We start from the raw sequence: 71,254 nt of genomic DNA on the forward strand, positions 1-71,254 counted from the left end.
AAGAGCAGAATTCACAACACACCATCATATTAAACAGTGCAGGTTTCTGCCAGCAGTGCAGGGGTTAAACGGTTCAGTTGAATGCTTCTGGAGCATTCCTACTGTGATGCTCTCAGCTGTTCTGTGTTGGCCACTCCCTGATGCGATATATATATATATACTCATCTCTTGAAACAGGCATTGCCAGTGTCAGCTTCATACTGCCTGATTCTGTTGTTGGAGGTGTCGTTTGTTGGTAGAGGTGTTTGGAGTGTTGTTCAGAAGACTGATGATTTGTCTATGTGCATATCCTCATCCTCTCCTATTTGGTTTTCCTTCCTTTACTTCTTGGTATTATCCTATGTTGTTTATGAGTGCATATTGGTATGATTGGTGTTTTCATTTATCCATGTATGTCTTCCCTTGTTAGTCTGGTTTGTGAATAATTATGCACCACAACTCCCCATTTCCTTGGGTGGGGAGGGGACAGATAAGGGCTGATTCAGGAGATCAGCAAGGGATGTGGCCCCAGCAACTTCACTATCAGAAGTAATCCAGAGTACAGGGATAGCTAGGTCAGCGCTAGCTTTACGAATAGGGAAGGAAAACGTAGCCTCAGAATATCTTACAACAGACTCCTTGATCTGAATGTATCCTCTTCGGGCATCCATATACATAAATGCAGACCCATCAGATGGCCCGGGCTGCCACCTCCGCCATCTGTTCTCTGAAGGGGTCATCGCTAAGCAATACTCATATTCATGATGGGACATCCCAATCAGACAGTAGACCTGTAATAATTATAGGGGATAACTCAGGAGACTCTTTGCGTGGAACAAGACAACTACAGGACACAGTTTTATAAGTGGTAAAGTCTATATTATCACACGGTGATTCAAACAGGTGCAGAGAGAAACTCAAGTCCACAACACTTGGTGTAAATATTAAACACAGCTTAGCAGTCTATAGGAAACTTCAGAGGAAAATGCAATCACGCAGAAAGTCTATGAAGCACAATTATTCTTGAGGATACTTGACATGAATAAGTCCTTGTTTTAGTCCAAACACAGATAGATATGCTTATAAGGCAGTTCAAATAATATCTTAGCACAACCAGGGAGGCCTGGGTAATAGTCTCAGGTTTTTGTAGAGCAGCAACAGCTTACATGTCCAGCAAATGCATATGGAAGTAAACACGAGCAGCAGATGAAGGAGGATTACTGGAAACTGGTGTATGCAGCAGGAACTCAGAGCAGAGTAGCAGGATAACCCCACAGGTTCACAGGAGCAGGAATATAGCCAGGGAGTCACCAGAGTCAGGAGCTGGATGCAAGGCAGAATACTCTAGCACAGACTGAAGGCTGGGGTGGAGTTTTATAGCAGGAAGACACAGTGCACATGAGAACAAAGATGCCATCTTGGAAAAGGGCAGTAATGCACAAAAGGTAATACAAATGTTCAGAGTCCTGACATTACTCCCTCCTTAGAAGCGGCCTCAGGATGATCCTGGACCGGGTTTCTCAGGGAATCTCTGATGAAAATAAGAAATCTTCTGTTGGGCATTGATGTTTTCCACAGGTTCCCAAGAGTCTTCCTCAGGGGGATATCCCTGTCATCTTATCAGATATTGGAGCCGATTCCTGTGAATCCTGGAATCAACGATTTCCTCCACCACAAATTGTTCTTGCCCATCAATCACCACAGGCTGCGGAGGTGGCACAACACGTCCCTGGAAGGTATTAGGAGATACGGGCTTTAGTAAAGATACATGAAAAACTGGGTGTTTCTGTCCAAGATTTTGTGAAGGAATGTTTAACTTCAGATTCTTAGTTGCTAATCACACGGAATCTCCTACCTTGAACATGGGTGCAGGTTTACGGAATCTATCAGCCGATCTCTTATAACGTTCTTTAGCTGTGGTCAGGGATTCCTTCAGAACCTCCAGATTCTGTCTCATCGCAGTAAGCCTTTCCTCCACTGCCGGAACCGGAGAATTAATTAGAGACCTAGGTAAGATACACGGATGATAACCCAGATTGGCAAAGAAAGGTGTAAATTTAGTGGAGGCGCTCTGAGAATTGTTATATGAAAATTCAGCTAACGGCAGCAACTCCAACCAATCATCCTGGAGATGGCTGACATAGCATCTTAGATATTGTTCCAGCGTCTGGTTGGTACACTCAGTCTGACCATTTGTCTGGGGATGGTAAGCGGAAGAGAGACAGACATTAATATTGAGTGCAGAGCAAAACCCCTTCCAGAATCTTGAAGTGAACTGCACTCCACGGTCAGAGATGATCTCATCCGTAACCCCATGCAGCCGGAAGACATTCTGTATAACCAAGTTCACTGTATCTTTAGCTGAGGGGAGGCCGGTGCACGGAACAAAATGAGCAGCTTTAGTCAGGCGATCAACTACCACCATGATTGTATACATGCCCCCCGATGTAGGCAGCTCCACAATAAAGTCCATTGATATAGACCCCCAAGGGCGGGACGGAACAGGTAATGGTTGTAGAAGACCCGTAGGTGCCACATGAGGAGTCTTGTAACGAGCACATACCTCGCAAGAGAGAACATAGTCCTTGGTATCCTTCAGGCAAGTTGGCCACCAGAAGAATCGGCTCAGGAACTCTTGTGTCTTCTGTACCCCCCTGTGACCAGCCAACTTGGAGTCATGTACCAACTTGAGGATCTGCAGACGGACGACCTCTGGGACGTAGATACGTCGATCTCTGAACCACATGCCACCCTTAAAGGTAAGGTACCGCGTTTGTAGATCATTCATTAATGAATGTAATGTAGCATAACATGCTGTTATAACCAAGATTTGAATGCATGTAAAACAGATTTTGTGTGTTATATCAGTAGAAAGAAGGAACTGGGGGCTGACATCTTGGTTTCACAGCAGTAGCACGTCACTATCAGTGTCAGAATACGGCACCCCATGGACATAGGAGATAATAGACCGCCGCGGACCCTATCTTTAACATTAGAGAGGCGTTAGCAGTGAGCTGGGCACGCCTCTGTGGGCTGCACAATTCACTGCTGTAGGTGAGACTAGCAGCCATTTTACTATAGCCCAGTGCTATCTGCCCAGATACTCTTGCTCTCTATCGCTGCAGGACAGAAACGCTGACTGGAGCCGGAGAGTGGGGAGTGCGAGTGATTTATCCCCCTGCTCCTGTCTGTACTCCAAGCACTGCACGTTCTGAGCAGACATCCTCGGCTCCTCACACGCTGCCCTCCCTGGTGCTTTTGCTTCTATGTCTCCGCCTCCTCACACACAGTCCCGGTAAGCTGCATTCTCTCCCCCCCCCCCCGTGTCGCTCTCCCTCCTCTCCTCCCTGCATTCTCTCCCCCCCCACCGTGTCGCTCTCCCTCCTCTCCTCCCTGCATTCTCTCCCCGCGTCCTTCTCCCTCCTCTCCCCCTGCATTCTCTGCCCCCCCCTGTTGCTCTCCCCGCCCCCCCCCCCCGTGTCGTTCTCTCCCCGTGTCGCTCTCCTTCCTCTCCTCTGTGCATTCTCTCCCCGTCTCTATGCGTGTGTGCAAGCATCGTCCGATGGGACTACAAGTCCCATCGGGCTATGCCTGCTACACTGACAGTGATTGACACATTAGCCAATGATGGGACAGTAGTAGTCCCATCATCCGGCTAATGTGTTGAATGAAAAAAATAAATACTCCATACATACTCCATGCATACTCCATACATACTCCATACATGCTTCATACATACAGTGGGGCAAAAAAGTATTTAGTCAGTCAGCAATAGTGCAAGTTCCACCACTTAAAAAGATGAGAGGCGTCTGTAATTTACATCATAGGTAGACCTCAACTATGGGAGACAAACTGAGAAAAAAAAATCCAGAAAATCACATTGTCTGTTTTTTTATCATTTTATTTGCATATTCTGGTGGAAAATAAGTATTTGGTCAGAAACAAAATTTCATCTCAATACTTTGTAATATATCCTTTGTTGGCAATGACAGAGGTCAAACGTTTTTTGTAAGTCTTCACAAGGTTGCCACACACTGTTGTTGGTATGTTGGCCCATTCCTCCATGCAGATCTCCTCTAGAGCAGTGATGTTTTTGGCTTTTCGCTTGGCAACACGGACTTTCAACTCCCTCCAAAGGTTTTCTATAGGGTTGAGATCTGGAGACTGGCTAGGCCACTCCAGGACCTTGAAATGCTTCTTACGAAGCCACTCCTTCGTTGCCCTGGCGGTGTGCTTTGGATCATTGTCATGTTGAAAGACCCAGCCACGTTTCATCTTCAATGCCCTTGCTGATGGAAGGAGGTTTGCACTCAAAATCTCACGATACATGGCCCAATTCATTCTTTCATGTACCCGGATCAGTCGTCCTGGCCCCTTTGCAGAGAAACAGCCCCAAAGCATGATGTTTCCACCACCATGCTTTACAGTAGGTATGGTGTTTGATGGATGCAACTCAGTATTCTTTTTCCTACAAACACGACAAGTTGTGTTTCTACCAAACAGTTCCAGTTTGGTTTCATCAGACCATAGGACATTCTCCCAAAACTCCTCTGGATCATCCAAATGCTCTCTAGCAAACTTCAGACGGGCCCAGACATGTACTGGCTTAAGCAGTGGGACACGTCTGGCACTGCAGGATCTGAGTCCATGGTGGCGTAGTGTGTTACTTATGGTAGGCCTTGTTACATTGGTCCCAGCTCTCTGCAGTTCATTCACTAGGTCCCCCCACGTGGTTCTGGGATTTTTGCTCACCGTTCTTGTGATCATTCTGACCCCGCGGGGTGGGATTTTGCGTGGAGCCCCAGATCGAGGGAGATTATCAGTGGTCTTGAATGTCTTCCATTTTCTAATTATTGCTCCCACTGTTGATTTCTTCACTCCAAGCTGGTTGGCTATTGCAGATTCAGTCTTCCCAGCCTGGTGCAGGGCTACAATTTTGTTTCTGGTGTCCTTTGACAGCTCTTTGGTCTTCACCATAGTGGAGTTTGGAGTCAGACTGTTTGAGGGTGTGCACAGGTGTCTTTTTATACTGATAACAAGTTTAAACAGGAGCCATTACTACAGGTAATGAGTGGAGGAAAGAGGAGACTCTTAAAGAAGAAGTTACAGGTCTGTGAGAGCCAGAAATCTTGATTGTTTGTTTCTGACCAAATACTTATTTTCCACCATAATATGCAAATAAAATGATAAAAAAACAGACAATGTGATTTTCTGGATTTTTTTTTCTCAGTTTGTCTCCCATAGTTGAGGTCTACCTATGATGTAAATGACAGACGCCTCTCATCTTTTTAAGTGGTGGAACTTGCACTATTGCTGACTGACTAAATACTTTTTTGACCCACTGTACATACTCCATACATGCTTCATACATACATACTCCATACATACATACTCCGTACATACTCCATACATACTCCATACATGCTTCATACATACATACTCCATACATACATACTCCATACATACATACTCCGTACATACTCCATACATACATACTCCATACATACTCCATACATAAATACTCCATACATACATACTCCGTACATACTCCATACATACTCCATACATGCTTCATACATACATACTCCGTACATACTCCATACATACATACTCCATACATACATACTCCGTACATACTACATACATACATACTCCATACATACTCCATACATACATACTCCATACATACTCCATACATGCTTCATACACACATACTCCATACATACTCCATACATACATACTCCATACATACTCCATACATGCTTCATACATACATACTCCGTACATACTACATACATACATACTCCATACATACTCCATACATACATACTCCATACATACTCCATACATGCTTCATACATACATACTCCATACATACTCCATACATACATACTCCATACATACTCCATACATGCTTCATACATACATACTCCATACATACTCCATACATACATACTCCATACATACTCCATACATGCTTCATACATACATACTCCGTACATACTCCATACATACATACTCCGTACATACTCCATACATACATACTCCATACATACTCCATACATGCTTCATACATACATACTCCATACATACTCCATACATACATACTCCGTACATACTCCATACATACATACTCCATACATACATACTCCATACATACTCCATACATACATACTCCATACATACTCCATACATACATACTCCATACATACATACTTCATACATACTCCGTACATACATACTCCATACATGCTTCATACATACATACTCCATACATACTCCATACATACATACTCCGTACATACTCCATACATACATACTCCATACATACATACTCCGTACATAATCCATACATACATACCCCGTACATACTCCATACATACATACTCCATACATACTCCATACATACATACTTCATACATACTCCGTACATACATACTCCGTACATACTCCATACATACATACTCCATACATACTCCATACATGCTTCATACATACATACTCCATACATACTCCATACATACATACTCCATACATACTCCATACATACATACTCCGTACATACTCCATACATACATACTCCATACATACTCCATACATGCTTCATACATACATACTCCATACATACTCCATACATACATACTCCGTACATACTCCATACATACATACTCCGTACATACTCCATACATACATACTCCATACATACTCCATACATGCTTCATACATACATACTCCATACATACTCCATACATACATACTCCGTACATACTCCATACATACATACTCCATACATACATACTCCGTACATACTCCATACATACTCCATACATGCTTCATACATACATACTCCGTACATACTCCATACATACATACTCCATACATACTCCATACATACATACTCCATACATACTCCATACATGCTTCATACATACATACTCCATACATACTCCATACATACATACTCCGTACATACTCCATACATACATACTCCATACATACATACTCCATACATACTCCATACATGCTTCATACATACATACTCCATACATACTCCATACATACATACTCCGTACATACTCCATACATACATACTCCATACATACATACTCCGTACATACTCCATACATACATACTCCATACATACTCCATACATGCTTCATACATACATACTCCATACATACTCCATACATACATACTCCGTACATACTCCATACATACATACTCCATACATACATACTCCGTACATACTCCATACATACTCCATACATGCTTCATACATACATACTCCGTACATACTCCATACATACATACTCCGTACATACTCCATACATACTCCATACATGCTTCATACATACATACTCCGTACATACTCCATACATACATACTCCATACATACATACTCCGTACATACTCCATACATAGATACTCCATACATACTCCATACATACATACTCCATACATACTCCATACATACTCCATACATGCTTCATACATACATACTCCGTACATACTCCATACATACATACTCCGTACATACTCCATACATACATACTCCGTACATACTCCATACATACTCCATACATGCTTCATACATACATACTCCGTACATACTCCATACATACATACTCCATACATACATACTCCGTACATACTCCATACATACATACTCCGTACATACTCCATACATACTCCATACATGCTTCATACATACATACTCCGTACATACTCCATACATACATACTCCATACATACATACTCCGTACATACTCCATACATACATACTCCATACATACTCCATACATACATACTACGTACATACTACATACATACATACTCCATACATACTCCATACATACATACTCCATACATACTCCATACATACATACTCCATACATACTACATACATACATACTCCGTACATACTCCATACATACATACTCCATACATACTCCATACATGCTTCATACATACTCCATACATACATACTCCATACATACTCCATACATACATACTCCATACATACTACATACATACATACTCCGTACATACTCCATACATACATACTCCATACATACTCCATACATACTCCATACATACTCCATACATACATACTCCATACATACTCCATACATACATACTCCATACATACTACATACATACATACTCCGTACATACTCCATACATACATACTCCATACATACTCCATACATGCTTCATACATACATACTCCATACATACTCCATACATGCATACTCCATACATACATACTCCGTACATACTCCATACATACATACTCCATACATACTCCATACATACTCCATACATACTCCATACATACATACTCCGTACATACTCCATACATACATACTCCATACATACATACTCCGTACATACTCCATACATACATACTCCATACATACTCCATACATACATACTCCATACATACTCCATACATACATACTCCGTACATACTCCATACATACATACTCCATACATACTCCATACATACATACTCCATACATACTCCAGACATACTCCATACATACTCCATACATACATACTCCATACATACATACTCCATACATACTCCATACATACATACTCCATACATACTCCATACATACTCCATACATACATACTCCGTACATACTCCATACATACATACTCCATACATATTCCATACATACATACTCCATACATACTCCATACATACATACTCCGTACATACTCCAGACATACATACTCCATACATACATACTCCGTACATACTCCATACATACATACTCCATACATACTCCATACATACATACTCCATACATACTCCATACATACATACTCCATACATACATACTCCGTACATACTCCATACATACATACTCCATACATACTCCATACATACTCCATACATACTCCATACATACTCCATACATACATACTCCATACATACATACTCCATACATACTCCATACATACTCCATACATACTCCATACATACTCCATACATGCTTCATACATACTCCAGACATACTCCATACATACTCCATACATACTCCATACATGCTTCATACATACATACTCCGTACATACTCCGTACATACTCCATACATACTCCATACATACTCCATACATGCTTCATACATACATACTCCATACATACTCCGTATATACTCCGTACATACTCCGTACATACTCCATACATACATACTCCATACATACTCCAGATATACTCCATACATACTCCATACATACTCCATACATACTCCGTACATACTCCATACATACTCCATACATACTCCATACATACTCCGTACATACTCCATACATACATACTCCGTACATACTCCAGACATACTCCATACATTCTCCATACATACTCCACACATGCTTCATACATACATAATCCATACATACTCCGTACATACCCCATACATACTCCATACATACTCCATACATATTCCATACATGCTTCATACATACATACTCCATACATACTCCGTACATACTCCATACATACTCCGTACATACTCCATACATACTCCGTACATACTCCATACATACTCCATACATACTCCATACATGCTTCATACATACATACTCCATACATGCTTCATACATACATACTCCATACATACTCCATACATACTCCATACATACTCCGTACATACTCCATACATACTCCATACATACTCTGTACATACTCCGTACATACTCCATACATACTCCATACATACTCCATACATACTCCATACATGCTTCATACATACATACTCCATACATACTCCATACATACTCCATACATACTCCGTACATACTCCATACATACTCCATACATACTCTGTACATACTCCAGACATACTCCATACATACTCCATACATACTCCATACATGCTTCATACATACATACTCCATACATGCTTCATACATACATACTCCATACATACTCCATACATGCTTCATACATACATACTCCGTACATACTCCGTACATACTCCATACATACTCCATACATACTCCATACATACTCCGTACATACTCCATACATACTCCGTACATACTCCATACATACTCCATACATACTCCATACATACTCCATACATGCTTCATACATGCTTCATACATACATACTCCGTACATACTCCATACATACTCCATACATACTCCATACATACTCCATACATGCTTCATACATACATACTCCATACATACTCCATACATACTCCATACATACTCCATACATACTCCGTACATACTCCGTACATACTCCATACATGCTTCATACATACTCCATACATACTTCATACATACATACTCCGTACATACTCCGTACATACTCCATACATACTCCATACATACTCCATACATACATACTCCGTACATACTCCATACATACTCCATACATGCTTCATACATACATACTCCATACATACTCCATACATGCTTCATACATACATACTCCATACATACTCCATACATGCTTCATACATACATACTCCATACATACTCCATACATACTCCATACATGCTTCATACATACATACTCCATACATACTCCATACATACTCCATACATACTTCATACATACATACTCCGTACATACTCCATACATACTCCATACATGCTTCATACATACATACTCCATACATACTCCATACATACTCCATACATACTTCATACATACATACTCCGTACATACTCCATACATACTCCATACATGCTTCATACATACATACTCCGTACATACTCCGTACATACTCCGTACATACTCCATACATACTCCATACATGCTTCATACATACATACTCCATACATACTCCATACATGCTTCATACATACATACTCCATACATACTCCATACATACTCCATACATACTTCATACATACATACTCCGTACATACTCCATACATACTCCATACATGCTTCATACATACATACTCCATACATACTCCATACATACTCCATACATACTTCATACATACATACTCCGTACATACTCCATACATGCTTCATACATACATACTCCGTACATACTCCGTACATACTCCGTACATACTCCATACATACTCCATACATGCTTCATACATACATACTCCGTACATACTCCGTACATACTCCATACATACTCCATACATACTCCATACATACATACTCCGTACATACTCCATACATACTCCATACATGCTTCATACATACATACTCCATACATACTCCATACATGCTTCATACATACATACTCCATACATACTCCATACATGCTTCATACATACATACTCCATACATACTCCATACATACTCCATACATGCTTCATACATACATACTCCATACATACTCCATACATACTCCATACATACTTCATACATACATACTCCGTACATACTCCATACATACTCCATACATGCTTCATACATACATACTCCATACATACTCCATACATACTCCATACATACTTCATACATACATACTCCGTACATACTCCATACATACTCCATACATGCTTCATACATACATACTCCGTACATACTCCGTACATACTCCGTACATACTCCATACATACTCCATACATACTCCATACATACATACTCCATACATACTCCATACATGCTTCATACATACATACTCCGTACATACTCCATACATACATACTCCATACATACTCCATACATGCTTCATACATACATACTCCGTACATACTCCATACATACATATTCCATACATACTCCATACATACTCCATACATACATACTCCGTACATACTCCATACATACTCCATACATACTCCATACATACTCCATACATATTCCATACATACTCCGTACATACTCCATACATACTACATACATACATACTCCATACATACTCCATACATGCTTCATACATATGTAGGGGACAGGGACCTGGTGAGCTGTGCAGACGGGTGGAACCATTGTTGCCGGGAGTCGGGGTTCCGGGGGACGGATTTGAGGGGCGCAGGGGAAGCCAGGCTCATGTGACAGGAGGCAGAGTGACGCAGGGAGAGGGCAGGATAAAAAGCAAAACGCGCAAAAGCAGGGACAGAGAAGCGCGGGAAATCTCGGAGGAGAGGAAACTGCAGCGCAGTTGTTGTGAGTGTGCAGGCCGCAGTGAGACTTGCTGGAAGCAGGGGGAAAACGTGCAACAGACACTGCGGGCAATTACCAGAGCCCCCAAAAAGAGGCGCACTCGTCGTCAGCGACCCCCCAGGCAGAGGGGTAGCGCTGATCAGCTCAGGGACAGTATTACCGCGCTCCCCGGGAGCATCTTGCCACAGAGTGCTCCGGGCCCTCCTGGGATTTTCATAGCTGTGACTGATACTGATCATTCTGCTAATTCTCCTCAAAAAGACTCCTCTCTGGACGTGGAAACTGTTACCCCGGATCAACGTCCGCCTGCGGGAGGTAACGCAGCACCGCAAAAGACATTCTGGACTCGAATCTACACCTGGGCTCGATGTCGGAGGACACCGCCTTCCCTCACCAATAGGACTACGTCGCTGACGGAGCCTCACCACCGGGACTACATCGCTGAGACAGCACTGATAAGTGAACGTTGTTGACTTTACCTTAGTAGGGGAGGTACTAGTGAGGCGCTGCCGCGTTCTTCGGGTATAGTTCAGGCCTCCTATATAGTAGTTAGGATTGACTGTGATATTGTAGACTTGTACTCAAGTTCCCTGCGTGGAAAACTGTTGTTATCTTTTTGGTTGGAAGTTAAAAGAAAAGTTAAAAACGCTGTTTGCTTTCTGGCTCCCATTTGTCCCTGCATCCTCCTTTACCTGCTGTCTCTTCACATACATACTCCATACATACTCTGTACATACTCCGTACATACTCCATACATACTCCGTACATACTCCGTACATACTCCGTACATGCTCCATACATACTCCGTACATACTCCGTACATACTCCGTACATGCTCCATACATACATACTCCATACATATTCCATACATACATACTCCATACATACTCCATACATACTCCATACATGCTTCATACATACATACTCCATACATACTCCATACATACTCCATACATACTCCATACATACTCCATACATACATACTCCGTACATACTCCAGACATACTCCATACATACTCCATACATGCTTCATACATACATACTCCGTACACATAGCTCCCAACTGTCCCTCATTGTGCGGGATTGTCCCGGATTTCATGCTGTGCCCCGCTGTCCAGCGCAGGACGCTGTGGTCCCGGACACAGATCAGGAGAAACTCCGCCACGCCCCCTTTTGTTAGGCCACGCCCCTTCCCCTGTATGTTCCTGAGTCTCCCAGTGTCACTGTTCAGAGAGGGAGAGAGAGGGGACACTTCTAGTTTGAGGTATGTAACAGCAGAGCCTGGGTGCCGGCGGCAATGTAAGCAGCTGCCAGCAGACCAGTGTGGACTGCTGACAATGCCTGCTAGTATAAATCGTGCGTGGAATGAGTCTGGGGCTGAGCAGGGAGGGATGGACACACTCACAGCCTCCCTGTTTGCCTCCAGAGCTCACAGATCGATGACTCACTGACACTCCAGTCAGTGCATTTCAGAGGAGGAGAGGGTGACAACGCTATTGTGGCTGCTTTTTTTCCCCACGCAAAAAAGGGCAAAGCCAAAGCCCCTGTGACAGTCTGACACTATCATCATGTGCTATAATGAGACAGCAAATCATGGCACAATTAAGGTGTGTGTGCGAGGTGTATTTAGCGGAGCAGTGTGTGTGTGAGGTGCACAGAATGGAGCCGTGTGTGTACGAGGTGTACGGAGTGGAGCCGTGTGTGTACGAGGTGTACGGAGCGGAGCCGTGTGTACGAGGTGTACGGAATGGAAGGGTTTGTTAGGCACACCCCACGGCTACTTCTAGTTGCGGTGTTAGTTCAGGTTTTGCGGTCAGTACAGTTTCCACCTACTCCAGAGAAAGTTCATGCGGCTCCAAAGTCACCGGATCATAACAGCAGACATGGAGTTGTCTGGTGTGCAGTGGTCGAAGCTACAAGACCTCTGTCAAGTCCTTCTGTGTTTTGAGGAATGCACACGGCTGGTAAGTGCAGACGACTAGGGTTGAGCGACTTTTATTTTTTAGGATTGAGTCGGGTTTCGTGAAACCCGACTTTGACAAAACTCGGTTCGAGTGAAATCGGCCGATTATCGCGAAAAGTCGGTGATCGACCGAAACACGAAACCCAATGTAAGTCAATGGGGAATCAAAGTCGGCAGTGAGTGGAGGCCAGGAAAACACCTACACTGCCCATTTTAATGTCAAAAACATAAATTATTATCACTTAAGTTTGTGAATCTTAATTTACCTTATAATAATAGTTAGGCATTGAAAATTGGGGGTCATTTGGCAAAAGTTGTGGGGAGGGGGGTAGGGCTGGCTCAAGTTTTTTGTGGGCCCAGGAAATGCGGACTATGTCACGGCGGTGGGGCCAGGAGAGGTAAGTATTAAAACTTTGCAAGTGCTGTGATCCCGAGCAAGCGGGGGGGGGGGGGGGGGCACTCATTCGCATTGGCACTGGCACAGGGCCCTTCAAAGTACGGCGGTGTGTTTGACGGCGGGGGCGCCTCCCACCGGCAGAGACACTTTTGCGTACTATGAGGGGCCCTGTGCCAGTGACGTCGTCAATGAGTATACCCCCCCCCACCTCATGAAGGAACCTGCACTTTCATCTGCACCTTCCTCTTTGTCCCTGTGTAAGGTGGTATAACATGCGGGAAGTGGAACCTGACTTTCAGCAGGGTCAGATTCTGGCTGTGTAGAGTGCAAGGGGAATGTAGTGGTCTGGGTCAATGTACCGGCAGACTCATCTAGCAGTGGCTGGGCAATGGGCAGGATGAGGAGGAAACACAGGTATAGGCCCAAAGAATAAAGTAGGCTAAATGCAGTTCAAAATTGGTAACAGGAGTAAACAGGCGGCACTGCTTTGTTCAGTGGAGAACACGAAGCAGCGGCAGACACCGTTAGTAGGCCCAACCAAACAAGTATGCAAAATGCAGGTTAATATCTGATATAGGCCAAAAGCCTGAAGATTGAAGCTCAGGTTTGTTCAGTGGAGGAGAAAAGCAAGGAACGCCAGACACCGTTACTAGGGCCCAACCAAACTAGTAGGCCAAATGCAGTTTAAAATTTCCTATAGGCCGAAAGCCTGAAGATTGAAGCTCAGCTTTGTTCAGTGGAGGAGAAAAGCAAGGAGCGGCAGACACCGTTAGTAGGGCCCAACCAAACTAGTAGGCCAAATGCAGTTTAAAAATTCCTATAGGCCGAAAGCCTGAAGATTGAAGCTCAGCTATATTCAGTGGAGGAGAACACCAAGGAGCAGCAGAAGCCATTAGTAGGGCCCAACCAAACAAGTAGGCCAAATGCAGTTTCATATTTCATATAGGCTGAAAGCCTGAAAATTGAAGCTCAGCTGTGTTCAGTGGAGGAGAACACCAAGCAGCGGCAGACACCGTTAGTAGGCCCAACCAAACAAGTAGGCGTGACCGCTACGCGACCAATCACAAAGCAGTGACGTCACCTAAGGTCTTTCAAGCGCTTGAAATACCTTAGAAGACGTCACTGCTTTGTGATTGGTCGCGTAGCGGTCACGCGACCGCTACGGACCAATCAGAGCGCAGTGACCTCATCTAAGGCCCTTCAAGCGTGCATTCTTAGGTACAACGGCTCCCGGTTACGGCGGCAAAGTCCAGGCTGCGTCGGAGGGTGAGTATATCCCTATTTTTTATTTTAATTCTTTATTTTACACATTGATATGGATCCCAGGGCCTGAAGGAGAGTTTCCTCTCCTTCAGACCCAGGGAACCATACAGGATACCGTCCGATACTTGGTGTCCCATTGACTTGTATGGGTATCGGGTATCGGTAACGGATTAGATCCGATACTTTGCCGGTATCGGCCGATACTTTCCGATACCGATACTTTCAAGTATCGGACGGTATCGCTCAACACTAGTCAGCGGTCATTGCGAAATCACTCCACAACCTGGTCATAAAACCCCTCTGTCCAACGCCACTTCTGATTTGTGCACCTCTAACACCTCTTGCATGTTGCCCCCTGCAGCTCGTGTGAGAACCATCACCGGCGCTGTGTGCTGGGAATGCCTGAACCAAACGGTCTACAAGAGTTGCTTGTTTGGTAGCCAATATTTGCTCAAAGTTCTCATGTGGCATGATATTTTGCAATTTCCCTTTATAGCATGGATCCAGGAGGCAGGCCAACCAGTAATCGTCATCGGTCATCATTTTGATAATGCGGGGGTCCCTGTTTAGGATAAGCAAGGCATACTCAGCCATGTGGGCAAATATTCCAGGTGTCAAATCACTGCTTGTGCTGGGCTGCGGAGCACTTTCAGGCAAATCAACATCAGTTGTCTCCCGCAAAAACCCTGTACCTGACTTTGCAACGCCACCAGTTTCTATTGCCCCCTGAGAAGCTTCCTCCTCCCATAAATATTCATCCCCATCATCCTCCTCCTCTTCGTCCGCAACCTCGTCCAGGAGAGTTCCCTGGGCAGACAATGGCTGACTGTCATCAAGGCTTCCCTCCTCCTCGGCTGCAGACGCCTGCTCCTTAATGTGCGACAAACTTTGCATCAGCAGACGCATGAGTGGGATGCTCATGCTTATGATGGCGTCGTCTGCACTAACCAGGCGTGTGCATTCCTCAAAACACTGAAGGACTTGACAGAGGTCTTGTAGCTTTGACCACTGCACACCAGACAACTCCATGTCTGCCATCCAAGTGCCTGCCCGTGTATCTGTATCCTCCCACAAATACATAACAGCACGCCTCTGTTCGCACAGCCTCTAAAGCATGTGCAGTGTGGAGTTCCACCTTGTTGCAACGTCTATTATTAGGCGGTGCTGGGAAAGATTCAGCAATCGCTGATGGTTCTTCATACGGCTGGAGTGTACAGGCGACCGGCGGATGGGCGAGCAAAGGAGCAGGGCTGGTAAATCAGGGTAATTCTTGAGGAAGCACTGCACCACCAGGTTCAAGGTGTGAGCCAGGCAAGGAATGTGTTTCATTTCAGAAAGGGCTATGGCAGCCATAAAATTCCTTCTGTTATCACTGACTACCTTGCCTGCCTCAAGATGTACACTGCCCAGCCATGAATGAGTTTCTTGCTGCAAGAACTCGGCCAGAACTTCCGCAGTGTGTCTGTTGTCGCCCATACACTTCATTTCCAACACAGCCTGCTGACGCTTACCACTAGCTGTTCCACAATGGGACACCACGGGTGCAACACTGGCAGCTGCGGATGGAGTGGTCGTGCGACTGAGCTCTGTGGATGAGCTTTCGCTTCTGGAGGAGGACGAGGAGGAGGAGGAGGTGAAAAAGCCTACAGCCAACTGTTTCCTAGACCGTGGGCTAGGCAGAACTGTGCCACTATTGATGTCCCCTGTGGACCCTGCATCCACCACATTAACCCAGTGTGCCGTGATGGACACGTAACGTCCCTGGCCATGCCTACTGGTCCATGCATCAGTTGTGAGGTGCGCCTTTCTGCTGACCGATTGCCTCAGTGCATGGACAATGCGTTCTTTGACATGTTCGTGGAGTGCTGGGATGGCTGTTCTCGCAAAGAAGTGTCGACTGGGTAGCTCGTAGCGTGGTACAGCGTAGTCCATCAGGGCTTTGAAAGCTTTGCTTTCAACCAACCGGTAGGGCATCATCTCTAACGAGATTAGTCAAGCAATGTAGCCGTTCAAACCCTGTGTACGCGGATGAGAGGAAGAGAACTTTATTTTCCTATCAAGAGTCTGTTGTAGGCTGAGCTGGACTGGAGAGCTGCATATGGTGGAAGTAGCGGAGGTGGTGGTGGACATGGCAGATTGAGAGAGGCTTGGTGATGGTATTCTTGATGTGGGCCTACCTACAGTGTTTCCAACCAAGAACCTTGTGATTCCATGACTACTTTGGCCTTGCGACAATACCTCCAAATTTGTTACTGGTGGTGTCATAACCGGTGGGCTTACAGTGAGGGAAGCAATGTAGTTTGCTGACTACCTTCATTCTGAGCAGGTGCACCAACTGTACAGGACGTTTGGTAGTTAGTCCAGGCTTGCAAGTGCATGCTGGTTAAATGTCTACGCATGCACGTTGTATTTACATTTTTGACATTCTGCCCTCTGCTAAAGGTCCTTGAGCATTTCTTACAGATAACTTTGCACTGATCATTCGGATCTTGGTTAAAAAATTGCCACACTGCACTCTTCCTACTATCGAACACCTTTTCAAGCATTGCACGCTGTGCTACTGTCACCGGATGGCCACGCTGTCCTAAAACTGTTTTTGGTTTTGACACACGTTTTTGGCCTGATACGGGCCTGCCAGATGAAAGCTGTTGCGATGTTGATGCCTGCTGCGGCTCATCCTCCTCCGCTTCAGAGCTACTGCCAGTGGCACCCTGTTCCCCCAATGGCTGCCAATCAGGGTCTACAACAGGGTCATCTATCACCTCCTCTTCAATGTCCTGTGCACCTTCCTCTGTGACACCGTGTAAGGTGCTATAGCGTTTGGGACGGGGCACCATAGTCTCATCAGGGTCAGATTCTGGCTCAGTACACTGTGAGGGCAATGTTGTGATCTGAGTCAATGGAACAGCATAATAATCTAGCTGTGGCTGTGCATCAGTGCACTCCATGTCCGATTCATCTTGTAATGGGCAGTGAACTATTTCCCTTTCTAACCCTGGCACGGTATGTGTAAAGAGCTCCATGGAGTAAACTGTAGCGTCGCCTGACGCATCCTTCACTTTTGCTTTGGGTGAAGGACACAAGGAAGCGACTTGTTCTTGACCGGGAGCATCCACTGACGACTCGCTGATTTTACATTTGGAACTTTCGGAGGAGGAGGCGAAAGAGCTAGAGGCTGAGTCAGCAAGGAAAGCCAAAACTTTTTCCTGCTGCTCCGTCTTTAAAAGCTGTTTTCCTACTCCCAGAAAAGGGAGCCTTTGAAGCCTTGTGTAGCCAGACGATGACGCTGGCTCAACAACTTGAGCCTTAGGTGCTATTTTGCTTTTCCCACTACCACCAATTGCTCCACCACCACCACCATCATTACCAGCTGGCAATGACCGCCCACGGCCACGACCTCTTCCACCAGACTTCCTCATTCTTGGGAAAATGTAACCAAACTAACAACCGTTATATAGTACTGTAAAACAAGGTAGAAGGTGTATGTAAACTTGTTGTGAATTTAAATCTCCCTTTCTATATGTGTGGGAGACTGCTGCAAAATTCAGGCCCACTGTATTACACTACACAGTATAAGTGGCGGAAAGTGACTGGCAGATATACGCCAAACAGAACAGACGCAGATGCACTTAGTGGCAATATTAATCTCCCTTTTTATGTGTGGGAGACAGCAGAAAAAAATCAGGCCCACTGTATTACACTACACAGTTTGAGTGGCAACAGAGCAGTGTGTACAGTATAGACCAGTGTACAGTATAGGGTGCAGTGTGTACAGTATATAGAGCAGTGTGTACAGGACATAGAGTGGTGTGACAGTCTCGTGACACTCTCTCGATCCTCTCTCATGACTCTCCTGACTCTCTTTCTTCATACTCTCTTGTGACTTTCTAGTGCCTCTTTTGTGACTCTCGTGACTTTCTCATGACTCTCTCATGACTATCTCTCGTTCCTGCAGAACGTGATCCGTGACGCCGTCACCTACACCAAGCTCGCCAAGCGGAAGACCATCACCGCCATGGATGTGGTATACACGCTCAAGCGTCAGTGCCGCACTCTCTACGGCTTCGTAGGTTAGGTGAACGCAGCAGTGTGTTTCAAGGTCCCACAGCCATGGCCGATTCCGGTATCCGATATACTGAAAATATCGGAACTCGGTATCGGAATTTCGATACCGCAAATATCGGCCGATACCCGATACTTGCTGTATCGGAATGCTCAACACTACCACAGAGGTGTGTTTTGAGGTCCGACAACTGCGGTGTTGCGTTTAGAGGTCAGACAGCGGCGGTGGCTCATTTTGACGTCCGACAGCCGCGGACGGGTGCTTTATTATATTTCCAACAGCGGCAGAGGTGCGTTTCGAAGTCCGACTACCGCGGCCTTGCATTTCAAGGTCTAGCAGCGGCGGCTGCATATTTCATTGTCTGGCAGCGCGTTTCAAGGTCCGACAGCCAAGCAGGTGCGTTTCGAGGTCCAACAGCAGTGGTGGTGTGTTTTGAGGTCTGGCAGCTGAGGCGGCGTGTTTTGAGGTTCGACTGCTGCGGAGACGCGTTTCAAGGTCCGACAGTTGCGACGGTGCGGTACGAGATCTGAAAGACATGGAGGTGCGTTTGGAGGTCCAACAGCAGCGTCGGTGCATTTCGAGGTCCAGAAGCCGCAGTGGTGCATTTTGAGGTCCGACAGCAAAGGTGGTGCGTTTCAAGGTCCAACAGCTGCGACTGTGCATTACAAGGTCTGAAAGTCGTGGACCAACAATTAAAAAAAGCAAAAAAACACCTAATAATTTGCACTTTACAGTTAAGGTCACATTGCTGTAATTTTGCATTAAAGCATAACATTATATATAAAAAAATGAATAAAAAAATGTCTTTATGGGTAGTGATTTGCACATGAGGTAATGACATAAATGAACATTTAATCACCAGATGTTGATATAATGAAATATCTATTCTAATTTCACTTGCTTCTTTCACCCTTCCAAATCTCCATTTGAGGAAGACTTTCATCGGAAAATGAACAATTGTTAATCATTGCATTGCGCTGAGGTTGGGTAATTCTGGGGGTGGCTGGAACGGTGATGACAATATTCGGGATACCTTCAGTTAGAAGGGGAGGAAATTGCATATAACACAAGCTGGAAAGATAATTGCAGACAATGAACAATGAGTGGAAAATTCAAACTTCCCAGCAGTTCTGCGTTCAGCCAATCAGCAGAGGAAGGGAGGGGCTAATGTAGATTCTGTAAGCCCCGCCCTGGAAGCGCGTCATCTCTGCAGTTCTCTCTCTGGTCCTTTCTTCCTCCATATAAAGGAGGAGTCCGTGCAACAGTTTTTGCTCACTGCAGAAGATGTCTGGTCGCGGCAAAGGAGGAAAAGGTCTCGGGAAGGGCGGCGCCAAGCGGCACAGGAAGGTGCTCCGGGATAACATCCAGGGCATCACCAAGCCTGCCATCCGCCGTCTCGCTCGCAGGGGAGGCGTCAAGCGCATCTCCGGCCTCATCTATGAGGAGACTCGCGGCGTCCTGAAAGTCTTCCTGGAGAACGTGATCCGTGACGCCGTCACCTACACCGAGCACGCCAAGAGGAAGACCGTCACCGCCATGGACGTGGTGTACGCGCTCAAGCGCCAGGGCCGCACTCTCTACGGCTTCGGAGGGTAATTGTGTTCTCTTCTGTCCTGACACCCCAAAGGCTCTTCTCAGAGCCGCCCACTTCTTCTCAGTGAGAGGCTGCACCTGACTGCTGGGGACTGATGGTCACTGTGCTTGTGTGACTGCCAGTGCAGGCATTATACGCTGCACATTTTAAGATGTTCAGTCTGTTCCTTCTGGAGCTGGTTGATGCTGTTCTCCTGATGATCGAGGACAGAAATATACCCGGAGTGTATGGTGGGGATATATCCGCACTGGGCCGTTCATAGTAATTTGTGCACAGTCCTACCGTATTCTGCTGATACTACGGAGCAGACATCCAAGTCCTGGTGTTAGGAGATTCTGATCCCTTGTATCTTCCTGCTCGGATCCGTGTGGGTTGTAGGAGGGCTGCGAACAGTGAAAGCGGCTGGATTGATGAATGGACTCGGAGTGCAGACTCCTATGTGACCGCGTCCTGATCACCAGACTCTGGGATGGATGGCGGCCTCTGAGATAAACATCGATCCCATATACACGGATATGTAATAGAATAGGTCGTGTCCGCAAGCTATAAGCGGCTCCGGTGCTGAGGCCGCATGTTTTCGGGCACATGTCAGTTGATTGCATTTATTAAGTGGCTGAAAGAGGAGCCTCCTGCTGAATCTACACATGCAGATTATTGCAGAAGATGCCTATACTGCGCCGACAGCGACTAACCCCCGGCATCCATTACTCGGAGAACCGAAACAAGAGGCGTCTGTTAGAAGTTCCATCTGATGGTGAAGGTTACATGATAACCCGGCTTCCCCACTACTGCTGGAGGGAGAAAGTTTCCCGTCATCTACTGTATTAGCCGCACACTCTGGACCATTTATTATAGAATACCGCGGTAATAACCGCTGCGGTATCACCAGGAGACATGGGGCAGGATGGACATCAGGCCTCAGGTGACCGCAGCACGGATCGTGTATGTAGTTGTATCTAGATACCGCGGGGCACATGTGTAGCAGGCGCTAGTGTGGACCATCGGCCGATTACAGCTCTTGCGGTGACGGTGTGGGGGCTCTGAGAAGAGCCTTTGGTGTTGTAGGGAACGGCGGCAGCGCTCACTTGCTCTTCTTGCTGCTCTCGGTCTTCTTAGGCAGCAGCACGGCCTGGATGTTGGGCAGGACGCCCCCCTGGGCGATGGTCACCCCACCCAGCAGCCTGTTCAGCTCCTCGTCATTGCGCACCGCCAGCTGCAGGTGTCGGGGGATGATGCGGGTCTTCTTGTTGTCCCGGGCAGCATTGCCGGCCAATTCCAGGATCTCGGCGGTCAGATACTCCAGCACAGCGGCCAGATAGACCGGAGCGCCGGCGCCGACTCTCTCAGCGTAGTTGCACTTGCGGAGAAGCCTGTGCACACGGCCGACCGGGAACTGCAGTCCTGCCCGGGACGAGCGGGTCTTGGCTTTAGCGCGAACCTTTCCTCCTTGTTTGCCGCGTCCAGACATGGTGATCGATTCAAATAACTGTGAAGACAGAAAACCGTGTACAGATGAGAACGTGTTCTTCCGCCTTATATAGTCTGCTGCCCCGCCCTCCTCTCCTGTCATTGGACAGATCTGAAGCTGCCAATAGAGAAGAGACTTGGAGAACCACCAATGAGCTGCAGAGGGCGGAGCTTATACCTCTCCATTGGTCAAATGAGTTTCTCACCCAATAGAGAACGTTTGTTTTGAACAGAATAGATAAGGGATGAAAACAGATATTTGTCTTGGAGCAGAAGAAAATGCAGAAATATTCTGTTGATTTGTAGTTTGCACTTGTTGGACTTGTGTCTTCTATCAGCCATAAATTGTGTCACCAAATTACAAGGATGGAAGCAGCAGAGCAACGTGACGTCGCTTTAGAACATCGCTGGACAGAATCTTCGCTCCCAGGAATTCGCCTGCAGACAGTGATCACCTACAGGAGCTGCTATTGGACGCCGCTGGTCCTCACTACTACCCTCATCATCCGTTACTTCCATTATTATATAATATTGTATGCTGTAAATATTCTAATCGGTCACACTGTTTTGTGGTTGAATCAGCTGAGCCCCAACAATATCAAGTGATTGCTTGGTAACAGCAGGGGTTAATTGCTGCTACAATTATAGCCGGCGACCTGGCACCTCTGTCAGGTCATTGATGGGTTTCACCGACTTTCTTTGTCTCAGGCATTAAATCTGTGGTTTCACTTTGTGAAAGTGGCGTGTTAGTGTCATCTGGGGGAGATCTGCACGGCAGAACTGAAAGCGTTTCCCCATGGATGCTGCACTTTTGCAGCAAGTACAGGTGAAGCCCTATAAATCATGTGCTGACTGTATTTCCCACTAATCTGCAACACTTTTGGGTAACCCGAGTGCAGTTTTATCGTGCGTAACTTGATGGACCAGTGCACTGTCTCCCCGTATCCACAGTGTAAAACACAACCCCAAAAGAACAACACATGCAAAAAAATGTATGTCATGCACTGGTCTAGTGGCGGTTAGTGCGGAGATCCGACCACAAGGAGAGACTGCAGGAAATGTCACCGAGAAATAATCTGCCATTATTACCAGTGGAACCCTGGAGGCAGCGGCACCAGGACCCAGAGCTGAGAGGACAGGAGCCTGTAGCTGCAGACAGCGCTGCGCCACTGGGAGAGGAGCCGCACAGGAGCTCCCACAGCTGGGATGGGGCAGAGAGAAATGGTGACAAATCCGGAGAACAAACAACCTCCGCCGGGAATGGAAGGAGCCGCTAATGTTCTCCTGAGGGATCGCTCAGACCGAGCACAGGAGATCTGCGGTCACCACAGAGCAGAGGTTCATGGCTGAAGTGACTGATCCGGCTCCATGTTACTGAGATCACACACGGGGAGCCGGCTCCTCATAGAGCACCGGGTGCGGCTACTCCCGAGACATCTCCCGGAACTCACAGCCTTCCACGCCGCAGGGTATACAGTCCTGGCACCGCGGACTAGCCGCTCCCTGGATCTATGGGGGAATCGCCATTATCTGTCCCAATCACTGCACAAAGTCCTCCTTCCATAAGGGATAGTTTCCAGCTATCTGCAGATTATTCTGACGCGGAGTTCTGCGAGCGACACTCAATTGCACTGACAGGCTGGCGGGAGAGGGGTTAATCCCTGTCAGGGCTTCTCCTCCGCTCCATCTCCACAGGAGGAGGCTCCTCACTCACCGCTTATTATCCTGGGCAGATTCCCTGCGGTGTCCGCGCTGATCCTATCACTGCCCGACAAGTCTCCTCTGTTCTGCCCGGAGCCTGATGTGACGCTGCCGGGTCTCGGGTGGGGGAAGCGAGTCTGTAGTGGGGATCAGCACCCACACGGCCACTGAGGAGTTAAATGGAGGCGGATATTCCTGTATCTAGGATTGGTCGGCGCCTGCGGATGTGTCTCGCTCATTCATCCGTTGCTGGTTTTGAATTTCCCGCTCCATCTCTGTTCTTTGTCGGTCGGATTATTACCGGCCCCTCTGCTGGAGCGGCGGTCGCTGTGTATACCGGTGGGGGCAGCTCTACCCCAGTGATAATACCGGGTCCTGTCCTCCCAGCTGACTGCCCCCAAACACGGGGATCGGTTTTCTTATCGGTCGCCATTATTATTCTGGGGAGGTTATAATAGTCTTCAGAGGCGCCATCCATCCGAAACATTAGTGTCCAGGACGTGGTCATCACATAGGAGTCTCCGTACCCGGTACACAGGGCGTCCATCTATCCAGCTGCCTCATACAGCCACATTCCCTGTGAATATTCGCTGCCCCCTGTTCCGTATAATATCATGTAGCAGAATAAACATTCACCCCACGGCAGGTCTGTAGTAACCGCATCACACCGGGGTATGTACTGTGCGCATAGAGGTCTCTGGGAGGCAGTGTGCGGATATCTCCCCCATAAATCGGTTAGGTTTATGTGATAGATCAATGAGAAGAAACCGCATCCCTCGAAGTCCGCGGTGCCGGCTCCAGTATGGAAAGACGCGGAGGAAAATAAGAGGGGAGAGTATAGAAGACACGTCCCAGGCTGTGACCGATACTACAGGCAGCCGCACAGGGGATATTGTACCCTGCAGAGACGCTGAGCCCGATACTAATCAGAGCCCGATACTAATCAGCGCCCGATACTAATCAGCGCCCGATACTAATCAGCGCCCGATACTAATCAGCGCCCGATACTAATCAGAGCCCGATACTAATCAGCGCCCGATACTAATCAGAGCCCGATACTAATCAGAGCCCGATACTAATCAGCGCCCGATACTAATCAGCGCCCGATACTAATCAGCGCCCGATACTAATCAGCGCCCGATACTAATCAGAGCCCGATAAGAGCAGGATCTTAGGACAACATCTTAACATAGATTTAGAAAACGCCGGGAGTTGCCCCGTCATTAGAGCTGTGGAGGGATCTGCTTGGGAAAACCAGGTCAGTCTTTCTAGGTCAAGATATCGGAAAAGACCCTAGTCCCAGATCACACACTGTGGGCACATCCCAGAATCTGGATAATGCGGCTTCTCTCCTTCCACCGGGAACCCACAGCTCTGCTGAACTCCAGCTCTGCTGTCCAGTGAGTATTGCTCCCTTATCATCTGGGAACCATAGATACATTTGAGGCTCCAGAACAAGCCATCATTGCACACAAACATCGTCCTCTAGCCGCCTGTCCTGACACCACGAGATGCAGGAAGGAACTGAAGCCACAAGGCGGGAATTTCAGCACCCAAAGCTGCAACAGAACCATCCGCCCATGCCCAGCATCAGAGGACGGTACCGGAACCGGGGATGACGCGCTTCCGAGGCGAGATTTCTAGTACAAAATTTGCAGTTAGCTCCTCCCTTTCGTCTGTGATTGGTTGAGCACAGGACGGTTGGAGATTTTGCATTTTCCGCTTATTGTCCTCTTCTTTTCCCGCCTCTCTAGTCTTCTCATCTCGGCGCCGCTGCTAGATCTGTTGGTTATTTAGATCATTTTGCATTGTTATTTCTGTTGCTATTTTCAAGCTTCTGCCAAATGTTGGAGAATAGAATAAAAATTATATTTTAGGGACAATGAACTACAGAAAACTCATCTGATCCCCGGCAGTCACTCATCATACACGTGGGGCCGGACTGGCGGCCGTTACCGGTCACTGCAGAGCAGGGAGCTGCATGTAACCAGCCCCCCGGCGTCTCCAGCCCCAGAGAAGATGGGAAAACTCAAATACACGATAATTACATAACGACCCAACTACCACAAGTGTGATCTGTAGTGATGGGGGGAGGGATCTGCTTCGATCAGTGTCAGGCAGAATAGATTCACATAAAGGCGCCAATCACCGATCTGGGGGACAAGTGAGGTTATTAATAAAAACTAAACGCAGAGATCTCCGATCAGAACAAGAGAACAACCTAAAGCCGCAAGACTGCAGAGGCGGCACTAGGACCCCATTTACGTCTGCGCTGTACAGAAACCGCGCCTCCACCACCACAGACCCGGGCTGTGCTCTGCACACTTTACCCTGCCCTTATAAAACGTCAGTTATGTAATAGATGTCGCACACTTGGACTGGGTGAGAATAATAGAGAAGGTGCGGAGCGGTAACTGGAATATCGCGGATCACCTGCAATGTCGGAAACAGCAGCCGCCGTCTACTACCGATAGTGACCGTGCTCCGTATATGGAGAATACGCGCAGAAAATGGACCGTTCAGGACTCAGCTCGTTTGTGGGAGGATTTGGTGGCTCTGAAAAGAGCCTTTGTATTGTGGTCCCTGCCAGGGCAGATCTAAGCTCTCTCCCCACGGATCCTGCGGGCCAGCTGGATGTCTTTGGGCATGATGGTGACCCTCTTGGCGTGGATGGCGCACAGATTTGTGTCCTCGAACAGCCCCACCAGATAAGCCTCGCTGGCCTCCTGCAGCGCCATCACTGCCGAGCTCTGGAACCGCAGATCGGTCTTGAAATCCTGGGCAATTTCTCTCACCAGGCGCTGGAAGGGAAGCTTACGGATCAGCAGCTCGGTGGATTTCTGGTAGCGGCGGATCTCACGCAGAGCGACTGTTCCCGGGCGGTAACGATGCGGCTTCTTCACTCCGCCAGTGGCAGGAGCGCTCTTCCTGGCGGCCTTAGTGGCCAGCTGCTTGCGGGGAGCTTTCCCTCCGGTGGATTTACGAGCGGTCTGCTTGGTTCTGGCCATAGCTCTGTATACACAACGTGCACAGATGTGATGAGCGCAGCGGCGGGAGCAGGGCATTTATGCTCCTGTGCGTGTCCTCATTGGTCTCTGGGAAACACGCCCCCTGCACTCCATTGGTTCTTTCATGAAAAAAAAGAGGCCAATAAGGGTTCATGTGCTCCGCCTCCCAAACAGTAATCCCGCCCCCCTGAAGTCCCCGCCTCTTTCATGTTGCGTTTCCTCAGGTCACTCATTTGCCGCTGCAGGACCACCTGATGCGTTGAGTGTCCCCGCGTATAGCGCTGTACAGTGCAGCTCCCGCATCATCATCAGATCACACCATCCCCCCATCCTGAGACTGCACCCACCATCAGTTATATTAATAACATTAGAAGAACAAGAACTGTTCATACAGCTCTGCGGGGAGGAGGAGGTGGCTCTGATCATACAGCTCTGCGGGGAGGAGGTGGTGGCTCTGATCATACAGCTCTGCGGGGAGGAGCTGGTGGCACTGATCATACAGCTCTGCGGGGAGGTGGTGGTGGCACTAATCCTACAGCTCTGCGGGGAGGAGCTGGTGGCACTGATCATACAGCTCTGCGGGGAGGAGCTGGTGGCTCTGATCATACAGCTCTGCGGGGAGGTGGTGGTGGCACTAATCCTACAGCTCTGAGGGGAGGAGGTGGTGGTGGCTCTGATCATACAGCTCTGCGGGGACAAGGTGGTGGCTCTGATAAGAGCCTTTGTGGTGACAGAACAGGGGCTGCAGCTTATTTCTTAGCCGCGGGCTTCTTGGCTTTCACAGCCTTCTTAGCTGGACTCTTGGCAGCTTTCGGTTTCGCCACCTTCTTAGCCGGACTCTTCGTCACCTTCTTGGGTTTGGGAGCGGCTTTCGGCTTCTTGGGGCTCTTGGCCGCTTTCTTGGCAGCTGCTGCAGGCTTCTTGGCCTTTTTCGGGCTCTTCTTGGCCTTCTTCGGAGATTTGGCGGCTTTCTTGGCAGCAGCGGGTTTCTTGGGCTTGGCCGCAGCTGCTGACTTCTTCTTGGATACTTTGTCCTTCGTCTCCTGCTTCTTGTTCAGCTTGAAGGACCCGGAGGCGCCGCTGCCCTTCACCTGGAGGAGGGCACCCTTGGTGACCAGAGACTTGACGGCCAGCTTCAGGCGGCTGTTGTTCTTCTCTACATCGTACCCTCCGGCAGACAGAGCCTTCTTCAGGGCGGCCAGAGACACCCCGCTGCGCTCCTTGGAGGCGGACACGGCTTTCACGATCAGTTCGGAGACGCTGGGGCCGGAGGGTTTATGGCTTTTCTTGGCGGCGGATTTCTTCGGCTGCTTCTTGGATTTGGCGGCCGGTTCTGCGGCAAGGGGAGCGGCGGCTGGCGCGGTCTCTGCCATTATGTACGGCAGAAACTGAACGAAAATCTCTCCTGACAGGAAGGAAAACACTGAGGCCGGAAGCTGGAGGCGCCTGTTATATGTACAGGCTTACTGCGCACTGATTGGCTGCTGACCTGCACCGTCCTGAGCATCTATTGGCTGATAGTGGACACAGGCCCCGCCTCCTCCCAGCTAAGTCCGTGTGAAGCTCCGCTCTCCCCTTGTGCTTCCCTGCCCGGGATAAAAGCCCTTTACCGGCTAACACCGGACAGCAGAGCGCGCTTCCTCCGTCGCTTCTCCTTCTCCAACATCTCCACCGACTGTTTGTAGCTGTCACTAGCAGAGATGCCGGGAAAGAGCGGAGAGGAAATCCCGGGATCATCGCCGCCGTCCTCCAGATCTGCGCATCACTGTGTATCCGGGGAGATAAATCTGCTGCGGGAGCTCGTTCCTCCTATTCCCGGCTCTTGTCACCATCACAGGGATCTTTACTCCAATGTCTATCGTACAGGAAGCGGATTGTGCGATGTGGGGACGAGCTGGAGCTGCTGAGAGCCCAGAAGGGTAACACAGGCGACGGCTCCGCTGACTGCCCCCTCCCTGACCTGTGATATCACTGTACCCCGTATGTGCAGAGGATTGGGGGTACACGTGTTCCACATCAGTAGAGCAGTGTGTACAGTATAGAGCAGTGTGTACAGTACATATAGAGGAGAGGGTAGAGTATATAGAGCAGTATGTACAGTATATAGGATCAGAGTGTACAGTATATACAGCAGAGTGTACAGTATATACTGCAGAGTGTACAGTATAGAGCGGTGTGTACAGTATATACAGCAGAGTGTACAGTATAGAGCGGTGTGTACAGTACATATAGAGGAGAGGGTAGAGTATATAGAGCAGTATGTACAGTATATAGGATCAGAGTGTACAGTATATATAGAGCAGAGTGTACAGTATATACAGCAGAGTGTACAGTATAGAGCGGTGTGTACAATATAGAGCGGTGTGTACAGTATAGAGCTGTGTACAGTATAGAGCGGTGTGTACAGTATAGAGCGGTGTGTACAGTATAGAGCTGTGTACAGTATAGAGCGGTGTGTACAGTATAGAGCAGTCTCTCCTCTCTCTCATCCTCTTCTTCATTCTCTATCTCTCTTTCTCTATCGCACTCCCTCTTTCTTTCTTTCTATTTCTCTCTCCACTCTTTCATTTTTTCTCTCTCCTTTCTCTCTTTACTCTCTCCTCTCTTTTTCTTTCTCTATATCTCTTTCTTTCACTCTCACTTTTTCTTTCTCTTTCTTTCTTTCCTTTTCTCTCTTTCTTTCTATTTCTCTCTCCCTCTCTTTCTCTCACTTTATCTCTATCTTGCTCTCTCTTTTTTTCTCTCAATGATCAATCCTTCATGTCAGCACCTCTCCAGAATGAAGCTGATGTACTAGTTTTTCTAGGCACCGCCATCTGCACGTGGGGCGCTTCTGTTATCCCTTTCATCATCCTCGTTTTTCTCTTTCCCTCTCCTCTCTTTCATTCTCTCTCTCTTCTTCTTTCTCTATCTCTCTTTCTTTCTCCCCTTCTTTCTTCTCTCTCTGTCTTTCTTTCTTTTTCTCTCTCTCTTTCTATTTATCTCTCTATTTCTTTCTCTCTTGTCTCTTTCTCTCTCTCTTTTCCTTTCTCTGTCTTTGTCTTTCTCTCTCTCAGGGGAGAGATGATCAATCCTTCATGTCAGCACCTCTGCAGAACAGAATCAGGCTGATGTACTAGATTTTCTAGGCACCGCCATCTGCACGTGTGGGGTGCTGCTGTAATCCCTTTCATCATCCTGGTTTTTCCTCTGCACGTTTCCACATCCAGCCAAGTGATCGCTGGGTCCAGAATACTCATCAGCATTGCCAACACTTCGATATGTAGCAAAGGAGAAGACAGAAGTGGTGAAGGTGATAACCCGCCTCTGTCTTCCCTAAAGTGTCTTCACTGTGGTGCGGGATGATATGCTGCTGCAGGACGTCAAAGCCACCTTATGGGGGGAGGGGGGGATACACGATGCAGATTGCTACTGATGTGGAAGTTTAGGGACTTTTCTGCTGCGGATTTCACTGCAACAATAATGCCCTTCGTGCTGTAATTTGCAGTGGATCCGACCTGTTTTTTCCTACAACGCCCTACTAGGACCTGCAGCATTTAATGGGTGCACTGCCCTAACGTCTAAGAAGGAAGTCCTGGTTATAAAAAAGTAAATGCCTCTGGCACTGTAGAGGCCGATGTAGCAGGGATTATTTTTCTATTTTGGGTTGCTGCCAGTACAGTTTTTACATTAAAGATGCCGTCACACTAGCAGTATTTGGTCAGTATTTTACATCAGTATTTGTAAGTCAAAACCAGGAGTGGGTGAAAAATGCAGAAGTGGTGCAGATGTTTATATTATACTTTTCCTCTATTTGTTCCACTCCTGGTTTTGGCTACAAATACTGATGTAAAATACCGACCAAACACTGCTAGTGTGACGGCAACCTAAGACGAACAATTAAAATAAACAAAAAAACTAACAATGTGTACTTTACAATTAAGGGCACATTCCTGTAATTTTGCATTAAAACATAACATTGTATATAAACAATACATACAAATGTGTCTTTCTGGGTTGTGATTTGCACATGAGGCAATGACATAAATGAACATTTAATCACCGGATGTTGATATGATGAAATATCTCTTCTAATTTCACTTGCTGCTTTCACCCTTCCAAATCTCCATTAATGGAAGACTCATCAGAAAATGAACAATCGTTAATCATTGCATTAGGCTGAGGTTGGGTCGCTCACACTGTATAGGGGGCAACTGTGGGTGCATCATATTGTTTGGGGGTGACTTAGGGCATCATAGTGTTTTGGGAGTAACTGGGGTATCATACCCCCAGACAGTAACTGTGGGGGCATCCTGCTGTGTGGGTATCACTCTGTATTGGGGGTACAGCTGTGTGCTTCATATGTCGTAGGGGGCATCATACTGTGTGGGGGGGGTTAACTGTGGGGGAGGGGGCATCATACATCGTGGAGAGTATGATCTGGAGCGGTGATGACAATATTCGGGATACCTTCAGTTAGAAGGGGAGGAAATTGCATATAATACAAGCTGGAAAAATATTTGCAGAAACTGAACAATGAGCGGGAAATTCAAACTTCCCAGCAGTTCTGCGTTCAGCCAATCAGCAGAGGAAGGGAGGGGCTAATGTAGATTCTGTAAGCCCCGCCCTGGAAGCGCGTCATCTCTGCAGTTCTCTCTCTGGTCCTTTCTTCCTCCATATAAAGGAGGAGTCCGTGCGGCTCCCGCAACAGTTTTTGCTCACTGCAGAAGATGTCTGGTCGCGGCAAAGGAGGAAAAGGTCTCGGGAAGGGCGGCGCCAAGCGGCACAGGAAGGTGCTCCGGGATAACATCCAGGGCATCACCAAGCCTGCCATCCGCCGTCTCGCTCGCAGGGGAGGCGTCAAGCGCATCTCCGGCCTCATCTATGAGGAGACTCGCGGCGTCCTGAAAGTCTTCCTGGAGAACGTGATCCGTGACGCCGTCACCTACACCGAGCACGCCAAGAGGAAGACCGTCACCGCCATGGACGTGGTGTACGCGCTCAAGCGCCAGGGCCGCACTCTCTACGGCTTCGGAGGTTAATTGTGTTCTCTTCTGTCCTGACAACCCAAAGGCTCTTCTCAGAGCCGCCCACTTCTTCTCAGTGAGAGGCTGCACCTGACTGCTGGGGACTGATGGTCACTGTGCTTGTGTGACTGCCAGTGCAGGCATTATACGCTGCACATTTTAAGATGTTCAGTCTGTTCCTTCTGGAGCTGGTTGATGCTGTTCTCCTGATGATCGAGGACAGAAATATACCCGGAGTGTATGGTGGGGATATATCCGCACTGGGCCGTTCATAGTAATTTGTGCACAGTCCTACCGTATTCTGCTGATACTACGGAGCAGACATCCAAGTCCTGGTGTTAGGAGATTCTGATCCCTTGTATCTTCCTGCTCGGATCCGTGTGGGTTGTAGGAGGGCTGCGAACAGTGAAAGCGGCTGGATTGATGAATGGACTCGGAGTGCAGACTCCTATGTGACCGCGTCCTGATCACCAGACTCTGGGATGGATGGCGGCCTCTGAGATAAACATCGATCCCATATACACGGATATGTAATAGAATAGGTCGTGTCCGCAAGCTATAAGCGGCTCCGGTGCTGAGGCCGCATGTTTTCGGGCACATGTCAGTTGATTGCATTTATTAAGTGGCTGAAAGAGGAGCCTCCTGCTGAATCTACACATGCAGATTATTGCAGAAGATGCCTATACTGCGCCGACAGCGACTAACCCCCGGCATCCATTACTCGGAGAACCGAGAACCGAAACAAGAGGCGTCTGTTAGAAGTTCCATCTGATGGTGAAGGTTACATGATAACCCGGCTTCCCCACTACTGCTGGAGGGAGAAAGTTTCCCGTCATCTACTGTATTAGCCGCACACTCTGGACCATTTATTATAGAATACCGCGGTAATAACCGCTGCGGTATCACCAGGAGACATGGGGCAGGATGGACATCAGGCCTCAGGTGACCGCAGCACGGATCGTGTATGTAGTTGTATCTAGATACCGCGGGGCACATGTGTAGCAGACGCTGGTGTGGACCATCGGCCGATTACAGCTCTTGCGGTGACGGTGTGGGGGCTCTGAGAAGAGCCTTTGGTGTTGCAGGAATCGGCGGCAGCGCTCACTTGCTCTTCTTGCTGCTCTCGGTCTTCTTAGGCAGCAGCACGGCCTGGATGTTGGGCAGGACGCCCCCCTGGGCGATGGTCACCCCACCCAGCAGCCTGTTCAGCTCCTCGTCATTGCGCACCGCCAGCTGCAGGTGTCGGGGGATGATGCGGGTCTTCTTGTTGTCCCGGGCAGCATTGCCGGCCAATTCCAGGATCTCGGCGGTCAGATACTCCAGCACAGCGGCCAGATAGACCGGAGCGCCGGCGCCGACTCTCTCAGCGTAGTTGCCCTTGCGGAGAAGCCTGTGCACACGGCCGACCGGGAACTGCAGTCCTGCCCGGGACGAGCGGGTCTTGGCTTTAGCGCGAACCTTTCCTCCTTGTTTGCCGCGTCCAGACATGGTGATCGATTCAAATAACTGTGAAGACAGAAAACCGTGTACAGATGAGAACGTGTTCTTCCGCCTTATATAGTCTGCTGCCCCGCCCTCCTCTCCTGTCATTGGACAGATCTGAAGCTGCCAATAGAGAAGAGACTTGGAGAACCACCAATGAGCTGCAGAGGGCGGAGCTTATACCTCTCCATTGGTCAAATGAGTTTCTCACCCAATAGAGAACGTTTGTTTTGAACAGAATAGATAAGGGATGAAAACAGATATTTGTCTTGGAGCAGAAGAAAATGCAGAAATATTCTGTTGATTTGTAGTTTGCACTTGTTGGACTTGTGTCTTCTATCAGCCATAAATTGTGTCACCAAATTACAAGGATGGAAGCAGCAGAGCAACGTGACGTCGCTTTAGAACATCGCTGGACAGAATCTTCGCTCCCAGGAATTCGCCTGCAGACAGTGATCACCTACAGGAGCTGCTATTGGACGCCGCTGGTCCTCACTACTACCCTCATCATCCGTTACTTCCATTATTATATAATATTGTATGCTGTAAATATTCTAATCGGTCACACTGTTTTGTGGTTGAATCAGCTGAGCCCCAACAATATCAAGTGATTGCTTGGTAACAGCAGGGGTTAATTGCTGCTACAATTATAGCCGGCGACCTGGCACCTCTGTCAGGTCATTGATGGGTTTCACCGACTTTCTTTGTCTCAGGCATTAAATCTGTGGTTTCACTTTGTGAAAGTGGCGTGTTAGTGTCGTCTGGGGGAGATCTGCACGGCAGAACTGAAAGCGTTTCCCCATGGATGCTGCACTTTTGCAGCAAGTACAGGTGAAGCCCTATAAATCATGTGCTGACTGTATTTCCCACTAATCTGCAACACTTTTGGGTAACCCGAGTGCAGTTTTATCGTGCGTAACTTGATGGACCAGTGCACTGTCTCCCCGTATCCACAGTGTAAAACACAACCCCAAAAGAACAACACATGCAAAAAAATGTATGTCATGCACTGGTCTAGTGGCGGTTAGTGCGGAGATCCGATCACAAGGAGAGACTGCAGGAAATGTCACCGAGAAATAATCTGCCATTATTACCAGTGGAACCCTGGAGGCAGCGGCACCAGGACCCAGAGCCGAGAGGACAGGAGCCTATAGCTCCAGACAGCGCTGCGCCACTGGGAGAGGAGCCGCACAGGAGCTCCCACAGCTGGGATGGGGCAGAGAGAAATGGTGACAAATCCGGAGAACAAACAACCTCCGCCGGGAAAGGAAGGAGCCGCTAATGTTCTCCTGAGGGATCGCTCAGACCGAGCACAGGAGATCTGCGGTCACCACAGAGCAGAGGTTCATGGCTGAAGTGACTGATCCGGCTCCATGTACTGAGATCACACACGGGGAGCCGGCTCCTCATAGAGCACCGGGTGCGGCTACTCCCGAGACATCTCCCGGAACTCACAGCCTTCCACGCCGCAGGGTATACAGTCCTGGCACCGCGGACTAGCCGCTCCCTGGATCTATGGGGGAATCGCCATTATCTGTCCCAATCACTGCACAAAGTCCTCCTTCCATAAGGGATAGTTTCCAGCTATCTGCAGATTATTCTGACGCGGAGTTCTGCGAGCGACACTCAATTGCACTGACAGGCTGGCGGGAGAGGGGTTAATCCCTGTCAGGGCTTCTCCTCCGCTCCATCTCCACAGGAGGAGGCTCCTCACTCACCGCTTATTATCCTGGGCAGATTCCCTGCGGTGTCCGCGCTGATCCTATCACTGCCCGACAAGTCTCCTCTGTTCTGCCCGGAGCCTGATGTGACGCTGCCGGGTCTCGGGTGGGGGAAGCGAGTCTGTAGTGGGGATCAGCACCCACACGGCCACTGAGGAGTTAAATGGAGGCGGATATTCCTGTATCTAGGATTGGTCGGCGCCTGCGGATGTGTCTCGCTCATTCATCCGTTGCTGGTTTTGAATTTCCCGCTCCATCTCTGTTCTTTGTCGGTCGGATTATTACCGGCCCCTCTGCTGGAGCGGCGGTCGCTGTGTATACCGGTGGGGGCAGCTCTACCCCAGTGATAATACCGGGTCCTGTCCTCCCAGCTGACTGCCCCCAAACACGGGGATCGGTTTTCTTATCGGTCGCCATTATTATTCTGGGGAGGTTATAATAGTCTTCAGAGGCGCCATCCATCCGAAACATTAGTGTCCAGGACGTGGTCATCACATAGGAGTCTCCGTACCCGGTACACAGGGCGTCCATCTATCCAGCTGCCTCATACAGCCACATTCCCTGTGAATATTCGCTGCCCCCTGTTCCGTATAATATCATGTAGCAGAATAAACATTCACCCCACGGCAGGTCTGTAGTAACCGCATCACACCGGGGTATGTACTGTGCGCATAGAGGTCTCTGGGAGGCAGTGTGCGGATATCTCCCCCATAAATCGGTTAGGTTTATGTGATAGATCAATGAGAAGAAACCGCATCCCTCGAAGTCCGCGGTGCCGGCTCCAGTATGGAAAGACGCGGAGGAAAATAAGAGGGGAGAGTATAGAAGACACGTCCCAGGCTGTGACCGATACTACAGGCAGCCGCACAGGGGATATTGTACCCTGCAGAGACGCTGAGCCCGATACTAATCAGAGCCCGATACTAATCAGCGCCCGATACTAATCAGCGCCCGATACTAATCAGCGCCCGATACTAATCAGCGCCCGATACTAATCAGAGCCCGATACTAATCAGCGCCCGATACTAATCAGAGCCCGATACTAATCAGAGCCCGATACTAATCAGCGCCCGATACTAATCAGCGCCCGATACTAATCAGCGCCCGATACTAATCAGCGCCCGATACTAATCAGAGCCCGATAAGAGCAGGATCTTAGGACAACATCTTAACATAGATTTAGAAAACGCCGGGAGTTGCCCCGTCATTAGAGCTGTGGAGGGATCTGCTTGGGAAAACCAGGTCAGTCTTTCTAGGTCAAGATATCGGAAAAGACCCTAGTCCCAGATCACACACTGTGGGCACATCCCAGAATCTGGATAATGCGGCTTCTCTCCTTCCACCGGGAACCCACAGCTCTGCTGAACTCCAGCTCTGCTGTCCAGTGAGTATTGCTCCCTTATCATCTGGGAACCATAGATACATTTGAGGCTCCAGAACAAGCCATCATTGCACACAAACATCGTCCTCTAGCCGCCTGTCCTGACACCACGAGATGCAGGAAGGAACTGAAGCCACAAGGCGGGAATTTCAGCACCCAAAGCTGCAACAGAACCATCCGCCCATGCCCAGCATCAGAGGACGGTACCGGAACCGGGGATGACGCGCTTCCGAGGCGAGATTTCTAGTACAAAATTTGCAGTTAGCTCCTCCCTTTCGTCTGTGATTGGTTGAGCACAGGACGGTTGGAGATTTTGCATTTTCCGCTTATTGTCCTCTTCTTTTCCCGCCTCTCTAGTCTTCTCATCTCGGCGCCGCTGCTAGATCTGTTGGTTATTTAGATCATTTTGCATTGTTATTTCTGTTGCTATTTTCAAGCTTCTGCCAAATGTTGGAGAATAGAATAAAAATTATATTTTAGGGACAATGAACTACAGAAAACTCATCTGATCCCCGGCAGTCACTCATCATACACGTGGGGCCGGACTGGCGGCCGTTACCGGTCACTGCAGAGCAGGGAGCTGCATGTAACCAGCCCCCCGGCGTCTCCAGCCCCAGAGAAGATGGGAAAACTCAAATACACGATAATTACATAACGACCCAACTACCACAAGTGTGATCTGTAGTGATGGGGGGAGGGATCTGCTTCGATCAGTGTCAGGCAGAATAGATTCACATAAAGGCGCCAATCACCGATCTGGGGGACAAGTGAGGTTATTAATAAAAACTAAACGCAGAGATCTCCGATCAGAACAAGAGAACAACCTAAAGCCGCAAGACTGCAGAGGCGGCACTAGGACCCCATTTACGTCTGCGCTGTACAGAAACCGCGCCTCCACCACCACAGACCCGGGCTGTGCTCTGCACACTTTACCCTGCCCTTATAAAACGTCAGTTATGTAATAGATGTCGCACACTTGGACTGGGTGAGAATAATAGAGAAGGTGCGGAGCGGTAACTGGAATATCGCGGATCACCTGCAATGTCGGAAACAGCAGCCGCCGTCTACTACCGATAGTGACCGTGCTCCGTATATGGAGAATACGCGCAGAAAATGGACCGTTCAGGACTCAGCTCGTTTGTGGGAGGATTTGGTGGCTCTGAAAAGAGCCTTTGTATTGTGGTCCCTGCCAGGGCAGATCTAAGCTCTCTCCCCACGGATCCTGCGGGCCAGCTGGATGTCTTTGGGCATGATGGTGACCCTCTTGGCGTGGATGGCGCACAGATTTGTGTCCTCGAACAGCCCCACCAGATAAGCCTCGCTGGCCTCCTGCAGCGCCATCACTGCCGAGCTCTGGAACCGCAGATCGGTCTTGAAATCCTGGGCAATTTCTCTCACCAGGCGCTGGAAGGGAAGCTTACGGATCAGCAGCTCGGTGGATTTCTGGTAGCGGCGGATCTCACGCAGAGCGACTGTTCCCGGGCGGTAACGATGCGGCTTCTTCACTCCGCCAGTGGCAGGAGCGCTCTTCCTGGCGGCCTTAGTGGCCAGCTGCTTGCGGGGAGCTTTCCCTCCGGTGGATTTACGAGCGGTCTGCTTGGTTCTGGCCATAGCTCTGTATACACAACGTGCACAGATGTGATGAGCGCAGCGGCGGGAGCAGGGCATTTATGCTCCTGTGCGTGTCCTCATTGGTCTCTGGGAAACACGCCCCCTGCACTCCATTGGTTCTTTCATGAAAAAAAAGAGGCCAATAAGGGTTCATGTGCTCCGCCTCCCAAACAGTAATCCCGCCCCCCTGAAGTCCCCGCCTCTTTCATGTTGCGTTTCCTCAGGTCACTCATTTGCCGCTGCAGGACCACCTGATGCGTTGAGTGTCCCCGCGTATAGCGCTGTACAGTGCAGCTCCCGCATCATCATCAGATCACACCATCCCCCCATCCTGAGACTGCACCCACCATCAGTTATATTAATAACATTAGAAGAACAAGAACTGTTCATACAGCTCTGCGGGGAGGAGGAGGTGGCTCTGATCATACAGCTCTGCGGGGAGGAGGTGGTGGCTCTGATCATACAGCTCTGCGGGGAGGAGCTGGTGGCACTGATCATACAGCTCTGCGGGGAGGTGGTGGTGGCACTAATCCTACAGCTCTGCGGGGAGGAGCTGGTGGCACTGATCATACAGCTCTGCGGGGAGGAGCTGGTGGCTCTGATCATACAGCTCTGCGGGGAGGTGGTGGTGGCACTAATCCTACAGCTCTGAGGGGAGGAGGTGGTGGTGGCTCTGATCATACAGCTCTGCGGGGACAAGGTGGTGGCTCTGATAAGAGCCTTTGTGGTGACAGAACAGGGGCTGCAGCTTATTTCTTAGCCGCGGGCTTCTTGGCTTTCACAGCCTTCTTAGCTGGACTCTTGGCAGCTTTCGGTTTCGCCACCTTCTTAGCCGGACTCTTCGTCACCTTCTTGGGTTTGGGAGCGGCTTTCGGCTTCTTGGGGCTCTTGGCCGCTTTCTTGGCAGCTGCTGCAGGCTTCTTGGCCTTTTTCGGGCTCTTCTTGGCCTTCTTCGGAGATTTGGCGGCTTTCTTGGCAGCAGCGGGTTTCTTGGGCTTGGCCGCAGCTGCTGACTTCTTCTTGGATACTTTGTCCTTCGTCTCCTGCTTCTTGTTCAGCTTGAAGGACCCGGAGGCGCCGCTGCCCTTCACCTGGAGGAGGGCACCCTTGGTGACCAGAGACTTGACGGCCAGCTTCAGGCGGCTGTTGTTCTTCTCTACATCGTACCCTCCGGCAGACAGAGCCTTCTTCAGGGCGGCCAGAGACACCCCGCTGCGCTCCTTGGAGGCGGACACGGCTTTCACGATCAGTTCGGAGACGCTGGGGCCGGAGGGTTTATGGCTTTTCTTGGCGGCGGATTTCTTCGGCTGCTTCTTGGATTTGGCGGCCGGTTCTGCGGCAAGGGGAGCGGCGGCTGGCGCGGTCTCTGCCATTATGTACGGCAGAAACTGAACGAAAATCTCTCCTGACAGGAAGGAAAACACTGAGGCCGGAAGCTGGAGGCGCCTGTTATATGTACAGGCTTACTGCGCACTGATTGGCTGCTGACCTGCACCGTCCTGAGCATCTATTGGCTGATAGTGGACACAGGCCCCGCCTCCTCCCAGCTAAGTCCGTGTGAAGCTCCGCTCTCCCCTTGTGCTTCCCTGCCCGGGATAAAAGCCCTTTACCGGCTAACACCGGACAGCAGAGCGCGCTTCCTCCGTCGCTTCTCCTTCTCCAACATCTCCACCGACTGTTTGTAGCTGTCACTAGCAGAGATGCCGGGAAAGAGCGGAGAGGAAATCCCGGGATCATCGCCGCCGTCCTCCAGATCTGCGCATCACTGTGTATCCGGGGAGATAAATCTGCTGCGGGAGCTCGTTCCTCCTATTCCCGGCTCTTGTCACCATCACAGGGATCTTTACTCCAATGTCTATCGTACAGGAAGCGGATTGTGCGATGTGGGGACGAGCTGGAGCTGCTGAGAGCCCAGAAGGGTAACACAGGCGACGGCTCCGCTGACTGCCCCCTCCCTGACCTGTGATATCACTGTACCCCGTATGTGCAGAGGATTGGGGGTACACGTGTTCCACATCAGTAGAGCAGTGTGTACAGTATAGAGCAGTGTGTACAGTACATATAGAGGAGAGGGTAGAGTATATAGAGCAGTATGTACAGTATATAGGATCAGAGTGTACAGTATATACAGCAGAGTGTACAGTATATACTGCAGAGTGTACAGTATAGAGCGGTGTGTACAGTATATACAGCAGAGTGTACAGTATAGAGCGGTGTGTACAGTACATATAGAGGAGAGGGTAGAGTATATAGAGCAGTATGTACAGTATATAGGATCAGAGTGTACAGTATATATAGAGCAGAGTGTACAGTATATACAGCAGAGTGTACAGTATAGAGCGGTGTGTACAATATAGAGCGGTGTGTACAGTATAGAGCTGTGTACAGTATAGAGCGGTGTGTACAGTATAGAGCGGTGTGTACAGTATAGAGCTGTGTACAGTATAGAGCGGTGTGTACAGTATAGAGCTGTCTCTCCTCTCTCTCATCCTCTTCTTCATTCTCTATCTCTCTTTCTCTATCGCACTCCCTCTTTCTTTCTTTCTATTTCTCTCTCCACTCTTTCATTTTTTCTCTCTCCTTTCTCTCTTTACTCTCTCCTCTCTTTTTCTTTCTCTATATCTCTTTCTTTCACTCTCACTTTTTCTTTCTCTTTCTTTCTTTCCTTTTCTCTCTTTCTTTCTATTTCTCTCTCCCTCTCTTTCTCTCACTTTATCTCTATCTTGCTCTCTCTTTTTTTCTCTCAATGATCAATCCTTCATGTCAGCACCTCTCCAGAATGAAGCTGATGTACTAGTTTTTCTAGGCACCGCCATCTGCACGTGGGGCGCTTCTGTTATCCCTTTCATCATCCTCGTTTTTCTCTTTCCCTCTCCTCTCTTTCATTCTCTCTCTCTTCTTCTTTCTCTATCTCTCTTTCTTTCTCCCCTTCTTTCTTCTCTCTCTGTCTTTCTTTCTTTTTCTCTCTCTCTTTCTATTTATCTCTCTATTTCTTTCTCTCTTGTCTCTTTCTCTCTCTCTTTTCCTTTCTCTGTCTTTGTCTTTCTCTCTCTCAGGGGAGAGATGATCAATCCTTCATGTCAGCACCTCTGCAGAACAGAATCAGGCTGATGTACTAGATTTTCTAGGCACCGCCATCTGCACGTGTGGGGTGCTGCTGTAATCCCTTTCATCATCCTGGTTTTTCCTCTGCACGTTTCCACATCCAGCCAAGTGATCGCTGGGTCCAGAATACTCATCAGCATTGCCAACACTTCGATATGTAGCAAAGGAGAAGACAGAAGTGGTGAAGGTGATAACCCGCCTCTGTCTTCCCTAAAGTGTCTTCACTGTGGTGCGGGATGATATGCTGCTGCAGGACGTCAAAGCCACCTTATGGGGGGAGGGGGGGATACACGATGCAGATTGCTACTGATGTGGAAGTTTAGGGACTTTTCTGCTGCGGATTTCACTGCAACAATAATGCCCTTCGTGCTGTAATTTGCAGTGGATCCGACCTGTTTTTTCCTACAACGCCCTACTAGGACCTGCAGCATTTAATGGGTGCACTGCCCTAACGTCTAAGAAGGAAGTCCTGGTTATAAAAAAGTAAATGCCTCTGGCACTGTAGAGGCCGATGTAGCAGGGATTATTTTTCTATTTTGGGTTGCTGCCAGTACAGTTTTTACATTAAAGATGCCGTCACACTAGCAGTATTTGGTCAGTATTTTACATCAGTATTTGTAAGTCAAAACCAGGAGTGGGTGAAAAATGCAGAAGTGGTGCAGATGTTTATATTATACTTTTCCTCTATTTGTTCCACTCCTGGTTTTGGCTACAAATACTGATGTAAAATACCGACCAAACACTGCTAGTGTGACGGCAACCTAAGACGAACAATTAAAATAAACAAAAAAACTAACAATGTGTACTTTACAATTAAGGGCACATTCCTGTAATTTTGCATTAAAACATAACATTGTATATAAACAATACATACAAATGTGTCTTTCTGGGTTGTGATTTGCACATGAGGCAATGACATAAATGAACATTTAATCACCGGATGTTGATATGATGAAATATCTCTTCTAATTTCACTTGCTGCTTTCACCCTTCCAAATCTCCATTAATGGAAGACTCATCAGAAAATGAACAATCGTTAATCATTGCATTAGGCTGAGGTTGGGTCGCTCACACTGTATAGGGGGCAACTGTGGGTGCATCATATTGTTTGGGGGTGACTTAGGGCATCATAGTGTTTTGGGAGTAACTGGGGTATCATACCCCCAGACAGTAACTGTGGGGGCATCCTGCTGTGTGGGTATCACTCTGTATTGGGGGTACAGCTGTGTGCTTCATATGTCGTAGGGGGCATCATACTGTGTGGGGGGGGTTAACTGTGGGGGAGGGGGCATCATACATCGTGGAGAGTATGATCTGGAGCGGTGATGACAATATTCGGGATACCTTCAGTTAGAAGGGGAGGAAATTGCATATAATACAAGCTGGAAAAATATTTGCAGAAACTGAACAATGAGCGGGAAATTCAAACTTCCCAGCAGTTCTGCGTTCAGCCAATCAGCAGAGGAAGGGAGGGGCTAATGTAGATTCTGTAAGCCCCGCCCTGGAAGCGCGTCATCTCTGCAGTTCTCTCTCTGGTCCTTTCTTCCTCCATATAAAGGAGGAGTCCGTGCGGCTCCCGCAACAGTTTTTGCTCACTGCAGAAGATGTCTGGTCGCGGCAAAGGAGGAAAAGGTCTCGGGAAGGGCGGCGCCAAGCGGCACAGGAAGGTGCTCCGGGATAACATCCAGGGCATCACCAAGCCTGCCATCCGCCGTCTCGCTCGCAGGGGAGGCGTCAAGCGCATCTCCGGCCTCATCTATGAGGAGACTCGCGGCGTCCTGAAAGTCTTCCTGGAGAACGTGATCCGTGACGCCGTCACCTACACCGAGCACGCCAAGAGGAAGACCGTCACCGCCATGGACGTGGTGTACGCGCTCAAGCGCCAGGGCCGCACTCTCTACGGCTTCGGAGGTTAATTGTGTTCTCTTCTGTCCTGACAACCCAAAGGCTCTTCTCAGAGCCGCCCACTTCTTCTCAGTGAGAGGCTGCACCTGACTGCTGGGGACTGATGGTCACTGTGCTTGTGTGACTGCCAGTGCAGGCATTATACGCTGCACATTTTAAGATGTTCAGTCTGTTCCTTCTGGAGCTGGTTGATGCTGTTCTCCTGATGATCGAGGACAGAAATATACCCGGAGTGTATGGTGGGGATATATCCGCACTGGGCCGTTCATAGTAATTTGTGCACAGTCCTACCGTATTCTGCTGATACTACGGAGCAGACATCCAAGTCCTGGTGTTAGGAGATTCTGATCCCTTGTATCTTCCTGCTCGGATCCGTGTGGGTTGTAGGAGGGCTGCGAACAGTGAAAGCGGCTGGATTGATGAATGGACTCGGAGTGCAGACTCCTATGTGACCGCGTCCTGATCACCAGACTCTGGGATGGATGGCGGCCTCTGAGATAAACATCGATCCCATATACACGGATATGTAATAGAATAGGTCGTGTCCGCAAATTATAAGCGGCTCCGGTGCTGAGGCCGCATGTTTTCGGGCACATGTCAGTTGATTGCATTTATTAAGTGGCTGAAAGAGGAGCCTCCTGCTGAATCTACACATGCAGATTATTGCAGAAGATGCCTATACTGCGCCGACAGCGACTAACCCCCGGCATCCATTACTCGGAGAACCGAGAACCGAAACAAGAGGCGTCTGTTAGAAGTTCCATCTGATGGTGAAGGTTACATGATAACCCGGCTTCCCCACTACTGCTGGAGGGAGAAAGTTTCCCGTCATCTACTGTATTAGCCGCACACTCTGGACCATTTATTATAGAATACCGCGGTAATAACCGCTGCGGTATCACCAGGAGACATGGGGCAGGATGGACATCAGGCCTCAGGTGACCGCAGCACGGATCGTGTATGTAGTTGTATCTAGATACCGCGGGGCACATGTGTAGCAGACGCTGGTGTGGACCATCGGCCGATTACAGCTCTTGCGGTGACGGTGTGGGGGCTCTGAGAAGAGCCTTTGGTGTTGCAGGAATCGGCGGCAGCGCTCACTTGCTCTTCTTGCTGCTCTCGGTCTTCTTAGGCAGCAGCACGGCCTGGATGTTGGGCAGGACGCCCCCCTGGGCGATGGTCACCCCACCCAGCAGCCTGTTCAGCTCCTCGTCATTGCGCACCGCCAGCTGCAGGTGTCGGGGGATGATGCGGGTCTTCTTGTTGTCCCGGGCAGCATTGCCGGCCAATTCCAGGATCTCGGCGGTCAGATACTCCAGCACAGCGGCCAGATAGACCGGAGCGCCGGCGCCGACTCTCTCAGCGTAGTTGCCCTTGCGGAGAAGCCTGTGCACACGGCCGACCGGGAACTGCAGTCCTGCCCGGGACGAGCGGGTCTTGGCTTTAGCGCGAACCTTTCCTCCTTGTTTGCCGCGTCCAGACATGGTGATCGATTCAAATAACTGTGAAGACAGAAAACCGTGTACAGATGAGAACGTGTTCTTCCGCCTTATATAGTCTGCTGCCCCGCCCTCCTCTCCTGTCATTGGACAGATCTGAAGCTGCCAATAGAGAAGAGACTTGGAGAACCACCAATGAGCTGCAGAGGGCGGAGCTTATACCTCTCCATTGGTCAAATGAGTTTCTCACCCAATAGAGAACGTTTGTTTTGAACAGAATAGATAAGGGATGAAAACAGATATTTGTCTTGGAGCAGAAGAAAATGCAGAAATATTCTGTTGATTTGTAGTTTGCACTTGTTGGACTTGTGTCTTCTATCAGCCATAAATTGTGTCACCAAATTACAAGGATGGAAGCAGCAGAGCAACGTGACGTCGCTTTAGAACATCGCTGGACAGAATCTTCGCTCCCAGGAATTCGCCTGCAGACAGTGATCACCTACAGGAGCTGCTATTGGACGCCGCTGGTCCTCACTACTACCCTCATCATCCGTTACTTCCATTATTATATAATATTGTATGCTGTAAATATTCTAATCGGTCACACTGTTTTGTGGTTGAATCAGCTGAGCCCCAACAATATCAAGTGATTGCTTGGTAACAGCAGGGGTTAATTGCTGCTACAATTATAGCCGGCGACCTGGCACCTCTGTCAGGTCATTGATGGGTTTCACCGACTTTCTTTGTCTCAGGCATTAAATCTGTGGTTTCACTTTGTGAAAGTGGCGTGTTAGTGTCGTCTGGGGGAGATCTGCACGGCAGAACTGAAAGCGTTTCCCCATGGATGCTGCACTTTTGCAGCAAGTACAGGTGAAGCCCTATAAATCATGTGCTGACTGTATTTCCCACTAATCTGCAACACTTTTGGGTAACCCGAGTGCAGTTTTATCGTGCGTAACTTGATGGACCAGTGCACTGTCTCCCCGTATCCACAGTGTAAAACACAACCCCAAAAGAACAACACATGCAAAAAAATGTATGTCATGCACTGGTCTAGTGGCGGTTAGTGCGGAGATCCGATCACAAGGAGAGACTGCAGGAAATGTCACCGAGAAATAATCTGCCATTATTACCAGTGGAACCCTGGAGGCAGCGGCACCAGGACCCAGAGCCGAGAGGACAGGAGCCTATAGCTCCAGACAGCGCTGCGCCACTGGGAGAGGAGCCGCACAGGAGCTCCCACAGCTGGGATGGGGCAGAGAGAAATGGTGACAAATCCGGAGAACAAACAACCTCCGCCGGGAAAGGAAGGAGCCGCTAATGTTCTCCTGAGGGATCGCTCAGACCGAGCACAGGAGATCTGCGGTCACCACAGAGCAGAGGTTCATGGCTGAAGTGACTGATCCGGCTCCATGTACTGAGATCACACACGGGGAGCCGGCTCCTCATAGAGCACCGGGTGCGGCTACTCCCGAGACATCTCCCGGAACTCACAGCCTTCCACGCCGCAGGGTATACAGTCCTGGCACCGCGGACTAGCCGCTCCCTGGATCTATGGGGGAATCGCCATTATCTGTCCCAATCACTGCACAAAGTCCTCCTTCCATAAGGGATAGTTTCCAGCTATCTGCAGATTATTCTGACGCGGAGTTCTGCGAGCGACACTCAATTGCACTGACAGGCTGGCGGGAGAGGGGTTAATCCCTGTCAGGGCTTCTCCTCCGCTCCATCTCCACAGGAGGAGGCTCCTCACTCACCGCTTATTATCCTGGGCAGATTCCCTGCGGTGTCCGCGCTGATCCTATCACTGCCCGACTAAGACAAGTCTCCTCTGTTCTGCCCGGAGCCTGATGTGACGCTGCCGGGTCTCGGGTGGGGGAAGCGAGTGTGTAGTGGGGATCAGCACACACACGGCCACTGAGGAGTTAAATGGAGGCGGATATTCCTGTATCTAGGATTGGTCGGCGCCTGCGGATGTCTCTCGCTCATTGGCTGATTACAGATCCGTTGCTGGTTTTGAATTTCCCGCTCCATCTCTGTTCTTTGTCGGTCGGATTATTACCGGCCCCTCTGCTGGAGCGGCGGCCGCTGTGTATACCGGTGGGGGCAGCTCTACCCCAGTGATAATACCGGGTCCTGTCCTCCCAGCTGACTGCCCCCAAACACGGGGATCGGTTTTCTTATCGGTCGCCATTATTATTCTGGGGAGGTTATAACAGGATTAGATGGAGCCGAGTCTTTGCTCTATGATTCTGTAGGAGACACTTTCCTCTTCTGGGGATGGAGCTGCTCGGGGACTTGATACATACAGCGCTCCCCGATCTGCTCTAATGAATGGATCCATGAAGGGGTGAAAGGACATGTGACTTAGAGCAGAATCCTGGAGATCCCGGAGCTTGTGCTCCCAGCAGACGTGTCCCCCAACACATACAAAGCCCTAAGTGCCGGGAGCAGAAGGGACGATCTCCCTCGGCAGTTTTAGCTCCCCAGTGCAGGATGATGCGCAGATCGGCGGATGGAGGGATTGTAGGTGGTCAGTGAATCGGAGTCCACAGTCAGGTGGGAGCTGGGAGGTCCGAATATCTGGTAGGAGCCCTGACTACAGAAACAGCAGTGAATAGAGGAGTGCGGGGCGGCTGATTCCAGGAGCAGATTCTCTGCAGATTGGGTTCCCATCGGTCACATGTCTGAGATCCCTTGTAGTATCGGTCGCTGAATATTATCGTAGCGATAATGCTGGAGTATTTTTTTCGTCGATTTTATGAAACCGATCACATCCCGCTCCCTCCCCGCAGCTGGTATTACAGGGAACAGATACTGCGCTACTAACCCGGGAACCAGAGACACCTGTGTGCTAGAAAGGCCGCCGACCACCGAGAAGGAGCAGGACGCCAGATACCGCGCACGATCTACATCTCACTAGGACACATCTGCGGATTCCCTCAGCCGAGGAGGACGGAACAAAACCCTACGAGGCAGCGGAGGAGCAGCTCTTCTAGTGAGGGTGTGGGCGGCTCTTAGAAGAGCCTTTGTGGTGAGGAGCGGAGCACGGAGCCGATCACTTGGCGCTGGTGTACTTGGTGACGGCTTTGGTGCCCTCGGACACGGCGTGCTTGGCCAGCTCTCCGGGCAGCAGCAGGCGCACGGCGGTCTGGATCTCCCGGGAGGTGATGGTGGAGCGCTTGTTGTAGTGAGCCAGGCGGGAGGCTTCCCCTGCGATGCGCTCGAAGATGTCGTTGACGAAGGAGTTCATGATGCCCATGGCCTTGGAGGAGATGCCGGTGTCGGGGTGCACCTGCTTCAGCACCTTGTACACGTAGATGGCGTAGCTCTCCTTCCTGCTCTTCCTCCGCTTCTTCCCGTCCTTCTTCTGAGTCTTGGTCACGGCTTTCTTGGAGCCCTTCTTGGCCGCTGGGGCAGATTTGGGATCAGCCATAATGAAAGCAAATAGTTCTTGTCACAAGTGAGAATAAAAAATGATCCTGACTCTCCCAGAGCAGCGGCATTTATAGCCCGACCATGCAAATGAGCACTGATGACAGATCGCTGTGCTATTGGGTGAGAAAATCAGGTGATCAACATCAGAAGCTCCGCCCTCTGCAGTTCATTGGTTATTCCATAAATAAATCTCCCCTCCATCAGACTGTGCTGTAAATCCCCATATACTGCTGCGTACCCCGTATAGTGCGATGTATGCCCATATAGCAATGTATACCCTCATATAGTGCGATGTATGCCCATATAGCAATGTATACCCTCATATAGTGCGGTGTATGCCCATATAGCAATGTATACCCTCATATAGTGCGATGTATGCCCATATAGCAATCTATACCCTCATATAGTGCGGTGTATGCCCATATAGCAATGTATACCCTCATATAGTGCGTTGTTTGCCCATATAGCAATGTATACCCTCATATAGTGCGGTGTATGCCCATATAGCAATGTATACCCTCATATAGTGCGATGTATGCCCATATAGCAATGTATACCCTCATATAGTGCGTTGTTTGCCCATATAGCAATGTATACCCTCATATAGTGCGGTGTATGCCCATATAGCAATGTATACCCTCATATAGTGCGATGTATGCCCATATAGCAATGTATACCCTCATATAGTGCGGTGTATGCCCATATAGCAATGTATACCCTCATATAGTGCGATGTATGCCCATATAGCAATCTATACCCTCATATAGTGCGATGTATGCCCATATAGCAATGTATACCCTCATATAGTGCGTTGTTTGCCCATATAGCAATGTATACCCTCATATAGTGCGATGTATGCCCATATAGCAATGTATACCCTCATATAGTGCGGTGTATGCCCATATAGCAATGTATACCCTCATACAGTGCGTTGTTTGTCCATATAGCAATGTATACCCTCATATAGTGCGGTGTATGCCCATATAGCAATGTATACCCTCATATAGTGCGATGTATGCCCATATAGCAATGTATTCCCTCATATAGTGCTTTACAACTCCATATTGCACTGTATACCTTACACATAATGCTGTGTATCGCATATAGCACTGTAAACCCCCGTCCATATGTGCTATATACTCCCCTTATAGTGCTACAAACACCATGTTGCACTGCATACCCTCAATAGAGCGCTGGAAACCCCCATGTGTCGTTTTTACCCATGCATAGTGATGCATACCCCCCTATAGTGCTGCATTCTTCCATATAGGAGCTTTTCCCTTGCTAGATCCTGTGATCAGCCTGATGACTTTGCTGCCGGTTGTGACTTTATTGCTCTCGGGTCGGTGCGATTCTCCCACTGATGTTCTCACTGTCCCAAGTGATCGGAGGCGCCACCTATTGCTGGAGGCAGAGGAGCAGTGATCGGATCTCGGCCTCTCCTGTGCTCCTCACCCGGATCTCTCTCTCAGATGACCAGATTGTCTGTTCAGAGCTCAGGACTGATCGCTGCGACATTTCCCCAACTAGAAACAACTGGCGAGCACCGTCAGGAACGGAGCGGGAATGTGCGAAGCAGCGAATCACCTGCGAGGAGGATGCGGCCACCGGTCAGTCCGTGTCCCGGCTCCCCGCTATGTCCAGCGCCGCTTCTGCGGACACTGCGCCACTAATCAGGGACTCCAGTGGGGGATCACTATACAAGAGCGGATCGTCCGACCCGACACCGGGCGTCGTCCATGCTCCTGTGTCCTCTCCAGTCTTCCCGCCGTGTCTGCGGCTGCACAGCCCGGGTCTCTACTAGCGTCGGGAGAAATAGCAGGTGGCGCCATAGAGGTGAGGAGGGTGATGGGGAGATCCGGGGGTGGGATCCGGGGCTGAGCTCCTCTACAGCTCGGAGCCTTCACTACTGATCTTGTCGGTTCTGAGCGAGTTGCTGTGATCAGTGGCGTCTGTTATTTAACCCTTTGCTCCCCAGATCTGATATTCTGGGGACTCGGGCATCTGTATAACATGATTCTCCAAATAACCTGAGACCTTTGTGCTCGGGGGAGATTACAGACTATTCCGGATCCTTCTCTTTACAGAGGAAGAAGTTACATTGTGACATTTAGAAGCTGCGGAGACGACGATGAGCGGGAAATTCAAACTCCCCAACAGTTCTGTGCTCAGCCAATCAGCAGTGGGAGGGGCGGGGCTAATGTTGGTTACAAGGTGGCAGTTCCGCTCTGTGGCTTTGTCTGTTCTTTGTCTTCATATAACGCGTGGTCCCAGGATGGACCGATATCGGGAGATCTGCTTGTGTGGAGCGATCATCGGTTGTTTCTGGCCCATACAGGAGCCTGTAGATTTCCTGATTAGGGGAGCAGTATGGGAGTTCTGTGATACAAGAGCTGGGGCTCAGCCAGGCTTCGGTTACCTTTCATGGATACAGAGACTTAATTTGCATTATCCAGATCCTGTGATATGTCCGGTGTGTTCATTTTACAAATAAAGGAGGTTGTTCTGGGTTTGTGTTTATTACAATGTAACTATAAGATTAGTAACGGATAGGTGTCTTATAGACTCCATTACTAGTGTGTGGGCTTTATGTCACCGAACGCTACAAAGGTGCAGTAGCGGAGCTAGGGGGCCGCAGAGGGGGCGGTCACCCAGGGCCCCGCGCTCTCAGAGGTTCCACCCAGAGCTGCACTACAGCAGCTGTATCAGCGCTCTGCAGCAGAGCAGGAAGAAATGATCTCCATGCATTGCCGCCGGGCTGCTATGGTGCCCCTGTGCCAGCAGTAGGCCCCCCGCCCATCATCGCAGGGTCAGCTGTATCGGCTGGATGCCAATACAATAGAGCTGACCGCATTGATGAGAGTGAGCTTTATGCTCCCATCAACCCCCGTCAGCGTAACAGACAGCGGGCGCCATGATGTCAGTACTCAGCGCCTGCAGTCAGACATGCAGTATCGGTCGCGGAATATTCCCATGATGACAATGCTGGAGTATTTTTTTGTGTAAATATTAAATGGATTGAGCAGTTGGTTTTTCCCAAGATTATATTCATAAGACTGGAGCTTGAGCCGGCAGCCACCTCCTGTGCTCGGTGAAACCGATCACATCCCGCTCCCTCCCCGCAGCTGGTATTACAGGGAACAGATACTGCGCTACTAACCCGGGAACCAGAGACACCTGTGTGCTAGAAAGGCCGCCGACCACCGAGAAGGAGCAGGACGCCAAATACCGCGCACGATCTACATCTCACTAGGACACATCTGCGGATTCCCTCAGCCGAGGAGGACGGAACAAAACCCTACGAGGCAGCGGAGAAGCAGCTCTTCTAGTGAGGGTGTGGGCGGCTCTTAGAAGAGCCTTTGTGGTGAGGAGCGGAGCACGGAGCCGATCACTTGGCGCTGGTGTACTTGGTGACGGCCTTGGTGCCCTCGGACACGGCGTGCTTGGCCAGCTCTCCGGGCAGCAGCAGGCGCACGGCGGTCTGGATCTCCCGGGAGGTGATGGTGGAGCGCTTGTTGTAGTGAGCCAGGCGGGAGGCTTCCCCTGCGATGCGCTCGAAGATGTCGTTGACGAAGGAGTTCATGATGCCCATGGCCTTGGAGGAGATGCCGGTGTCGGGGTGCACCTGCTTCAGCACCTTGTACACGTAGATGGCGTAGCTCTCCTTCCTGCTTTTCCTCCTCTTCTTCCCGTCCTTCTTCTGGGTCTTGGTCACGGCTTTCTTGGAGCCCTTCTTGGCCGCTGGGGCAGACTTGGCGGGATCAGGCATGATGATCGCAGAACAGCCTATTCAGCGAGGTGAGAATAGTGATCCTGCTCCTCCCAGTGCAGCCGCATTTATAGCCCAGCCATGCAAATGAGCACCGCTGCCTGCTCACTGTTCTATTGGAGAAGCGAAGTCATGTGATCAGTATGACGTCATACATTCCTCCCCTGCAGCTGAGAGAAGGTTCGCGCTAAAGCCAAGACCCGCTCATCCCGGCAGGACTGCAGTTCCCGGTCGGCCGTGTGCACAGGCTTCTCCGCAAGGGCAACTACGCTGAGAGTCGGCGCCGGCGCTCCGGTCTATCTGACCGCTGTGCTGGAGTATCTGACCGCCGAGATCCTGGAATTGGCCGGCAATGCTGCCCGGGACAACAAGAAGACCCGCATCATCCCCCGACACCTGCAGCTGGCGGTGCGCAATGACGAGGAGCTGAACAGGCTGCTGGGTGGGGTGACCATCGCCCAGGGGGGCGTCCTGCCCAACATCCAGGCCGTGCTGCTGCCCAAGAAGACCGAGAGCAGCAAGAAGAGCAAGTGAGCGCTGCCGCCGATCAATCCACAAACCAAAGGCTCTTCTCAGAGCCCCCCACACCCTCCGCACAGGAGCCGGCGCCTCTTCTATATGTTGTGCAGTGTACACGGTCTGTAGTCTGCCTGACACCACACAGGGCTCTAATCTTCTGGGCTCCAGAGTCTTCTATTCTTCGGTTCTTCATACTCCCTAAGGTTTTGTATGGGGGGGGCTGCACAGGATAGTGGGAGACAGCAATTAAACTGAAGGTGGGGGGGTGGGAAGAGCAAATGATGACTTTCGAAGGTGAGGCGGTAAATTATGTATTGAATGTGGGGGAGAGAGGACAGGACATAACGAATTGGGGTGGAAGGGGCATGTAAATATGAATCGGGGAGAGGGGGCACATAGTGGGGGGCGTTGAGGATGGAGTGACTGGTAATTAGGGGCAAATACTACAGGGGCTAATTAATGTATATATTGGGGGGGCGAATGGCTATATAGTCTTTACAGCTGGTGGGGGCGCAGTGGTGGATTATGATTTATATTTGGAATGGTGGATTGCGTCCTGCACTTTATGGGGGTACAGCACTATATGGGGGTGCAACATATACAGCACTATATGGAGAGTGGTGGATATACTGCGCTATATGAGGGTATACAGAACTGTAGAGGCATCCTGCACTGTATGGAGTGTGGTGGAGGAGCAATAAAGGCAGGGAGCGGAAATATCACATTCTGCAGTCAGCTAATAATTAAGCTTCACGTCTACGGCTCCGCCCACAGGACTCCATTGTTAACCATTTGGAGTCTGTCATTTCTTGCAGTTCTCCATAGTGATTTCCTATCCCCCAGTGACCGGAGCCTGAAGATTGAACAGCAGAGAAGCACAGATCGTCCGGAGCTTTACAGTTGTTCACCAACCACAGCAGAGACGAGCTCTCGGTGGAGCGGACCTGAGAGGGAACTGCAGATTTCTGGGGCGGGTATGTTACGGGAGCTCACGTTTATCTGCTCTCTGATTAACCGCTCAGTGACCGGCAAATGATTTCGAATTTCCCGCTCATTGTAAGATTTCTGGTATTTTTAGATGTTACAATTTTGTTGGAAAACAAAAAGAAAATCATGCAGGATCAGGAGCAACAGCCGCTCAACAGGACTCATCCCCAGCAGTAACTGCTCCATCCACGGTACAGGTGGAGACAGAGGGGAGCGCGGCGTGTAACAAGACCCCGGCAGCTCCATCCCCCCAGAAGAAGAGGAATAGCTGAAATACAAATGATAAAAAAAAATCCAGCGCTATATGGGGGTATACAGAACTGTATGGAGAGTGGTGGATATACAGCGCTATATGGGGGTATGGTGGTATTTAGCACAACGATAAGATCCATCACTGGGATCCGCTCACAGGTGTAATGTGGCCACAACCGCAGGAGGTCATGAGATCCCGCAGTCCCGGCCTCTTCTGCTAAAGGACCGGAACAGAAAAGTCAGAAGACAGCGCCCCCCAGTCTGGAGGTTCCCACCATGACATCAGCCAGAGGAGCAGGAAGTCCCCTCTCTGAGCATCTGCAGGGGCCCAGAACCCGGGGCTGACGGGATCCAAATAAATATATATATATATATATATATACACACACACACACACACACACACACACACAGTGCTGCATTCCCCCAAACCTCAATATACAGCTGTGTATCCCGATACCCCGATATACTGCTGTGTATCCCAATACCCCCATATAGTGCTGACTCTTGATGATGAGCGGTTGCTGCTGATCCTGAATGATTTTCTTTTTGTTTTCCCACAATATTGTAACATCTAAAAATAACAAATCTTACAATGAGCGGGAAATTCAAAATCAATAACCGCTCAGTGACCGACCAATCAGAGAGCAGATAAAAGTGAACACCCGTAACATACACGCCCCAGAAATGCGTCATCGATCTGCAGTTCCCTCTCAGGTCCGCTCTACCGAGAGCTCACCTGCGCCGTGGTCTGTAATAAGGAATTCTCCGGCCGATCTGCGCTTCTCTTTAGTTAAAACTTCAGGCTCCGGTCACTGCGGATAGGAAATCACGGACTATCGAGAACGGCAAGAAATAACAGACACCAAATGGTTAACAGTGACACCTCCCTGTGGGCGGAGCCGTGGACTTGAAGCCTAGTAATTAGCTAACTACAGAATGTGATATTTCCGCTCACTTCTCAATGTGTCCACATCCTTGGAACACGCGGAATCGGTCCAGTGGATCTCGGGTGATCGCAGGCGTTTAGTGATCAGTGGCCTCACTCCACAGGGATCATCACAAACTACCAATACCCCAATCCGGCCTATAGTTCCCGGGTTACACCGCAGAGTCTCAGTAATGCTCTGACATCGATCACCCGCACACCGACCATATACCCTCCACACCGCCCCGTGTTCACAGCGGAGCACTCGTCGCTTCTCCCCACACGCTGGAATAGGACAGTTCCCGAGGAGCTCTGCCTCCTGTACCGCACACATTAGGCCCCTCAGCTACAATCCAGAGCACCGGATGTATCCCGGCCCCGCAGCAGGAATTGCAGCCCTTCCCCAGGAGATGTGGGCGGCTCTGAGAAGAGCCTTTTGGGGGGTGAGGACGGAGCGGAGAAGCATTAACCTCCGAAGCCGTAGAGAGTGCGGCCCTGGCGCTTAAGCGCGTACACCACGTCCATGGCGGTGACGGTCTTCCTCTTGGCGTGCTCGGTGTAGGTGACGGCGTCACGGATCACGTTCTCCAGGAAGACTTTCAGGACGCCGCGAGTCTCCTCATAGATGAGGCCGGAGATGCGCTTGACGCCTCCCCTGCGAGCGAGACGGCGGATGGCAGGCTTGGTGATGCCCTGGATGTTATCCCGGAGCACCTTTCTGTGCCGCTTGGCGCCGCCCTTCCCGAGACCTTTTCCTCCTTTACCGCGACCAGACATCGTTCAGAAAATCTTCAGCAGACTGTGAGATCAGCGCCGAGTCCTTCCTTTATATGGAGGGTGAGCGGACCGGAGTGAGAACTGGACAAAGATGACGCCTCTCGGGGGCGTGTCACAATACAGGCTCCTCCCCTCTCACTGATTGGCTGATCTTATGACTGTATTTCCCTTTCTTTCTCTCTCCTCAGTGATGTGTGATGAGCTGTGTAGTGATAATAACACTTCCGGGCCTTGTGTGTGATATCTATATGTGGAGACGAGAAGGTGGATGTGACTACAACTCCTATCCGGCAGACAGTGAGGGATTCCTGTCCTGTTAGTTTCTTGTAATAAGCCGTTCTCAGCAGTGACCACACGGGGGCGATATTACCGCACATATTGTCCGCACTGTCTGATTCATTGCCCCCTAGTGGCAGATCTGGGCACAGACACAGGTGTCACTATTGGTCCATGTCGGGGGCTCCTTGTCTTATTAATGAGCAGTAATAATAATTACATCAGAACGATATGAAAGTCGCAGAATTCTGGTAACTGGAGAAAGTGCCGCAATATCCGCAGAGGAGGAAGGAGCGGAGCTCACCCTGTAATCACACAGCAGCCTCTCACCTTCCTGCAGTGGCTCCATTTTTCCTTTTTCTGTGTATTTTTATTACCTTCATCATCCAGGAGCAGTGATCAGCGGATCTGGAAGATTCCATACAAATTTTATTGTGGGAGTGGGAGGTACGGATTAGTGCAGAGGTTAGTCAAAAGTCGCTTACAGAGCCGAATGAGCGAGTAGGTCGATAAACAGAAATGAGGGAGGAGATGTAGGAGGGCCGCACTGTGGAGAGTACAGGTAGGTGATAGAAATGAGGGAGGAGATGTAGGGGGCCGCACTGTGGAGAGTACAGGTAGGTGATAGAAATGATGGAGGAGATGTAGGGGGGGTGCACTGTGGAGAGTACAGGTAGGTGATAGAAATGAGGGAGGAGATGTAGGAGGCCGCACTGTGGAGAGTACAGGTAGGTGATAGAAATGATGGAGGAGATGTAGGAGGCCGCACTGTGGAGAGTACAGGTAGGTGATAGAAATGATGGAGGAGATGTAGGGGGGGTGCACTGTGGAGAGTACAGGTAGGTGATAGAAATGAGGGAGGAGATGTAGGAGGCCGCACTGTGGAGAGGACAGGTAGGTGATAGAAATGATGGAGGAGATGTAGGAGGCCGCACTGTGGAGAGTACAGGTAGGTGATAGAAATAAGGGAGGAGATGTAGGAGGCCGCACTGTGGAGAGTACAGGTAGGTGATAGAAATGATGGAGGAGATGTAGGAGGCCGCACTGTGGAGAGGACAGATAGGTGATAGAAATAAGGGAGGAGATGTAGGAGGGCCGCACTGTGGAGAGTACAGGTAGGTGATATAAATGAGGGAGGAGATGTAGGGGAGGTGCACTGTGGAGAGTACAGGTAGGTGATAGAAATGAGGGAGGAGATGTAGGAGGGCCGCACTGTGGAGAGTACAGGTAGGTGATAGAAATGAGGGAGGAGATGTAGGAGGCCGCACTGTGGAGAGTACAGGTAGGTGATAGAAATGAGGGAGGAGATGTAGGAGGCCGCACTGTGGAGAGTACAGGTAGGTGATAGAATGAGGGAGGAGATGTAGGGGGGCCGCACTGTGGAGAGTACAGGTAGGTGATAGAAATGAGGGAGGAGATGTAGGAGGACTGCACTGTGGAGAGTACAGGTAGGGTGATAGAAACGAGGGAGGAGATGTAGGGGGGCTGCACAGTGGAGAGTACAGGTAGGTGATAGAAATGAGGGAGGAGATGTAGGGGGGGTGCACTCTGGAGAAGATGAGTAGGGTGATAGAAATGAGGGAGGAGATGTAGGAGGCCGCACTGTGGAGAGGACGGGTAGGGTGATAGAAATGATGGAGGAGATGTAGGAGGCCGCACTGTGGAGAGTACAGGTAGGTGATAGAAATGATGGAGGAGATGTAGGAGGCCGCACTGTGGAGAGTACAGGTAGGTGATAGAATGAGGGAGGAGATGTAGGGGGGCCGCACTGTGGAGAGTACAGGTAGGTGATAGAAATGAGGGAGATGTAGGGGAGGTGCACTGTGGAGAGGACAGGTAGGTGATAGAAATGAGGAAGGAGATGTAGGGGGCCGCACTGTGGAGAGTGCAGGTAGGTGATAGAAATGAGGGAGGAGATGTAGGAGGCCGCACTGTGGAGAGGACAGATAGGTGATAGAAATAAGGGAGGAGATGTAGGAGGGCCGCACTGTGGAGAGTACAGGTAGGTGATATAAATGAGGGAGGAGATGTAGGGGAGGTGCACTGTGGAGAGTACAGGTAGGTGATAGAAATGAGGGAGGAGATGTAGGAGGGCCGCACTGTGGAGAGTACAGGTAGGTGATAGAAATGAGGGAGGAGATGTAGGAGGCCGCACTGTGGAGAGTACAGGTAGGTGATAGAAATGAGGGAGGAGATGTAGGAGGCCGCACTGTGGAGAGTACAGGTAGGTGATAGAATGAGGGAGGAGATGTAGGGGGGCCGCACTGTGGAGAGTACAGGTAGGTGATAGAAATGAGGGAGGAGATGTAGGAGGACTGCACTGTGGAGAGTACAGGTAGGGTGATAGAAACGAGGGAGGAGATGTAGGGGGGCTGCACAGTGGAGAGTACAGGTAGGTGATAGAAATGAGGGAGGAGATGTAGGGGGGGGTGCACTCTGGAGAAGATGAGTAGGGTGATAGAAATGAGGGAGGAGATGTAGGAGGCCGCACTGTGGAGAGGACGGGTAGGGTGATAGAAATGATGGAGGAGATGTAGGAGGCCGCACTGTGGAGAGTACAGGTAGGTGATAGAAATGAGGGAGGAGATGTAGGAGGCCGCACTGTGGAGAGGACGGGTAGGGTGATAGAAATGATGGAGGAGATGTAGGAGGCCGCACTGTGGAGAGTACAGGTAGGTGATAGAAATGAGGGAGGAGATGTAGGAGGCCACACTATGGAGAGTACAGGTAGGTGATAGAAATGATGTAGGAGATGTAGGAGGGCCGCACTGTGGAGAGGATGGGTAGGGTGATAGAAATGATGGAGGAGATGTAGGAGGCCGCACTGTGGAGAGTACAGGTAGGTGATAGAAATGAGGGAGGAGATGTAGGGGGCCGCACTGTGGAGAGTGCAGGTAGGTGATAGAAATGAGGGAGAAGATGTAGGAGGCCACACTATGGAGAGTACAGGTAGGTGATAGAAATGAGGGAGGAGATGTAGGAGGCCGCACTGTGGAGAGTGCATGTAGGTGATAGAAATGAGGAAGGAGATGTAGGGGGGGTGCACTGTGGAGAGGATGAGTAGGGTGATAGAAATGAGGGAGGAGATGTAGGAGGGCCGCACTGTGGAGAGTGCAGGTAGGTGATAGAAATGATGGAGGAGATGTAGGAGGGCCGCACTGTGGAGAGTACAGGTAGGTGATAGAAATGAGGGAGGAGATGTAGGAGGCCGCACTGTGGAGAGGACGGGTAGGGTGATAGAAATGATGGAGGAGATGTAGGAGGCCGCACTGTGGAGAGTACAGGTAGGTGATAGAAATGAGGGAGGAGATGTAGGGGGGCCACACTGTGGAGAGTACTGGTAGGTGATAGAAATGAGGGAGGAGATGTAGGGGGGCTGCACAGTGGAGAGTACAGGTAGGGTGATAGAAATGATGGAGGAGATGTAGAAGGGCTGCACTGTGGAGAGGAGGAGTCGGGTGATAAAAATGAGGGAGGAGATGTAGGGGAGCCGCATTGTGGAGGGGACGGGTAGGGTGCTACAGATGAGGGAGGAGATGTAGGAGTGCCGGACTGTGGAAAGCTTTGTGGGTGAGAACAAGCAGGGTGAATTGGATCCTATAATAATGGGCAGCCAGTGCAATGAATGGTGAAGAGTAGTGTTGAGCGATACCTTCCGATATCGGAAAGTATCGGTATCGGAAAGTATCGGCCGATACCGTCAAAGTATCGGATCTAATCCGATACCGATACCCGATCCCAATGCAAGTCAATGGGACGAAAATATCGGAATTAAAATAAACCCTTTCTTTCCTTGTAGGTTAATTCTACATGAAGGAAAACAACTAAGAATAATGTAGGATGTATTGGGGGAGGTGGCGGAGACATTAAAGGCACAGAGGTTTAGCCCAAACAAATAGAATAGCAGGTTTTTTTGTTTTTTTTTTATGACGTTCGGCGTTAGAAAGATCTTGACTATGTTATTTATTTTTTTTTTTTTGTCAGATATTGATATTTCACTACTTCCACGCCCTTCACCTTCTTTTTTACTTCTCCCACGCTTTCTTCTTCATTATCCTCATCATCAGCTTCTTTGACATCAACTATCTTCACCTTATTCATCTTCTTCTTCTACCTCTAATTTTTTTTTTTTACATTGTTCATATTCTTTTTATTTTACTATTATCTTCATCATATTCTACTTCTTCATCATATTCTTATTTGTGACAGGCATTCCCGTAGTTGTTATCAATAAAAGTTTGAAGATTACACCTTCCGTTCTGCCTGTCACAAAAGAGTTACATTTGTCCGCGTTCAGTTTGGCCTGCAGCATCAGGCTTTATCCAGGGGCACCACGAGGAGGAACGGACTCACCCCCATACACTGCTTAGTCTTCTTCTGCTTATAATTTAGATAATATCTTTTGCTCTGATATTTAGTCTTATGCTTAATGTTCTTCTGCTCTTTGTTCTGCAGCCTCTTGTTCTTCTGCTTCTCGGTCTCCCGTGTCGTCGTCGTCTCCAGGGTCGTCGTCTCCGGGGTCGTCGTCATCGGGGTGGTCTTCAGGGTCATCGTCTCCAGGGTCGTCGTCATCTCAGTGGTCGTCGTCTCTGGTGTCGTCGTCATCTTAGGGGTGGTCTTCCGGGTCGTCGTCTTTAGGGTCTTGAACTTGGAAATGTAGCAGAAGGTACAAGAAGGCTGAGAAAATGCCGATAACCAGCTGATGGAACTGGAACTCGGATGGCTACCCGAAGGTCCAAGAGCCAATGGAACTACCGAGGACCAGCTGACGTTACTGGAACCCGGTTACTAAGCAGGAGGTACCCGTGCCTGAAAGCACTACCAAGGACCACCTGACGTTGGTGGAACTCGGATACCCAGAGGGAGGCACCTAAGCCAAAGGCTCTGCCCGGAACCAGCTGATGGTACTGGAATCAGGATGGGGAGCAGAAGGTCCAAGAGCCAATGGAACTACCGAGGACCAGCTGACGTTACTGGAACCCGGTTACTAAGCAGGAGGTACCCGTGCCTGAAAGCACTACCAAGGACCACCTGACGTTGGTGGAACTCGGATACCCAGAAGGAGGCACCTAAGCCAAAGGCTCTGCCCGGAACCAGCTGACGGTGCTGGAACCAGGATGGGGACCTATTCAAGCTTGTCTTCCTAGAGCCCCAACTAGCATTGTTGGAGCAAAGGGTCAGCAGGGGGAGCAGAGTGTAGGCCGAAGCCTGCACTGGCGGCAGCTTTGTGTCTGCGTGGCTGTTGCAGGACACGTTGCCGGCTACACAGCAGGGGAACAGCTGGCGGTGCTGAACCCCACTGACACATTGGCGAGGTGTTTTTCTCTGTGCAGCCAGCACTTTGGGGCACCAACTGGCGGTGTTGGAGCCCAGGGACAGGAGGGGGAGCAGAGTGTAGGCCGAAGCCTAATTGAACCAATTTTAAAGGTAACCTTTAACCCCCCCTCAGGTGTTACAAACTAGAAGAGCCACGCCTTATGCAGCAGTAGTGCTGCACAAGTCAAAGGTTGCTCTTTTAATTTTGTTCCTTGCACAAGCTGAAGGAAACACGTACAACATTTTGGCCCTTATACAGTCAATCTGTCTTGGAGGCGGGAGTTCCCTTCGTAATGAGACGCAGCACAGCTGGCAAAAATACCACCTTGGTGCGGCCTCCTGAGCATCGCATTTTGAAGTACAGGAGTCTGCGTTGTTGCGTTATCCCTTGGCCATGCGCTGCCCATCTTCTGACATCATTTCATTTCGGCTGGTGCGGTTCGCGATGCCCATGAATCCGACCCACGCAGTGTCTTTACAGTGTTTCACACTGCGGGGCTGGGATTCATGGCCTGGCACAGTACATATGTTCGCCTCTCGCACTCGGGTCCTTACACCCGCTACAGACTGTGCGGCGTCAGCTGATCCCTTATCGCATGCCGCGGCCATGAAGCCGCACAGTCTGAAGAAGTCGGAAGGAGATGAGTGACAACAGGCGAAGATATGCACTGCTCATGCCCATCAATCACACCCTCGCACTCCCAATAAATAAGACACCGAGGGGCGTTGTGTCGGGCAGGGCGGCCGCAGAGGCGCAGGCAGCCAAACAATGATGCCAGAAGACGGGCAGCGCTACCAAGGGGGTTGCAGCGTGTCATTACAAAGGAAAGTCACACCACCGGGACGGTTAAATGGTCACACAGAGGACACATTTCAGACGTGTTTTCAGTTCCACATGTGCGAGGAGAATACGTTTATGAGCCACCTTGCACACATGCAGCATTACTGCTGTACAAGGTGGCTGGAAAACATACAAACGCCTGGGGGAGGGGGGACAGGTTCCCTTCAATTTCAGTTCTTGTGTCTGCGTGGCTTTTGCAGGACACGATGCCGGCTACACAGCAGGGGAACAGCTGGCGGTGCTGAACCCCACTGACACTTTGGCTGGTGTTTTTCTCTGTGCAGCTAGCACATCTGGGCCCCAACTGGCGGTGTTAGAGCCCAGGGTCAGCAGGAGGAGGAGAGGGAGCAGAGTGTAGGCCAAAGCCTGCACTGGCGGCAGCTTTGGGTCTGTTGTGCCTGCGTGGCTGTTGCAGGACACGTTGCCGGCTGCACAGCAGGGGAACAGCTGGCATTGCTGAACCCCACTGACACTTTGGCTGGTGTTTTTCTCTGTGCAGCTAGCAGTACCGGGCACCAACTGGCGGTGTTAGAGCCCAGGGTCAGCAGGAGGAGAGGGAGCAGAGTGTAGGCCGAAGCCTAATTGAACCAATTTCAAAGGTAACCTTAAACCCCCCCTCAGGTGTTCCAAACAAGAAGAGCCACAGCTTATGCAGCAGTAGTGCTGCACAAGTCAAAGGTTGCTCTTTTAATTTTTCTCCTTGCACACGCTGAATGAAACACGTATAACATTTAGCCCTTTATACAGTCAAACTGTGTTGGAGGCGCGAGTTCCCTTTGTAATGAGACGCAGCACAGATGTCAAGAATCCCACCTTGGTGCTGGGCGCAGCCTCCTGAGCGTTGTTATTTGCTGTACAGGAGTCTGCGCTGTCGTTTTATCCCTTGGCCTTGCGCTGTTAGCACTGCCCATCTTCTGACATCATTTCATGTCGGCCGTTGCGGTTTGCGATGACCATGAATCCCAGCCCCGCAGTGTCTTAACATTGTTAAAACACTGCGGGGCTGGGATTCATGGCCTGGCGCATCACATATGTTCGCCTCTCACACTCGGGTCCTTACACCCGCTTCAGACTGTGCGGCGTCAGCTGATCCCTTATCGCATGCCACGGCCATGAAGCCGCACAGTCTGAAGAAGGCGGAAGGAGATGAGGGACAGGCGAACATAGGCACTGCTCATGCCCATCAATCACACCCTCGCAGTCCAAATAAATAAGACACCGAGGGGCGTTGTGTGGGTCAGGGCGGCCGCAGAGGCGCAGGCAGCCAAGCAATGATGCCAGAAGACGGGCAGCGCTATCAAAGGGGTTGCAGCGTGTCATTACAAAGGAAAGTCACACCACCGGGACGGTTAAATGGTCACACAGAGGACACATTTTAGACGTGTTTTCAGTTCCACATGTGCGAGGAGAATACGTTTATGAGCCACCTTGCACACATGCAGCATTACCGCTGTACAAGGTGGCTGTAAAACGTAGAAACACCTGGGGGAGGGGGTACAGGTTCCCTTCAATTTCAGTTATTGTGTCTGCGTGGCTGTTGCAGGACACGTTGCTGGCTGCACAGCAGGGGAACAGCTGGCGGTGCTGGACCCCACTGACACATTGGCTGGTGTTTTTCTCTGTGCAGCTAGCAGTACCGGGCCCCAACTGGCGGTGTTAGAGCCCAGGGTCAGCAGGAGGAGGAGAGGGAGCAGAGTGTAGGCCGAAGCCTGCACTGGCGGCAGCTTTGGGTCTGTTATGCCTGCGTGGCTGTTGCAGGACACGTTGCCGGCTGCACAGCAGGGGAACAGCTGGCGGTGCTGAACCCCACTGACACTTTGGCTGGTGTTTTTCTCTGTGCAGCCAGCACATCTGGGCCCCAACTGGCGGTGTTAGAGCCCAGGGTCAGCAGGAGGAGGAGAGGGAGCAGAGTGTAGGCCGAAGCCTGCACTGGAGCAAGTTGAAAGGGAACCTTTAACCCCCCCCCCCCCCCAGGCGTTTGTAGCTGAAAGAGCCATCGTGTACAGAACTAATGCTGGAAAAGGTAAACTTAGCTCTTTTAATTATGGTCCTTGCACATGGTGAACCTAACACTTATGAAAAGTGTCCCCTCCTACCGTGATACCGTCCGGTAGGTGGAACTTTCCTTTGTGATGTGAAGCAGCACAGCCGTCATTCTCACCCCCTTGGCGCCGTGCGCCGCCTCCTCAGCGTTGTTTGAATCAGTCCCGGAGCCTGCGCTGTTAGGTTAGCCCTTGGCCATGCACACATTTTGCGCTGCCCATCTTCTGACATCATTTGGTGTCAGGCTGGCTGCACCTGTGCGGGTGTGCTGGCCGAGATCCCACCTCGCAGTGTCGTCTAATGTAATCCCACCGCGGGCCTGGGATCCGTGGCCATGCGCAGTGCATATCCTCGCCTCTCACTCCCCTCCCTACGGCTTCTTCAGACTGTGCGGTGTCACGGCCATGGCATGCTATTAGGGATCAGCTGACACCGCACAGTCTGAAGAAGCCGTAGGGAGATGAGTGAGAGGTGGAGGTTCAGATATGCACTGCGCATGCCCATGGATCTCAGGCCCCCATTGGGATTAAATCAGAAGACACTACGAGGCGGGATCTCGTCCAGCGCGGCCGCACAGGCTCAGCCAGCCTGACACCAAATGATGTCAGAAGACGGGCAGCGCAAAATGTGTGCATGGCCAAGGGCTAACCTAACAGCGCAGGCTCCGGGACTGACTCAAACAACGCTGAGGAGGCGGCGCACGGCGCCAAGGGGGTAAGAATGACGGCTGTGCTGCGTCACATCACAAAGGAAAGTTCCACCTACCGGACGGTATCACGGTAGGAGGGGACACTTTTCATAAGTGTTAGGTTCAGCATGTGCAAGGAGCACCACGAAAAGAGGCACTTTTTCCCTTTGCATCATTACCGCTGCAAAAGGTGGCTCCTTCAGTAACAAACGCCTGGGGGGGGGGGGACAGGTTCCCTTAAATTTAACTTGTTGTGCCTGCGTGGCGGTCGCAGTACACGTTGCCGTATACACAGCAGGGGAACAGCTGGCGGTGCTGAACCCCACTAACACATTGGCGAGGTGTTTGGCTCTGTGCGGACAGCACTTCTGTACAGCAACTAGCGGTGTTGGAGCCCAGGGACAGGAGGAGGAGGAGGAGGTGGAGGAGATAGGAGGGATTGCCACACACACAGCTGGGGAACAGCTGACATTACTGAACCCCAATAACAGAGGAGGGACTGTTGGGACTGTGCGTACAGCACTTCTGGACAGCAACTGGCGGTGTTGGAGGCCAGGGACAGGAGGAGGAGGTGGGGGAGATAGGAGGGATTGCCACACACACAGCTGGGGAACAGCTGACGTTACTGAACCCCAATAACAGAGGAGGGACTGTTGGGACTGTGCGTACAGCACTACCAGGCAACAACTAGCGTTGTTGGAGCCCAGGGACAGGAGGAGGAGGAGGAGGAGGTGGGGGAGATAGGAGGGATTGCCACACACACAGCTGGGGAACAGCTGACATTACTGAACCCCAATAACAGAGGAGCGACTGTTGACTGTGCGTACAGCACTTCTGGACAGCAACTGGCGGTGTTGGAGCCCAGGGACAGGAGGAGGAGGAGGAGGTGGAGGAGATAGGATGGATTGCCACACACACAGCTGGGGAACAGCTGACGTTACTGAACCCCAATAACAGAGGAGGGACTGTTGGAACTGTGCGTACAGCACTACCAGGCAACAACTAGCGGTGTTGGAGCCCAGGGACAGCAGGAGAAGCAGAGGAACACAATGTAGGCCGAAGCCTGATTGGAGAAAGTCGAAAGGGAACCTTTAACCCCCCCCCCCCAAGGCGTTTGTAGCTGAAAGAGCCAGCTTGTGCAGCACAAAAGATGCAAAAGGAAAAGGTGGCTCTTTTCATTATGCTCCTTGCAAACACAGAACTAAACACTTATAAAATGTGTCCCCTGAAACCGTGAGACCGTCCCGGAGGTGGGACTTTCCTTCGTAATATGATGCAGCACAGCTGTCATTCCTACCCCCCTGGCGCCGTGCCCCGGCTCCTCAGCGTTGTTTGAATCTGTCACGGAGCCTGCGCTGTTATGTTATCCCTTGGCCAGGCACACTTAGCGCTGCCCATCTTCTGACATCATTTGGTGTCAGGCTGGCTGCGCCTGTGCGGCCGCGCTGGACGAGATCCCGCCTCGCAGTGTCGTCTAATGTAATCCCACCGCGGGCCTGGGATCCGTGGCCATGCGCAGTGCATATCCTCGCCTTTCACTCCCCTCCCTACGGCTTCTTCAGACTGTGCGGCGTCACGGTCGTGGCATGCTATTAGGGATCAGCTGACGGCGCACAGTCTGAAGAAGGCGTAGGGAGATGAGTGAGAGGCGGAGGTTCAGATATGCACTGCGCATGTCCATGGATCTCAGGCCCCAGTGGGATGAAATCAGAAGACAATGCGAGGCGGGCTCTCGGCCAGCGCGGCCGCACAGGCGCAGCCAGCCTGACACCAAATGATGTCAGAAGATGGGCAGCGCTAAGTGTGCCTGGCCAAGGGATAACATAACAGCGTAGGCTCCGGGACGGAATCAAACAACGCTGAGGAGCCGGGGCACGGCGCCGAGGGGGTAGGAATGACAGCTGTGCTGCGTCATATTACGAAGGAAAGTCCCACCTCCGGGACGGTTTTACGGTATCAGTGGACACATTTTATAAGTGTTAAGTTCTGCGTGTGCAAGGAGCTAAACAAAAATAGCTACCTTTTCCTTGTGCAACATTACTGCTGCACAAGGAGGCTCTTTCAGTAACAAACGCCTTGGGGGGGGGGGGACAGATTCCCTTACATTTCAGTTGTTGTGTCAGCGTGGCGGTCGCATGACACATTGCCGGCTACACAGCTGGGGATCAGCTGACGTTACTGAAACCCAATAACACTGGGTCGTATGGTTTGACTGTGCAGACGGCACTTCTGAGCCTCAACTGGCGGTGTTGGAGCCCAGGAATTTAAGTTCAGGTGGTAGAAAGATGAACACAACAGGAGACCTGGATAACGTAGACAGTCACCTAATTATTTAATCAGGAAGAGGAGTGGCAAATTCCTGCGAGATCCAGGCCTGGTTCATTTTCAGAAAAGTAAGCCGGTCAACGTTATCGGAGGATAGTCGCATGCGACGGTCAGTTAGTACACCACCTGCAGCACTAAAGACGCGTTCCGATAATACACTAGCCGCAGGGCAAGCCAGCACCTCCAATGCATACTGGCTTAGCTCTGGCCATGTATCCAGCTTTGAGACCCAAAACTTGAAAGGGGAAGAGCCGTCTGGGAGTACAGCAAGAGGGCAAGACATGTAGTCTGTCACCATCTGACGGAACCGTTGCCTCCTGCTGACTGGAGCCGTCTGTGATGGTGTAGACTTTTGTGGCGGGCACAGAAAACTGTGCCACAGTTCGGCCATACTGGTCTTGCCTTGGGCAGAGGCACTGCTTCTGCTCCCTCTTTGTGCAGAGCCTCCACCACTGCCTGGACGCACTGAGCTGCTTTGTAATGCACTAGCAGCACTTCTCTCACTTGGAAGGGAGAAGATGATGGAATTCACCTGTGTGTCTTGGTACTCCCGCATTTTTCGCTCCCGGTTCAACGGTGTGATGAGGCTTTCTACGTTGTCCCGGTAGCGAGGATCGAGGAGGGTGAACACCCGATATTCAGACATGTTGAGAATGTGGGCGATGTGGCGGTCGTTTCTCAGGCACTGCAGCATGTAATCCACCATGTGCTGCAGACTGCCAACTGCCCAAGAAACGCTGTCCCCTGCTGGAGGCGTGATCTCTGCCCGCTCGTCATCACCCCACCCTCGCTGTACACACTGAGTACTGGACAATTCTGTAACTCCCTCCTCTGGACGGATGTATTCCTCCTCCATTGACTCCTCCTCATCCTCCTCACAAACTGTCCCCTGCCTACGCGTTTGTGAGGAACCACGTGGCGCTGACTGTCCAGAAGATGATGGAAATGTTGAATCCTCATCCTCCACCTCTTCCACAACATCATCCCTTAACGCTTGCAGTGATTTTTCAAGCAGGCAGATAAGGGGGACAGTCATGCTGACTAGTGCATCATCTGCACTCGCCATCCACGTGGAATAATCAAAGGGACGCAAAACCTGGCAGACGTCATTCATAGTGGCCCACTCTGTGGTTGTGAAGTCTGAACGGCGCGGAGTGCGACTTCTTTGCGCCTGAAGCAGCTGGTACTCCATTACAGCTTGCTGCTGCTCACACAACCGCTCCAACATATGTAACGTGGAATTCCACCTGGTAGGTAGGTCACATATGATGCGATGTTCCGGCAGGTGGTGTCGGCGCTGCAGAGCCGCAATGCGCGCTTTTGCCGTGCTGGAACGCCGCAAGTGAGCACACTCTAGGCGGACCTTGTGCAGCAGTGCATCAAGATCCGGATAGTCCCTCAAAAAACTCTGCACGACCAAATTGAGCACATGTGCCAGACATGGGATGTGAGTGAGGTTGCCGAGGCCCAGAGCTGCCACCAGATTTCGGCCATTATCACACACTACCATGCCTGGCTGGAGATTCGCTGGCACAAACCACACATCGCTCTCCTGCTTGATGGCATTCCAGAGCTCCTGCGCTGTGTGGCTTCGATTCCCCAAAGAAATTAATTTCAAGACGGCCTGTTGACGTTTGGCCACGGCTGTGCTCATGTCGGTCGTAACAGGTAAACGTTCATCACGGGTCCATGTGGAGGTGGACTGTGACGGCTCCTGCAGCGATGATTCTGAGGAACTGGTGTAAGAGGAGGAGTCAATGCATACAGAATGGATTCCTGCAATCCTTGGAGTGGGCAGGACACGTCCTGCGCCACTCGCACGATCTGTACCCGGCTCAACGACATTAACCCAATGGGCAGTGAGGGAAAGGTATCGCCCCTGTCCATGTTGACTGGTCCACGCATCGGTGGTGAGGTGGACCTTGCTACTGACGGCATTCAGTAGCACGTGTTTTATGTGTCCCTCCACATGCTTGTGCAGGGCAGGGACGGCTTGCCTGCTGAAGTAAAAGCGGCTGGGCACATTGTACTGTGGGACTGCCAATGACATCAAGTCACGGAAGCTGTCAGTCTCCACCAGCCTGAATGACAGCATTTCCAGTGACAGAAGTTTGGCAATGCCTGCAGTCAGAGCCTGTGCTCGTGGGTGGTTTGACGAGAAAGGCCGCCTTTTCTCCCATGCCTGTACTACCGATGGCTGTACACTGGGCTGGGAGTGTGTGGATGACTGGGAAAGTGGTGCTGAGGGTGGAATTACAGCGGGCCTCTGGACAACAGGGCCAGAGGTTCTTCCACGGCGATCCTGGGAGGAAGCCGAACCAGCTGCGTGTGAGCTGGAGGAAGAGGCAACACGAGCTGAAGAGGTGGTAGCTGCCGCTGTTGGTTGGCCTAGCTCTTTAGTGTGTTTTTCTAACAACGCCGCGTGCCTGGTCCGCACATGTTTCCACATGTTGGAGGTATTGAGGCTGCTGACATTTCGACCTCTTTTGACTTTGTGATGACACACCTTGCATTTGACATAGCAAATGTCATCTGCAACTGTGTCAAAAAAGGCCCAGGCACTGCAAGTCTTGGGAGCGCCCTTTTTGGCTTTTGGAAGAGACATGCTCCTAACGGGTGCCAAAGCGGAGGCTGCAGGATCCGCAGTCTTCCCTGTCATGTTCTCAATGGCAAGAGAACATAGCATCAGCATATATAGGAACTAGCTCTTGGAAGATGGGAACTGAGCTGACCATGAACTAAACCTAACGCACAACTAGCAGTGGCCGGGTAGCATGCCTACGTTGATTCTAGATGCCCAGCACCAGCCGGAGGACTAAATAATGCTAGCAGAGGAAAATATTAGTCCTAGCTCACCTCTAGAGAAATACCCCGAAAGGAGACAGAGGCCCCCCACATGTATTGGCGGTGAATTAAGATGAAATAACAAACGTAGTATGAAAATAGGTTTAGCAAATTTGAGGTCCACTTACTACATAGCAGAAGACAGAAAGGACACTTTCATGGTCAGCTGAAAACCCTATCAAAACACCATCCAGAAATTACTTTAAAACTCTGGCATTAACTCATAACACCAGAGTGGCAATTCCTGTTCACAAGAGCTTTCCAGACACAGTAACGAAACTACAGCTGTGAACTGGAACAAAAATGCAAAAACAAACATGGACAAGAGTCCAACTTATCTAGTAGTTGTCTAGGAGCAGGAACAAGCACAGAGAGGCTTCTGATAACATTGTTGACCGGCAAGCAACTAACAGAGCAGCAAGGTTATATAGCGACTCCCACATCTTGATGGGAACAGGTGAACAGAGAAGATGAAAACACCAGTTCAATTCCACCAGTAGCCACCGGGGGAGCCCAGAATCCAAATTCACAACAGTACCCCCCCCTCAAGGAGGGGGCACCGAACCCTCACCAGAACCACCAGGGCGATCAGGATGGGCCCTATGAAAGGCACGAACCAGATCAGAGGCATGAACATCAGATGCATTCACCCAAGAATTATCCTCCTGGCCGTATCCCTTCCACTTGACCAGATACTGGAGTCTCCGTCTGGAAACACGAGAGTCCAAGATTTTCTCCACAACGTACTCCAACTCACCCTCAACCAACACCGGAGCAGGAGGCTCAACGGAAGGCACAACCGGTACCTCATACCTGCGCAATAATGACCGATGAAAAACGTTATGAATAGAAAAGGATGCAGGGAGGTCCAAACGGAAGGAAACAGGGTTAAGAATCTCCAATATCTTATACGGGCCGATGAACCGAGGCTTAAACTTAGGAGAAGAGACCCTCATAGGGACAAAACGAGAAGACAACCACACCAAATCCCCAACACAAAGCCGAGGACCAACACGACGGTGGCGGTTGGCAAAAAGCTGAGTCTTCTCCTGGGACAACCTCAAATTGTC

General features: G+C 50.0%; 10 protein-coding genes across 10 annotated transcripts; 2 read left to right on the forward strand and 8 right to left on the reverse strand.

Annotated features, from left to right (window-relative positions):
* The first annotated feature begins 21,043 nt into the window (after positions 1 to 21,043).
* Positions 21,044 to 21,358, forward strand: LOC143781678 (histone H4). The gene has a single exon (XM_077268406.1). It carries the CDS (start codon positions 21,047 to 21,049, stop codon positions 21,356 to 21,358), a length of 312 nt encoding a protein of 103 aa, XP_077124521.1. The 5' UTR covers positions 21,044 to 21,046.
* A 5,718-nt stretch (positions 21,359 to 27,076) lies between these two features.
* Positions 27,077 to 27,540, reverse strand: LOC143781679 (histone H3). The gene has a single exon (XM_077268407.1). It carries the CDS (start codon positions 27,530 to 27,532, stop codon positions 27,122 to 27,124), a length of 411 nt encoding a protein of 136 aa, XP_077124522.1. The 5' UTR covers positions 27,533 to 27,540; the 3' UTR covers positions 27,077 to 27,121.
* A 699-nt stretch (positions 27,541 to 28,239) lies between these two features.
* LOC143781680 (histone H1.10-like) lies at positions 28,240 to 28,927 on the reverse strand. The gene has a single exon (XM_077268408.1). The coding sequence runs from the start codon at positions 28,903 to 28,905 to the stop codon at positions 28,282 to 28,284; it is 624 nt and encodes a 207-aa protein (XP_077124523.1). The 5' UTR covers positions 28,906 to 28,927; the 3' UTR covers positions 28,240 to 28,281.
* A 3,306-nt stretch (positions 28,928 to 32,233) lies between these two features.
* Positions 32,234 to 32,573, forward strand: LOC143781681 (histone H4). Its single transcript, XM_077268410.1, has one exon. The coding sequence runs from the start codon at positions 32,242 to 32,244 to the stop codon at positions 32,551 to 32,553; it is 312 nt and encodes a 103-aa protein (XP_077124525.1). The 5' UTR covers positions 32,234 to 32,241; the 3' UTR covers positions 32,554 to 32,573.
* Positions 32,574 to 33,481: 908 nt separating this feature from the next.
* LOC143781682 (histone H2A type 1-like) lies at positions 33,482 to 34,082 on the reverse strand. Its single transcript, XM_077268411.1, has one exon. It carries the CDS (start codon positions 34,024 to 34,026, stop codon positions 33,640 to 33,642), a length of 387 nt encoding a protein of 128 aa, XP_077124526.1. The 5' UTR covers positions 34,027 to 34,082; the 3' UTR covers positions 33,482 to 33,639.
* Positions 34,083 to 38,277: 4,195 nt separating this feature from the next.
* Positions 38,278 to 38,741, reverse strand: LOC143781683 (histone H3). The gene has a single exon (XM_077268412.1). The coding sequence runs from the start codon at positions 38,731 to 38,733 to the stop codon at positions 38,323 to 38,325; it is 411 nt and encodes a 136-aa protein (XP_077124527.1). The 5' UTR covers positions 38,734 to 38,741; the 3' UTR covers positions 38,278 to 38,322.
* A 697-nt stretch (positions 38,742 to 39,438) lies between these two features.
* On the reverse strand, positions 39,439 to 40,128 carry LOC143781684 (histone H1.10-like). The gene has a single exon (XM_077268413.1). The coding sequence runs from the start codon at positions 40,104 to 40,106 to the stop codon at positions 39,483 to 39,485; it is 624 nt and encodes a 207-aa protein (XP_077124528.1). The 5' UTR covers positions 40,107 to 40,128; the 3' UTR covers positions 39,439 to 39,482.
* A 4,554-nt stretch (positions 40,129 to 44,682) lies between these two features.
* LOC143781685 (histone H2A type 1-like) lies at positions 44,683 to 45,283 on the reverse strand. The gene has a single exon (XM_077268414.1). It carries the CDS (start codon positions 45,225 to 45,227, stop codon positions 44,841 to 44,843), a length of 387 nt encoding a protein of 128 aa, XP_077124529.1. The 5' UTR covers positions 45,228 to 45,283; the 3' UTR covers positions 44,683 to 44,840.
* Positions 45,284 to 48,240: 2,957 nt separating this feature from the next.
* LOC143781686 (histone H2B 1.1-like) lies at positions 48,241 to 48,618 on the reverse strand. Its single transcript, XM_077268415.1, has one exon. The coding sequence runs from the start codon at positions 48,616 to 48,618 to the stop codon at positions 48,241 to 48,243; it is 378 nt and encodes a 125-aa protein (XP_077124530.1).
* A 3,349-nt stretch (positions 48,619 to 51,967) lies between these two features.
* Positions 51,968 to 52,531, reverse strand: LOC143781687 (histone H2B 1.1-like). Its single transcript, XM_077268416.1, has one exon. It carries the CDS (start codon positions 52,387 to 52,389, stop codon positions 52,009 to 52,011), a length of 381 nt encoding a protein of 126 aa, XP_077124531.1. The 5' UTR covers positions 52,390 to 52,531; the 3' UTR covers positions 51,968 to 52,008.
* Positions 52,532 to 71,254: the final 18,723 nt, after the last annotated feature.

This window comes from Ranitomeya variabilis, chromosome 6 (genome assembly GCF_051348905.1).
Source record: "Ranitomeya variabilis isolate aRanVar5 chromosome 6, aRanVar5.hap1, whole genome shotgun sequence".
NCBI classification, from domain to species: Eukaryota; Metazoa; Chordata; class Amphibia; order Anura; family Dendrobatidae; genus Ranitomeya; species Ranitomeya variabilis.

What these genes read in the sequence shown, in the direction of transcription:
- LOC143781678 (XM_077268406.1), top strand. Translation starts at nt 21,047, where the DNA reads ATGTCTGGTCGCGGCAAAGGAGGAAAAGGTCTCGGGAAGGGCGGCGCC.
- LOC143781681 (XM_077268410.1), top strand. Translation starts at nt 32,242, where the DNA reads ATGTCTGGTCGCGGCAAAGGAGGAAAAGGTCTCGGGAAGGGCGGCGCC.
- LOC143781686 (XM_077268415.1), bottom strand. Translation starts at nt 48,618, where the DNA reads ATGGCTGATCCCAAATCTGCCCCAGCGGCCAAGAAGGGCTCCAAGAAA.
- LOC143781682 (XM_077268411.1), bottom strand. Translation starts at nt 34,026, where the DNA reads ATGTCTGGACGCGGCAAACAAGGAGGAAAGGTTCGCGCTAAAGCCAAG.
- LOC143781685 (XM_077268414.1), bottom strand. Translation starts at nt 45,227, where the DNA reads ATGTCTGGACGCGGCAAACAAGGAGGAAAGGTTCGCGCTAAAGCCAAG.
- LOC143781680 (XM_077268408.1), bottom strand. Translation starts at nt 28,905, where the DNA reads ATGGCAGAGACCGCGCCAGCCGCCGCTCCCCTTGCCGCAGAACCGGCC.
- LOC143781687 (XM_077268416.1), bottom strand. Translation starts at nt 52,389, where the DNA reads ATGCCTGATCCCGCCAAGTCTGCCCCAGCGGCCAAGAAGGGCTCCAAG.
- LOC143781684 (XM_077268413.1), bottom strand. Translation starts at nt 40,106, where the DNA reads ATGGCAGAGACCGCGCCAGCCGCCGCTCCCCTTGCCGCAGAACCGGCC.
- LOC143781683 (XM_077268412.1), bottom strand. Translation starts at nt 38,733, where the DNA reads ATGGCCAGAACCAAGCAGACCGCTCGTAAATCCACCGGAGGGAAAGCT.
- LOC143781679 (XM_077268407.1), bottom strand. Translation starts at nt 27,532, where the DNA reads ATGGCCAGAACCAAGCAGACCGCTCGTAAATCCACCGGAGGGAAAGCT.